Below are 72,089 nucleotides of genomic sequence, written 5' to 3' on the forward strand. Positions count from 1 at the left end.
TCCCACAGTGCAAATACATGCATGTCCCCGGTGTAACAGCATGACTGGTTGTCCTGTGTTGGACTGGCGACCTGTCCAGGTGTTCCTGCCTCTCGCCTGATGACAGCTGAGATAGACTCCAGCTCCCCTGCAACCCTTAACAGGATAAGCTGCATAGAAAATTAATGTTGGAGAAAAGTTGCAGCTGAATGTTGCAGGATAGTAGATCTCCAGGACCAGACTTGAGGCCCCATGGCTTAAACTATTCAGAAATATTCTGTCTCGGGCTGGGCCATGTGACCAAAATCTCCTATCCTTATATATCTCATTTTATCTCCCCATAACCATCCATAACCATATAAACTGTGTAACGTTGTGTCGGTCATCAGTTATGTATCAGGTGTTGCTAGGCAACAGCAGCAGGGATCTCCTTCCATCTGGGGGAACTATGGCCGTATGACATTCCACAGGTAAATACCTGCTGCAGCGTCTGGAGTTTATTCTGAGCTTTCTCCTCCACCTGACGCTGCTTTTATTGACTCTATTCTTTATTCTGTGTTCTTCATCCTGATTCCTGCAGGTGATGAAATGAGTTAGTTGTGTCGGAGTCCGTTGTTGGGACTGTGAGCTGGTCTGTTGTCGGTTCCACGTCGCTCTTTTTACATCCAAACTGCATCCAGACAGAAATTTCCCTCTTTTAGGAACAAGCTCATCAGTTTGGGTTGGCTGCTCATCTTTTAGAGAATTATCCTCTGAAACACGTCTGCTGCCGTCTTCCTCCATGTTTATGTATTGCAGCGTGATGTAAAGCACATCTTGATGTAAAATACTGCAGTAAAGCAGCTTATCATGGCGTGAACGACAGAGCCTCATATGAAACGACATTTCATATCGTCCAAATGATATCGTCATATCGCCCAGCCCTAGTTCTGTCACTCTCCACTGGACAAAGTCTTTGCTGTTCTGACTTTGACTAAAGCTGTAAAAGAACATGGAAATGAATAAATAGACTAAGAGTTTTCAATCTACCAAAATGCATCTGTGGTGGTGAGGACATGAGTGTCATGTGGTTCAGGTTGGCCCCTCCCAGCTAATCAGCAGGTAGCTCTAAAAGACACCTGCTGATCTTCTTCTGTCTGCTGGCGGGTGCTGCGTTTGGTGGTGGTGACTGCCCTCTGTACTCCTCCTGGCTCGGTTTTACTCTCGGGGTGGTGAGTAGAAACACAGGAACTTGAAATGAAAAACTAATTTAGTGGTTTTACTGTGTTTTCTGTTTTTATAGATCCACCTGCTGCTGTTTTCTTGACATAATTTTACTGTAGTGTTTCTTTTAATCAGTTTTGTTTGCTTCTTTTGCTTTAGTTAAGTTTGTAAATGGATTTAGTTTCCTTTTGAATTGTTTTCTTTAGGCAGCTGGGAACCATTAGGTGGAGGGGCTAGGCACTCATGGTTGGGGACCCTCACGTTTGGTTTGTTTTGATGCACTGGGCACATGAGGGCTCCAAGGTCATAGTTTGCCTTGAAGTGTGGTTGTGTTCATAAGGTGAGAGGTGGCAACACACCGGGGCACTCCTTCTATGTAGGCTGTTCTCCACTGGTGGTCCCAGCTGGCCCGGTCTCTTTAGTTTATATAGTTATTTGGTTACTTAGTTTTAAATAGGTCTTAACAGTGGTTTTATAACCAACTAATCTTAGTCTTTAACTTTTGCATGAAACAGTTTAAACTGCCTCACACGTCTCTTCTTATTCAACAGCAGCACCCCTGCATTTATTTCCTGGAGCGCTATGTTATAAGTTTTAAATAAAAGTTAACTTTTTCATTTTACTTCTTGCTCAGTTATTTTTGGTGAGGCCTTACCACTCCGCCACACATCTGACCTACAAAGTTGTAGAACTTTTGACAACTAATACTGCAGTTTGTAGTTTTCTTTTGTTTTGGGTTTTTCTGACTGTGAGGAGGGAAACCAAAGTGCTAAAAACTAGTGCAGGGGTCAGTGATGTGGTTTGAGTCTGTTAAATGATGGGAACCGGGTCCCTGTAGAGAGCTGGGGGGTTTTCTCCCCTTAAGGTGAGGAACATCAGCTTATACAGCAGGGATCCCCAATCCTGGTCCTCAAGGACCGGTGACCTGCAGGTTTTCCAAGTGTCCCTGCTGCAACACACCTGATTCAAATCAGTGTGTATTTAGCAGACACGTGCAAAGCTTGTCTGAGTCAGGTGTGTTCCAGAAGGAACCTGCAGGACACCGGTCCTTGAAGACCAGGGTTGGGGATCCCTGCCATACAGGGCACACAGCTCTACCAGCCTCCTCCTATGTAGGCCTGCTTTAGTTTTATGGCAAAGCAAAGGAAGCCAGAGTTTATCAGCATAGTAAGGTGGATAGGTGGAGCTGAAGGAGTTGCGAGGTGAAGTGTGAGTGCGACCAGACCAGCAAGACAGAATGAGTCAAAGGAAAGAAAGTATGATTTGAATGCTTTTTTTTTTTTTTTTTAAATAAGATGAAAATACAAAGTGTCGTCTGGATGTACTAACCTCAGTACATTTAATTAAACCTAAATCATCATGTATCACAAGCTGTCCAGGTGTACCCTGCCTTTCACCCAAAGCCTGCTGGGATAGGCTCCAGATTCCCCGCCACCCTTCATCGGACTAAGCGGTTGGGATAATGAATGAATGTATCGCAGTATTTTATGGATCATTTAAGCTCCTAAATAAAAGGCTCCCTCCCCAGAGACATTAGTCACTAATCAATAAGATGCTTTTGCACAATTTTAAAACGTTTTTTTGGGAAACCATTTAATTTGATTGAGTGATAATGTAGCTGTGGGAAAGTTTGGGACATAAAGTCCCAAACCTCGTGTTGCACATGTGGTTCACATGTGCATGTAATGCGTGACACGCAGTTTTTCTGGGAGAAGGATCATTTCTGGGTATTGTTTTCCTTATTTTATTTCGGTGTATTTTATTTCCTTTGTGGTTTTTACTGGTGATTTGTTCAGGCTGGCGGGAGATGGGCCGCACCATGAGGGACCAGACAGCAGGTTGGTGAAAGGAACAACTGGTGAACCAAGAATCCAGGTTAACAACCAGAAATAGCTGAGCTGGAAGTGAAGGCAGTGTGGCTGGACACACCTCAGGCTTGGAGAAGACGTTTCCGTCAGGAAATTACCAACAATCTGGCAGCGACTGGCCTGCAGGTCCTGCATAGGCAGGCTGAACTGGACAACTGCAGGAGAATCTCTCATTAACACCAGCGGGAAGTCTGAGCCACAAAAGAAATGCCAAACATAAGGTTTATTGGACAGTCATGTTTGGTTATGAGTGAATTTTAATGCTCTTGTTGTAACATTTACCTGCTTAGACAAAGTTTCCCATGAGGGACAACCAGAGCTTTAAGTGGAACAAAATAATCGGTGGTACTCCCTTAATGACTTGCTGTCAGTTTGACGTGCAAATATGGGACAAAAACATGTCTGATACTTACATGTAGATCTATAAATTGATCTGTAGATGAATAGTTTTATAGCACAGAAGTGACAAAAAAATTAACACAGCAAGTTCTAAATCAAATCCACATTTGCCAAATTCAAAGTGCCATGGAGACACTTTAATGGACTTCACTCCTCCTTGCTGGACATTAAAAATAACAGTTAAAGTTCATTAACCCCTTTAGGCATGAATTAATAATAAAAACAAGGCAACATTTTTGTAAAAAAAAAAAAAAAAAAAAAAAAACACTGAAGTGGTTTATTTACAAAAATACCCTCCTCATTCATGAATATGCAAGAAAACAGATTGTAACTTGGTTCCCACTACAGGGTCACTATGCATGAAAGGGTTAAAAACATTAAAAGTTCTGCATTCAGACTTATTTAGTTTATTACCAGACTAGTTTAACAGTGTATTACTATTACACCTTTCCTCTGTGAAATATGTTTCTCCTTTGTTTTCAGGTGTAGCAGATGGACTGATCAGAGAACTTCTATACTGATCCATAACTTCATCCATTAAAGCAGTAAACCCCGTTGTTGAGGCACGGTCCTGTGACGTCCCTGGAAAACTTCATTAACCTGCTAAACTTCCAGCTAATTAAAAAAACAATGATTACTTTTAGATTGTTGTAAATGAAGGCGGCTTGGTGCTGAAACTGAAGACTTCATGTTCTGTTTCCATCCATTCTCTGAACCCACCTCTTCATTCTTATTCACAGCCTTTTGCAAACATCATCACCTCCTGACACCATCACCTGAAAGGAATATTCTTCATTTTCTTCCTGCTACACCTTCCTTCCATCTTATAAGCCTGTTTCCAAGGGTTTTTTTTTCCCAGAAGTCCTCTCAGACTGAAATATGTAACATTTACATTTTTCCTTTAAGCAACGGTGTGTGAGAACCACTTCCATCTAATCTAATAAGGATCCGTGCAAAATCCGCTCTAGCGCCTCTCTACAACATGACACCATGTCATACTTCATGGAGTGGAACTCGTCAAGCGGTTCCTGGTTTTATAAATATCCGTAACTTCATCACATCATTGGTCTGGTTCCATCCGGTTCTCCTCTTCTGGTAGAACGGCATGTTTACATGCTTTCAGTAGCTTTCAGCAGCAGTGCTGGGAAGCTTTATAAGCTGCTTTTACTGTTACAAAAACCCACCGTTTACAGCGACTTTGATACCAACAAGGCAGGCGTGTTTTAGCAGGATCTGCTGTTATGCTGCCATGCTAACACTGTCTAACAAAACCTAATGATAACAGTTAGCTTTGGGCTGATTTAGGCAGTACAGTTGGCTTACTGGTGGAGGAGAAAACTACAACTTCAGCATCCCTTTTTAAATCGTGGTGTAACGAAGCGCTCTTCGAGACAGGTCTGATGAGAATCAGGTTTATTAGACACCAGAGAAAACACTGAAGCTCTGTAGATGTCAACAGCTAACAGGAAAACCAGAGAGACGGGCCGGAGATCAGAACCAGGGAATCAAGCCGAAGAGTCCGGGAGACAAGGAGCGATCAGAACCGGGAAGTCAAACCCCTGAGAATCCAGGGACAGGCAAGGATCAGAACCGAGAAGTCTTTTTTTTTTTTTTTTTTTTTTTTTTTAATATAAAAACAAAAAAGATAGATAAACATAAAGACTTAAAAAAAATAAATAAATAAAAAAAATTAAAAAAAAAAACCAGGAAGTCAAGCCAAGAACGTAGTTCGGGGTTGGTGAGTCAGGGCCTGGGAAGGGAAGGGAGGAATGGATCTGGATGCAGTTACGAGGTCCGATGATGACTAACTGAAGAGCTGTGGTATTTAAGACTGGAGGCTGAATGAGGAATAGGTGTGAATGATTAGTAATCAGGCGACTGGCTGCGCTGGAATCTGGCTGGCGTGTCCGTGGCAGAGCCCAGTGTGGGTGTAACATTGGTCTCCTTCCACCTGGGGAAGGCCAGCTCCATGGTGATCCTCTTCTCATGATGCTCTGAGTTCCTTTTTTCTTTTTTCTTCCTCAGTGATAGTGAAAACGGATCCTGCATTTTTCAAAATGACAAATAATCCAACTGCGCTGGCTCTCAGGAAAACTACGTTGGCACTGTTTGTCCCTTACCAGCAGCTGTAGTTTCAAGATGGCAGACTGTCATGGCGGTTCCCTAATGTAGAAACAAAATTCTCCTGATTATTAGTCATCTTACACCAGCGATATGACATATAGAAATGCAGTAAACAGAAAATGTGGTAAATGTTCCTTTAAAGACGTCCATGTATGAACTGACACCTCGTCCCGGCTGAGCAGCTGCAGTCTGAAGTGTTTTGTTTTTACCGACTGAAATCACTTTTATTTCACATCATCTCTCGCCGTTCCGTCCTCACTGCTCCAGACTGATGACTTCAGACAAACTCTTTCTGCCACGTCTGCACATACCAGCACACAATCCCACAACCACCCACACATGCAGCGCTACACACATGCACTGCTACACACATGCACTGCTACACACATGCAGCGCTACACACATGCAGCACTAGACACATGCAGCGCTAGACACATGCAGCGCTACACACATGCAGCGCTAGACACATGCAGCACTACACACATGCAGCGCTAGACACATGCAGCACTAGACACATGCAGCGCTAGACACATGCAGCGCTACACACATGCAGCACTAGACACATGCAGCGCTACACACATGCAGCACTAGACACATGCAGCGCTACACACATGCAGCGCTACACACATGCAGCACTAGACACATGCAGCGCTAGACACATGCAGCGCTAGACACATGCAGCACTAGACACATGCAGCGCCAGACACATGCAGCGCTAGACACATGCAGCGCTAGACACATGCAGCACTAGACACATGCAGCGCTAGACACATGCAGCGCTAGACACATGCAGCACTAGACACATGCAGCGCCAGACACATGCAGCGCCAGACACATGCAGCGCCACACACATGCAGCGCTACATACATGCAGCGCTACACACATGCAGCGCTACACACATGCAGCGCCAGACACATGCAGCACTACACACATGCAGCACTAGACACATGCAGCACTAGACACATGCAGCACTAGACACATGCAGCGCTACACACATGCAGCACTAGACACATGCAGCACTAGACACATGCAGCGCTAGACACATGCAGCACTAGACACATGCAGTGCCACACACATGCAGCACTACACACATGCAGCGCTACACACATGCAGCGCTACACACATGCAGCGCTACACACATGCAGCGCTAGACACATGCAGCGCTACACACATGCAGCGCTACACACATGCAGCGCTACACACATGCAGCACTAGACACATGCAGCGCTAGACACATGCAGCGCTAGACACATGCAGCGCTACACACATGCAGCGCTAGACACATGCAGCGCTAGACACATGCAGCGCTAGACACATGCAGCGCTACACACATGCAGCGCTACACACATGCAGCGCTACACACATGCAGCGCTACACACATGCAGCGCTAGACACATGCAGCGCTACACACATGCAGCGCTACACACATGCAGCGCTACACACATGCAGCACTAGACACATGCAGCACTAGACACATGCAGCGCTACACACATGCAGCGCTACACACATGCAGCGCCAGACACATGCAGCGCCAGACACATGCAGCGCCAGACACATGCAGCGCTACACACATGCAGCGCTACACACATGCAGCGCTACACACATGCAGCGCTACACACATGCAGCGCCAGACACATGCAGCGCCACACACATGCACTGCTACACACATGCAGCGCCAGACACATGCAGCGCCACACACATGCACTGCTACACACATGCAGCGCCAGACACATGCAGCGCCACACACATGCACTGCTACACACATGCAGCGCCACACACATGCAGCGCCACACACATGCACTGCTACACACATGCAGCGCTACACACATGCAGCGCCACACACATGCACTGCTACACACATGCAGCGCTACACACATGCAGCGCTACACACATGCACTGCTACACACATGCAGCGCCACACACATGCAGCGCCACACACATGCAGCGCCACACACATGCACTGCTGCACACATGCAGCGCCACACACATGCACTGCTACACACATGCAGCGCCACACACATGCAGCGCCACACACATGCACTGCTACACACATGCAGCGCCACACACATGCAGCGCTACACACATGCACTGCTACACACATGCAGCGCTACACACATGCAGCGCTACACACATGCAGCGCTACACACATGCAGCGCCACACACATGCAGCGCTACACACATGCAGCGCCACACACATGCAGCGCCACACACATGCAGCGCCAGACACATGCAGCGCTACACACATGCCGCGCTACACACATGCAGCGCCACACACATGCAGCGCTAGACACATGCCGCGCTACACACATGCCGCGCTACACACATGCCGCGCTACACACATGCAGCGCCACACACATGCAGCGCTACACACATGCAGCGCTACACACATGCAGCGCCAGACACATGCAGCGCTACACACATGCAGCGCTACACACATGCACTGCTACACACATGCAGCGCCAGACACATACAGCGCCACACACATGCAGCGCTACACACATGCAGCGCCACACATGCACTGCTACACACATGCAGCGCTACACACATGCAGCGCTACACACATGCAGCGCCACACACATGCAGCGCCACACACATGCAGCGCCACACACATGCAGCGCCACACACATGCCGCGCCACACACATGCCGCGCCACACACATGCCGCGCCACACACATGCAGCGCCAGACACATGCCGCGCTACACACATGCCGCGCTACACACATGCAGCGCCACACACATGCAGCGCTACACACATGCAGCGCTACACACATGCAGCGCCAGACACATGCAGCGCTACACACATGCAGCGCCAGACACATGCAGCGCTAGACACATGCAGCGCTAGACACATGCAGCGCTAGACACATGCAGCGCTACACACATGCAGCGCCAGACACATGCAGCGCCAGACACATGCAGCGCTACACACATGCCGCGCTACACACATGCCGCGCTACACACATGCAGCGCTACACACATGCAGCGCCAGACACATGCAGCGCCACACACATGCAGCGCCAGACACATGCCGCGCTACACACATGCAGCGCCACACACATGCAGCGCCACACACATGTAGCGCTACACACATGCAGCGCTACACACATGCAGCGCTACACACATGCCGCGCTACACTTCCATCCACTAATGATTGCCCACATGTGGACAATAACTACACAGAAAGGGAGAAATGTCTTAAATCCAATCATAAAGTCTCTTTGTTAAAAATGCCAAACATTGAAATGAAAGTGAGATATGTTTATATTTGAACCCCTGTAAGCCTGAGAGATGAGACAGGAGGCATACAAGAGGTCTTTGATGATTCTTTTTTTTTTTTTTTCCGCCTCAGTAAAAAGATGCTGCGAGTCGTTTTTAAACATGGGTATTGAGAGGAAGGCAGAGAGCAAAGCAGTGTCATCAGAGTAATTTTCTGTTCAAACTGAAGAAGTTCTAAAGGGGAAAAAACCTCCTTGACATTTCTATCAGTCTGAAGGGAAGAAGAGAGGTGCTGTTCATGGAGAGGCTGTAAGAGGCAGGTTTAATTTTCTGCGGATGCTCTCGGGCATGTCGCCCTCAGATGACACCTTGTCTTTTCTCATCTGGAGTTGGAGACTGCAGTGAAGACAGAAACATCAGAAGGTGTTGATTGCTAATATTCTGAGTGACTTAAGACTCTTAAGGTTCATTAATGTTTGACGTAGATGTCAGATACGTTTCGTCCGCCTCCTGCGTCACTTACGCGCATGATTTAGTTTTTTAAAAAGGCTTTAAGGCCCTTTTCTGCTCCCTTAACTTCTGTTTCAAATGTTTTTGTGTTTCCATCCTGATACTTCCATCATCTTTAACGTTGCCTTGGGTCTTAAGTCAGTCTGTCCACCAGGGGGCAGTGCTGGGTTCAGAGTTGACTTCCACGAGTTCATTCATTATCCTAACCGCGTAGTCCAGCTAAGGGTCGCAGGGAAGCCTATCCCAGCAGTCTGGGTGAAAGGCAGGGTACACCCTGGACAGCTCAGTCCATCGCAGAGACAAACAACCACTCACACACACTCCTAGGGGGAATTATAAGAACCAATCAACCCAACATGCATATATTTGGACAGTGGGAGGAAGCCAGAGAACCCAGTGAGAACCCACACATACACAGGGAGAACATGCAAACTCCACACAGAAACGCCACTGTTCAAACCTTTCTCCAGCCGAGGATCAAACCAGTGACCTTCTTGCTGTGAGGCCACAGTGCTAACCACTATTCCACCGTGCAGCCCACGTCCACGGGTTTACAGAGAGATTATCACATTACAGAACATGAATTAGTTGTTGCAAAGTGCAATCATGAAGATGATCATTTATAAGGAACAACAAGAAAAAAGGATGAACAGAGAAATGAAACTGTATTTTACAAGTGGAATTAACCAGTGATGTAGTTATAGTTTGCACAGATGTAAAGTTTTAGTGCCTTTTAGGTTTGTATAGTGAATTTTTTTGGATTACATTGAAATAATTACATCGATCAGATTTTTTTTAAGAGAGAAAAAGAAGGCTTTTTTTTTTTCAAGAATTTGATTTTATGTGTGTGAAAATTGGCTTAAATAATCAGCAATTTGATGATATTTGACTAATTTTTGGTGGAGTTAGAATTTCTAAAAATTACCAGCAGGTCAGACTCACTTAAGATAAAATTCTTACTCAAATGTTTCTTTAGATCTAATTGAAAGTCAGACCAGAAATTAGAGACATAAACACACATTAAAAAAAATGTTTTTTTTAAAAGTGTTCAATGGTTTCAGAGTCATTTTGACAAAAGTTGCATTTATCATTAAAACCAGGTATGTATGACTTCTACATTCTGACCATGGACTGTATATGAAAGATGGACGGAGCCTCCGGTGGTTAAAAGTGAAGCCAGTGTGGAAGTGCATAAAACTGCAGTTCCTCCTTCATCCACTAGGGGCTGCAAAACAGAGCAAATCCCCATAGACTCCCATGTTAAAAAGACCAACTTCACAACAGAAATAAACATGTTTACAGCCTGGTACAAAAATCCATTTTTGGTTTAATAGGTCAGGTTTACCTTCATGACAACTGTGGGGGGAGAGAATTTTTTTCTAACTCGCCCGTTTAAAAGTAATTTAATCTCAAAGTTCGTGATATTTGGGGGCGTGTCCTTTTGATTGACAGGTCCCCCATCTCCCACTTCAAGACAGAAGAACGTAGAACAGCCGCGGTTTTTAGCCGGTTAACAACATGACTTAGCTTTAGCCCGCTTACCTCCGTTAGCTGGTTATCTCCTGTTATCTCCAGGTTAGCACATTTAGCTCTTAGCTACAGAAAGCTTGGAGTTCACTCGATGTCAATCATCCACCATGACACTCACAGCCCCCCTCTCAGCTCCACCTCTTTGCCCATATTTGTATTTTCCAGACGAGACGATGCGCATGCCTCTGCCAAGATGGTGATGGTAGGAACCGCCCACCGAGCTTCAATTCAGCTCTTCAGAAACCTACCGGTGATGTCGCGGAGGCTCCGTCCATCTCTTTATATGCAGCCTATGGTTCTGATACGGGTCAGTAGCGGTAACGCACCGCTATAAAGTTGTTTACAACCGTCCAAAAACACCAGAACACGAAGAAAACCACTGTTGGTCTTGCTGTTTGTTTGTGTCTTCATTGGGTGCTTTTTATTTGACGGTTTCTGTTTCGTCCTCTTCCTGTTTTGTCCAGCGACGAAAAGCTAAGCTCCTTCAAAACAGGTTAAATTATGTGTGTAGCCGACGCAGGAGAAGGACCAAACTGTTCGTCTGTTTCTGCGTCCACCATAAACGGGCCTTTAGCTATCTCTCACTGGATACGCATAATGGAGCAATACCACCAGAAAACTGGGGAGGCAGCGTTGAGTTGTGTAGCTGACACACAACCAGGGACAGGAAAAAAACAAGAGAAGAAGAAAACAAAGCAGAAACCAGCTAATAAAACAGCCGATGAAGAACAAGACCCCCAGACTCCCGTGGTGTGTCTCATTCAGCTCACTAACAACACTTCGAACACCGTTTTTACGTGTTTAAACGGACATTTACGATAAAAAAAAGTCTGCTCTTAACGTACCCGGATGCTGCCCTAAAGTCATCTCTTTCAAAACATGTCAATATTCTTATCATGTCAACACGGGGGGTTTGAACTCTGGCTGTAAAGCAAAGTGATAAAAAATGATCTGCTTTTGTTTGTTAAATGGAATTGTGTTCACATTGATCTGCTGCTGATTGATCACGCAGAGATGAGACGCATTGCAGCTCGTTGTGTCTGCATCCATCTCCCTGCAGTGATTGTCGGGCCTTTGTGAGAATGTTTCTGCATTTCTCTGCCTGGGAACTGAACTTGTCGTCACAAAGACACACACACACCCAGGATGATGTGCTGGAGGTGGTATTACTAGAGACTCAGAGGATTTATCCTGAGCTGCCTTTATTCTGTGTCTGCTACCCTCACAGGAGTTGTTTCTCACCTTCGCAACAACCTGCAGCAACCTGTTCCACACATCTGTCTGCCTTCCTCTGTGTGTGCTTTCTGCTCTTACCACTAACTACTTCAGGCCACAGTAGTTCAGGCATTGATTTTTGTCCTTGTTCATTTTGTCTTTCTGGAACCATTTTCTTTGGAGAGTTTGTTAGTGTGGACTGATTATTTTTTCTCATTTCACTTTTAGAACCTGGATATTTTCTGCTGGTGTCATGAATTGTTAGTTTTCTGGCAGCACTGTGCACTGAAATAAATCTATGTATATGCATGAAAATTACGATATTTTTAAAATAGAGGTAGATGCGTGTGATTGGATGTTAACCCCCACATGCCTCCAAATCTCAACATCACAATGATTAACTGCTATTGTGTGTGAATGACACTATGTAGTATCAGATATATTCTCGTCTCATATAAATATATGATCTATATGTAAATTAAGGTCATATTTATAAAGCCTGAAATTATTTTTTCCCGTAAAGAATCATTTAGTTAGAGACGTGATTTTCAAACAGCTGTTAATGATGTAAAATGTCCAGCAGATGGCGCCACAGGACTCTTTAAATGTTTAATATTGGACGTTATAAAGTGATTTTTTTAATTGAATTGATTTACTTTTATTCTTTCCAGATTAAAAAAAAAACATTTTATTTATTAAATATGTAGTTTTATATTCATACATTTAATCATGTTTCTAATTAAAAAAATATTAATCAGTTCTAAGATTCTAAAATCATTTTTAAAATGGATTTAAAAACAGTTTTAAAAGTAATAATGAAGTATGACTAAATGTTACATGTATACTGAATGTAATTACTTTCAAATAACCAAATCTTTGAATATAAGTAAACAACAGACAGCATGAGCAGGAGTCATCCAGGCTTTCTGAAGTTCTTTTTTCTTTTTCATCAATATTTAGTCAACCAGTACCTGATTGTTCCTAGATTAATAAGCTGAGGAATGAAAACTTTGCTTTCCTTGAACTTTTCCAGAAAAAGACGTTAACTGTAAGTTAATTATAATTATTAATTAATTCATTTTCCATACAACTTAGCACAATCAAGGGTCGCAGGGAAGCTGGAGTCATCAGGTCAGAGGGAGGCTAAACCCTGGACAGGCTACAACCTCATCTCAGGGCCCACTTTTAATGTTTCCAATAAAATAAAATAGCAAGTTCCCATTTCGACATAGATCTAATTTCTAAAGAGCAATCACATGAAAACATCACACTGAAAACATTTGAAGTGACAGGACTGATCGTTTTAATTTGTTAGGTGAATAAATTTTTTTTGTTGTTCTGAATGTTATTGAAATTATTTGATCAAAAATATAAATGATTTAAATTATATCTTCAAAGAAAAGTAATTAAATGTTCCTGTAGTAACGCCGATGCCCTATTGGGGGCAGTAAGAAGCTGTAAACGGTGAACTGCGTAAACAAAGAAGCAGAAGAAGAAGACGAACCGTGACGTCAGTGGAGGGAACTTTGACATGTCGGTAGGAAAAAGTAAAATTTAACGTCGTGTATCGCGTTTATGTGCTGCCAGACTGGTTTATTTCTCTACTTAAGATTAAAAGTAAGTTTGCCGTATTTTACCGTGAATGTCTTGATGTTTTTACGTTACATTTGGAAACACCGAAGCAAACCACCGCCGTTTAAATACATATTTAGTTCATTCTTAGCTTTGCTGGCTTGACTGTTAAAACTGTTTACAAACATGTAGTTTATGCTCATATGTTCCTGTAATTCTCTGTAGGTTGAAGACTAAAAGCTGCTAAATGTGTTGAAAAGCAGCTTTATAAATGTTTAAATAGGACTGCTTCTGTAAGTCGAGTCAAATTTATTTATAAATCACATTTAAAAGAAACCAAAGTTGTATAAAACCAAGCAGACAGAGGTTTTATGTTGGAGGAATAAGTTTATTTTACTGGGAACAAAACAAAACTGTTTTTTTTTTTTTTGTTGTTTTTTTATTGGGCTCTTACATATTTCCTTTATTTCTATGGCTTGAGACACTGCTCTTTACTTCTTATATGACTTATAATGACTTTTTATTTTATATATTTATTTCTCTATTAATCATTTATCACTCCAATAAATCAGGCAGTGGTTGGGTCCTCTGTTCTGCAGGTTTCAGAATATCACTGCTTCAACATATCTGACTCAACTCAATGGCTCCAACAGCCTATAAAGTTCTGCACAGTGACTCATTGATTTAAACCAGCTGTGTTGGAGCAGGGATACATTGACAGGACCGAACCTGGACACCCTTACAAGTAGGGCGATATGACGATATGCTTTTGTCCTGATTCGATTCCGATTTTTAGGGTGTCGATTTGATTTAAATTGCGATTCTCACCATTCTTCCATATTGCTGATTTTTGTAGATTAAAACAAAATAAAATGTACAAAACTTGTTTTTGTTTTTTTTTGCTGATTATTTTTCCTTATAATAAAAAAAACAACAACACAGAAGCCAGATCATCATTCTGCTGCTCTAATGCCCAAAAAAACAAGTAAAAATATCAATAAAAACAATAAAAATAACAAAAATTTTATGATGGATTGTTTTTATTTATTTAAAAAAATATACTTTTTAACACAAAAAATATATTTTTGAAATTGTGAAGCAAAAAATCCCGATATTCTATTTTTTTATTCGATTTTCCCACCTCAACTTAGAAGTAATAACTTCTGTACATGTTGGTATCCAGTTCCAGTTAGGGTCGTTGATCATTTGACTTTTACTAAACTGAGTCCATAAATAAATGTTTTTTGACTTTCTCCTACTTTTGTCTCATTTTGTTCTGAACTCCGTCGACACTGAAGCCATGAGTTCGGAGGAGTCCAGGAGAGGTGCGTGGAGGGGAGGGAGTCGAGGATGGAGAGGAGGAGGTGGTAACAGATGGCGAGGTGGTGGCGGAGGCTGGAGAGGAGGAGGTGGCGGCAGCAATGGAGGGAACTGGAGAGGAGGAGGAGGAGGATGGAGGAGTAGACCGTGGAGAGGTGGAGCAGGAGGAGGAGGAAGAGGCTCAGGAGGAGGCTGGAGAGGAGGTGTTGGTGGAGGAGGACCCACAAACCCAACTGTTAGCACTCAGAGAGGTTTGTCTTTCTGTTCCACCGTGTGTTCAGAAATAAATATTTTTAATCCTGATTCATAACAAAACGACTTTTTGTGAGACGTTACGAGTTTCTTCTGCCGTCCGTCCTCAGCGCCGTGGCAGACGACTCTAGATGCCTTGTGTCCGTACAAAGGATGGACGCTCTACTTTTCAGAAGGTGTGTGTGTGTGTTTATAGTTTTATTTCACATAAAGACATTTCCTTCAGACTGAACGTGCGTCTCCTTCTATCTGTTTTTATGTGCAGGCTTCATACAGAACTCGCCCAGCGTGGAGAAAATCAAAGTGTTTGAGAAATATTTCACTTCCAGGATTCATCTTTATGACAAAGTCAGACATGTTTATTCTTATTTAGGTTTATTTTATTGACCATTTGACTAATTAATGCCATATAACGTAGATATTTCTGCAAGACAAAACCTCCTGACCCTGAACGGAGTGGCTCCTGTTTGCAGGATGAGATCGAGCGTCAGGGCAGCGTCCTGGTGGACTACACAGACCTGACTGGAGACAAATCGGTGTGTAAAGCTCTTCCTGACGTAGTTACTGATCTGAAGGAGCAGCCGGAGGTGATGTTGAGCTGCATGGGAGCTGCCATTCATCAGGTACAGCTGCAGCGTTTTAGCTTCATAAAGCTGCTTAAATAATTCCCTGTCTTTTAAAAATGGCTGATTAATGTAAAAACTATTAAACTGTAATGATTTTACTGAGCGGTTAGGAAAATGAATGAAGGATTTTACTGTTATTTTCCCTCCATGTATGATTATTAGCCGGTCTCCATGACTCCTGACAGACTGATGTGAGTTTCAGGTCCTGACGACAGATCTGGAGAAACAAGCCGCCGAGCTGCAGGAGGACGAGCTTCCTGTCGCTACGCCCATCATCAACATTCCTCACATCAGCGCCAGGTAGCGTGCACAGCAGGGCTGGGAAAATCGAATCGGAAAATTGGAAATTGGGATTTTTTTTTTCCCCACAATTTTAAAATCAATTTTTTATTTATTTTTTTTTTTTTGTTAAAAATAGAATTTTTTCTAAAGAATTAAAATAAATACACTATAAAGTTTTTGTCATTTTCATTGTTTTTTAATGATCTTTTTACTTGTCTTCTTGGGCGTTATCGCAGCAGAATGATGGTCTGATTACTGTGTTGTTTTTTCCTCATTTAAATGAAGAAAAAGGATGAGAAAAAAAGTTTTATACATTTTCTTTTGTTTGTTTTTAATCTACAAAAATCAGCAATATCGGAGAATTGTGAGAATCGCAGTTTAAATCGAATCGGGACAAAAGCATGTCGTCGCAGCCGCACAGCGAGCTGCAGCGACTTGTTTCCTTCTGACTTCCCGACATGAATCATGACGATCTGTTTCTGTCCCCCGCAGGCTGTATAACTACGAACCGCTGACTCCACTGCGAACGCTGCGAGCCAGCGTGTTCGGACGGATGGTGTGTGTGAAAGGGACCGTGGTCCGGGTGAGCAACATCAGGCCTCTCTGCACCAGGATGGCCTTCAGGTGCCAGACCTGCACAAACCTGCTGTCTCTGCCGCTGCAGCACGGGAAATACGCCACCCCCACCAAGGTGCTCTTTCTGCACTGCTCATGTGGTCTGAAAACGTTACAAACACGTTGTTCTGTCTTTTCCACATACGAGCAACTATATGTAAGACTTCCAGATGAAAGACGCAGGTTTTTATCCGTTTTGTCATGTAGTGTATCCAGCCTGGATGCCGCAGTCGTTCCTTCACCCCCATCCGCTCTTCTCCTCTCACACACACTGTGGACTGGCAGATCATCAAGTAAGTTTTACTCTGTGTGACTGAATTATTACAATGTAAACAAACTGCAGCAGGACCCAACACCCCCCAACGTCTGTGGACAACAAACATTTTCCAGGCAGCTGCATGCAGTTCTGAGACTTTAGTCAGCTTGTATCTGTGGAGGAACAAAAAGCTTCTGAGGAGACGGAATCTGCTTTAACTGCATGTTTTATTTATTTAGTTTCTGATTCATGAAGGTGTGAACATGCACATGCTGAAAAACCAGCTGAAGCTACTGTTTAATCTCTCCAAACAATGACTGCGTGCTCCTTCAGGGTGCAGGAGCTGATGGGCGGCGAGCAGAGGGAGACCGGGCGAATCCCGCGCACCGTGGAGTGTCACCTGACCGCCGACCTCTGTGACAGCTGCGTCCCCGGAGACACGGTCACTGTGACGGGGATAGTTCGAGTCCTCAGTGACGGTGCAAACATGATGACATGGAGACACGAAGAATTACTGAAAGAAATGACAAATACTGATATTATAATAATAATAATAATAATATAGTGAGAATAAATTATTTCATAAATGATCCACAGTGAGAAACAAGCGGTAAACCAGGAGCTTCTTGTGTTCAGGAACTTCCAGAGGAAATAAAGATCAGTGCATGTTTCTCCTCTACATCGACGCCACTTCTGTCAGCAACAGTAAAGGTACAAACACGCCTCGCCGTTATGTTTCCTTCCAGCAGCTCAGCAGGAACTCATTTCTCTGACTGGTTAGGTCAGCTGTCCAAACCTGGAGGTGAGGGGTCGAGAGGGTCGCTGGAGGACCGCTGCGGAGGCGAGGAGTTCAGCCTGAAGGAGCTGTACGCCGTCCAGGAGATCCAGTCGCAGCCCGACCTGCTGCGACTTATCGTGCAGTAAGTTCATCACCGCGACAACGTCTCCGTCTTTGCAGGAAAAACTCTGAAACCTCGAAAGATGTGAAGTCTTGTTGAGATGAACTCTGACGCGTCTGCGTGAGTCAGAGAAAATGTCGTGTGTGTTCATGTGTGTGAACAATGTTGTTTGGTTTGTATCGGTCACAATCAGTTTGTCCATTTCCAAAAAACAATCAAGTAAAAGAAAAACAAAATAGCAGAAGCAAAGCTTGTATGTGAAGCTTTCTGATGAATCACTGCTTTCCATCTGTTGGCCTCTTCCAGCTCTTTGTGTCCCGCCATCTACGGCCATCTGGTGAGTTCCGCTCCTCCAGCAAACCACCACCACGGTTCTGCCTTTTGGGTTTAAACCAGTTTCTATGTGAACCTGAACCCAAATGAATCGTGTTGAGCTTTAAACCTTCATCCTGGGTTCCTCTGTCTGCAGCTGGTGAAAGCCGCTCTTGCTTTGGCCTTGTTTGGAGGTCGGCAGAAACACACGGGCAAGAACAGCGTCCCGGTGAGAGGAGACCCACACATCCTGGTCGTTGGAGACCCCGGACTGGGAAAGAGTCAGATGCTACAGGTTCAGCGTGACGTTTATTTTCTTGGACACATTTTACGGGTCTGACTGTGATGATCTGAGCGTATTCTGTCTTCCTCTCTCCGTACCTGAGCTCAGAGACAGAAATAACGGCGTGATAAAAGCCAGGAGAAGGGCGGGCTCACAGCTGAACGCCGTGTTGTGTGTTGGTTAGAAGTTCTGAGAAGTCCAGAACAGCAAAGAACGACGCAAACGAGAACCACAGAAGCTGGAATCCAACGTGGAACAGGAAAAATGGGGGAATTCAGTCGTATGTGGCTGTTAGGGTTAGATATCTGTCATCCGCTCTGCGTTTCGACGTCTGTCTGACGAATCCTGGCTGGAAACTCGCTACGTGTGTCTGAGCTGCACCTGGAGGAGATCCGTAGAAAATAAATACTACTTCTGGTTGACTCCGGTGTGTTTTAAGAGATCCAGATGTTTCTGGTTGAGTGAGGATAAAAAACACGGCGCAGCATGACGCCAAAGAGGAGCCGCTTCTCCCAGAATTCACCTCGATAAAAACCACAACAAGCTGAAACACAGATTCAGAGGGAAACTTTCCAGATGCCGCGCCGCCTCATCAGCCTGTTCTAAGCTTGAAATTCAGTTCAGTGAAGCTGCATTTTATTTTCAAAATGATTTTTACTTAATTTTCATGCTTCTAATACATTTTCTGAACCCGCATTTTTGTCCAGTGACTTAAAAAAAAAAAAACCATTGCTTGTGTAACGATTAAAAACAGTCCTGTAATCCTGTAAGTGTTAAAATGAGCGTCTGAAAGCGATGTTGAGTCAGGAGCCCCCAGTAGAAACAGTAGAAACATGCTTTAATCTGACATTTAATGTATTCTAAAGCGGTTAAACTGTCCCGTGTTGTTGTTGGAAGTGTTCTGGTGGCGAGTTAAACTCTAGCGTGTCTCCATGCAGGCGGTGTGTAACGTGGCGCCAAGAGGAATATATGTGTGTGGTAACAGCACCAGCACCACAGGTCAGTGCACAGCTCCCTGATCAGCAGGCGATCAAACATTTTATTTCCTTTTTTTTATTTTTTTTTTAAATTTATTTTTTTTTGCTTTTATCAGATTCCAACCTGGAAGTCGTTGTTTTCCGTTTCTTTTTCCAGGGTTAACGGTGAGTCTGTCCCGGGATGCAGGAACAGGAGACTATGCTCTGGAGGCTGGAGCCTTGGTGTTGGCTGACCAAGGTAGAGAAACCAAACAGGAATGTGTTAACTGAGCGCAGTCTGTGCTGTGTTTTACGTGACAAAAGGAACTTTTAGCAGCAGAATGATGAATCTTTTCATGTCGTTCTTTAGGCCTGTGTTGCATTGATGAGTTTGATAAGTTGGGGAACCAGCAGCAGGCTCTGCTGGAAGCCATGGAGCAGCAGTCTGTGAGTCTGGCTAAGGCCGGGATAGTTTCCTCTCTGCCTGCCAGAACATCCGTTGTAGCAGCTGCAAACCCCGTTGGAGGACATTACAACAGAGGGAAGACCGTCTCTGAAAATCTGAAGTAAGTTCTGCGTTTAATCCGGAAGCTCGACCGGAGAACACAACCCAGTTCCTGCAGCGGTTTGCTTGTTCATCTGCAGGATGGGATCGGCTCTCCTCTCCCGCTTTGACGTCGTCTTCCTCCTCCTGGACATCCCGGACGAGTCACATGACCGCCGACTGTCGGAGCACGTCATGGCGAACCGGACGGGAAGAGGCAGAACCAGCAGCGCCGTGGTCAGCAGGACCAGCGGGGATTTAGAAACCTCCATCCTGCTGCAACACTCAGCAATGCCGCTGTCTGAGCGCTTGCAGGTAGAACATCGCTTCCTCCACCGTTTCACTCATGCTAGATGCTTAAAACGCACGCAGTCGGAGAGTTTGGTGGGTTTTCCATGTTTTCATGGAATGAGATCACAGACTGGATCTAAAAGATACACATCCCAGACCTGATGTATGAGTTCTTCTGTCACACCTCCTGCAGAACACCTGAACAGCGCTGGAGTGGCAGAATTCCCTCACAGAGGCGTTTACCAGACCATATTTATTTCTAAAGCACTTTAAAAACAACAAACAGCCGACCAAAGTGCTGTACAGAAACAGCTTAAGAAAATAAAATGGTAAAATAAGAGATACAAGAACAGTTAAAAATAAAATACAAGGACACAGATGACAACTCAGTCTTGGTAAAATGCCAAAGAATAAAAATGGGTTTTTTTTTAAACTGCTTTTAAAAACAGCGAGGGAGTTCTCCTGTCTGACCTGCAGAGGGAGGCTGATCCAGATGTTTGGAGCTGGAACTGAGAAGTCTCCTCTGGATTTACTGGGTTTTTGTCTTAGGGACAGTTGAAAGCATCTGATCTAAGAGCCCGCTGTGGTGTGTAGCGATGCAGCAGGTCGGCCGTTAAGACACTTAATAACAAATAAGATAATCTTAAAATTGATCCTAAACTGACGGAAGCCGGTGAAGGGACGCCAAAACCGTAGATATGTGCTCACGTTAAAAACCTTCCAGCATTCTGCACCAGCTGCAGGTGAGAAAGGCGTCTTGACTGATTTCATGGTGCTTTAAGGAAAAATGCCAGATTCATGAACAGATTCATAAACGAGAGAAAAATGAACCTATCAGAGAATGTTTTAAGGTTATTTTCATGGAAGCAGATTCAAATGTAAATGGAGTGAATAAAACTACAGAGTTCTGAAGTTGTGGACAAGTTGAGGTGGATTTATAACTAACGGTGTTTAATCTAATATTTTTATTTAAATATCTGTCGTTAGGGTGGCCAGATGTCACGCTTTGTGTGGGATCGTCCTGCATTTTTATTACTTTCCACACGTCCCACAAAACGAGGCGCTGTCCCGCATCGTTACGACCAGGCTTCACTTTTGTGAAGAAAAACTAAACAAAACTGGCTTTTACTAATTGTGTGTGGCAAAAGATTTCCCGGCTGTCACATCACACCGTCTGCTGATTTGAGTTAGACTCATGTCAATCAAATTAGGAGGCGGGACTTAATGCACATCCAGGATGAACTGGTGTCCCCACTAACGAAAATAAATAAATACACCGATTGACCATGGAGGACAGGGAGACGACGGCTGCGTAGAAGAAAAGAAAGTGTTGTTACAACAAAGACTGGGAAAGCAGATATTCCGGGTTAAACCTGTTTTAGGAGACTGTGAGGGTTTGTCAACGCGTCACACAGCGGGGAATATGACGTGAAACGGCACAAAAATCCAAGTCACAAAAAACTCAGAGGGAGGCTTTATAACAGATTTGTTATGTTTGGTTAGTAGTTTTATTATCAAAGAGCAGAATAGATAGTTTATTTCTTTAAACTTTGTCATGGCAGAGTGGAATCTCACATCGTCCCACATTTTCAGTCTTTGTCCCATATTTTCAGTCTTCAGAGAAGATCTGGTCACTCCGTCTGTAGTTGATGTAACTTTCCTTTGTTCCAGCAGATGGCAGCATAATGTCAGAAACATTTCAGCTCTGGCTGCTCTCTGACCTCCTCTCCAGATGTGACACATCTGCCGGCTTTATCCACAGTAAATATATGAGAAACAGGACCTTAAATTCACTTCTGCATGAAGCTGAAATGTCGTTTCATTGTTCCTACAGAAGTTTTATCTGAAGCTCGGCTTCGGCATCTTTTCTTATTTCAGCCGTTTCTAAAACTCCAAAGAGCCAGAAAATGATCGCTGAAAGAAAGAAGTTGTTTCTCTGTGTGTCTGAAGCCTGTTGGGAAATAGTTTGATGTGAATGGAAGTTAATTTTCTTCCTTCTTTCCTCATGCCAGTCCATTTTTAACGCTTAGACTTCGTTGAAGAACCCAGTCTTCTTCCTCTATGATGTAGGAAAATATCTCTGTATTTAGCCTCGTTGTGTTTTGATGCATCGGCGTTGTAAAGTTTTTAATGCAGAGCCTGTCAGGTCTGGAGGACGACGGTAATCTACTGATGGACGCCTCTCAACGTTAGAGAACAGAGGAAATGTACAAGCTGACATGGAAGGACCTGAGAACTGATCCTTGCAGGATAAAATGTTGTTTTTTCAGATGAATAATTACTCATTCTTAACTTTAACTATGATCTGAGCCACAGCATGAAGGCCTGAGCCTTAAGATCTGGTCACTCTCAGACGTTTGGCTTAGTTCTGATGCATGTAGCCGTTCTTCATCGGTGTCATCCTCACAGTGAGGAAGGTTGTCGTTGAACGCTGACGGTAATGGGTCAGATCAGGGAGGCAGACACGTTGTTCTGATCCAAACTGAGTTGTTTATGTAAGACATAAGTTGGTATCAAGTAGTCTTGCTTCCTTGATGGTTAAACGCATCCCATCAGGGATTAAAGTGGTTTTTACTGTCTGTGACAAAGTGGGTGAGACTTGTCCTAACATTTACCTTTTGTCATATTTGTCCCTTTAACTTTATTCAGTTATATCTGTTGCCAGGTAACCGTGCTGCACTTACTATCCCAGGTTGTTAGTGTTTGCTTTGTGTTGCATTTTTCATTGTCTTACCATTTAACATTATTCTTTGTTTAACTCCACCTTGCAGGATCGGTGCTGGGGGCCAACTCAGCACTTCCTCATTACAGGTGTGAGTGACTTCTTAGATTAGTTGATTGGGAGAAACCAAGTGGAGGATTTCCTCTTTTTGTAGTTTCTTTAAGTGTGGGCTTATTTGAAATAGTGTATTAGAACTTGAATTCCTTGTGTGTAATCTTGTTTGTTTAGGGATTTGTTTTGTTTATTAATGCTGGTGTAGAACTCGGTTGCTGGGGATAGTGATATGGGGTTAGGGTTAAATCAAATCAGGTGTGTCTAATGGGGTATATAAGTCAGTTTTGGGAGCTCGCGAGGAGAGAGAGTGAGGGAAAAGGATGTGAAACTGGTGACTGATTGTCCACAGATCTTTGAAACTGTACGATGGACAACTCTTGGAAAATAAAATGTTCATCTTCAAGGAAATCCCAGGACTGATTCTGTCTATGTCTGCTCGTCTTCAACCTTGGACACACCTCACACTGTCCCAGAACGTCGTCGGCACAACCAGAGGAGTCTAAAAGTTTCCATCCTGGCAGCAAACGTTGCTCAGTAACGATTCATCTCCTGAATCTTTTGTGTTTTCTGTCTGGAGGTCCCTGCAGGTGAAACCGTCGACCTAATTCCTGCCAGCTTGTTAAGGAAGTACATCAGCTACGCTCGCCAGTACGTCCAACCCTCCCTCACTCCCGAAGCCGCACAGACCCTTCAAGACTTCTATCTGTCGCTGAGATCTCAGGCGCACTCCGCCGACGCCACGCCCATCACCACCAGACAGCTGGAGTCTCTAATCCGGCTGACGGAGGTGAGTTTCCTCAGTGTGGTGTTCGTTTCGCGCCCAAACCCACACAGGTAACGGCTTGTCTACGTTTAGGCAAGAGCCAAGCTGGAGCTCAGGGAAACGGCGACGAAGGGCGACGCCGAGGACGTGGTGGAGATCATGAAGCACAGGTAAGTCTGCAGCGTCGGTCCGACACGCCTCCCTCCATCAGTGCAGCTGTGATGTAAATCCCTCCTTCTGCAGTCTGGCTGACACGTATTCAGACGGCCTGGGAAATCTGGACTTTGAGCGCTCCCAGCTCGGCTCCGGCATGAGTCAACGCAGCGCTGCGAAGCGACTGGTGAACGCGCTGCACTCACACGCTCAGAGGACCAATCAGAGGCAGTTCGACCTCCCCACGCTCCGATCTATGGCTGACAAACTCAACATAAAGGTGAAAACACTGTGGTGGAAATGCATGCTAACATTAAACGGTGTGTCAGACACATAAAACACCAACTTATCTTTCTCATCTCTGAGGAATCAGTTCACGTAACATCTACTAAAACCAAGTTGTCCACCTTTTTAACATGTTCATGATGTGGTTTATGGGCAAAGTTAGCCATTAACGTAGTACACATCTACGTTTCCACACAGGCAAGATAAACAGACAAAACAAGTAGCGACAAGCAACGGCTGCTGCTTGGAAATAACTCTGCTTCACATGTTTACAGCTGAGTTACCAGAATAAAAGCTTCTGAACAGAACAAACTCAGTCAGGTCCCATTAAACAGTCGCTGCTGGCAGCCAGACATGTTGGTAGAAACATGTTAGCTCATTAATGAATGAGGGAAAAAGTCTGAAGGTTGACTGTCAAACTGGGACTTAAATATCCAGTAAGACCCTGCATGGCGATGTGGTGGTTAGCATGGCTGTGTGGTGGCTAGCACGGCGGTGTGGTGGCTAGCACGGCGGTGTGGTGGCTAGCACGGCGGTGTGGTGGCTAGCACGGCGGTGTGGTGGCTAGCACGGCGGTGTGGTGGTTAGCACGGCTGTGTGGTGGCTAGCACGGCTGTGTGGTGGCTAGCACGGCTGTGTGGTGGCTAGCACGGCGGTGTGGTGGCTAGCACGGCGGTGTGGTGGCTAGCACGGCGGTGTGGTGGCTAGCACGGCGGTGTGGTGGCTAGCACGGCGGTGTGGTGGCTAGCATGCCCTGCTTCTCACCTGAAACTGGCAGATAAAGGCTTCAGATCCTCCAGACCCTGCTGTGGAGCAATCAGATATCCTGCATGTGAATATTATAAACTTCTGTTGACCTGCCAGCGATGGATGTTTAGAAAAAAAAAAACAACGCTGATAAATTTTACTAGATTGATATAAAAGTCTATAAATTCATCTGGAATGGATTTGACACAATCCATCTTAGTCGTTAAATTTCAACACAACTATTTCTACAACATTCAGAAATGAACTGCATTTGTTTTCAGCTTGTCGTCGTATGATGCATCTGTCTCCTCCGACTCGACTTATCTTCACATGTATGCATTACCGTCTGACACCAGCGTACCGTCACGACCTGCTCCGTTAATATTCAGTCAACTGCTGCTTCCTTCCAGGTGCTGGATTTTCAGGGACTTCTGAGTTCCCTGAATGAGCAGGGGTTCCTGCTGAAGAAAGGACCTAAACTGTACCAACTGCAGACCGTCTGACCACACACACTACTTTCCCTGCAGTCGGTGGTCTGGATGATCGGTCAGCATTACGGTTTGTTAAAATTATAAACAAACTTTATGGGATCAGATTAATCTGAAGAAAAGTCAGATTCCCAAAGGTCTGGAACAAACACGGCTTCCCCCCTCTGCCGATACGGAACAAGAGCTGCAGCGACGACACTTCAGTGCCTTAACGCCTCGATGATGTCCATAAAACCATTAGTTTAATGGGACTGTAACCTTTTACTGGTAGTAATATACATTCATGTAAATATTTATGTGTAAATGTCCACTGTGTATGAGTCGATTGATATGATCAATAGTCTGATCAACACTGTGTTTATAAAATAGTTTTGCTGAAATGAGCGTTTTATACCAAATTAAACCGATTTGTTTCATGTTATAAAGTGTTATAAACTGTTATGGCTTGGTTTTTGGTATATTTAACCAAAACATAAAAAAATGAAACATTAACGTTAAGTTTTTATTTTTTTGCACCATTAAATAATTATTTGACCACAAAATATTAATTATATATATATTTATTATTTATCAGCAGCACAACACACTGAATTTTTAGTTTTTTTGTTTTTTATCAAAACTTTATTGACAACAGGACGTTACAAGATATGAATGCAGGACAGAACATGAACAGGGATATAGATAGGGGGATCGGAGAGTATGGAATAATGATGGGGGATCGGAGTACGGAGTAATGATGGGCGATCAGAGAGTACGGAGTAATGATGGGGGATCAGAGAGTACGGAGTAATGATGGGGGATCAGAGAGTACGGAGTAATGATGGGGGATCGGAGAGTACGGAGTAATGGTGGGGGATCAGAGAGTACGGAGTAATGGTGGGCGATCAGAGAGTACGGAATAATGATGGGGGATCGGAGTACGGAGTAATGATGGGGGATCAGAGAGTACGGAGTAATGATGGGGGATCGGAGAGTACGGAGTAATGATGGGGGATCGGAGAGTACGGAGTAATGATGGGGGATCGGAGAGTACGGAGTAATGGTGGGCGATCAGAGAGTACGGAATAATGATGGGGGATCAGAGAGTACGGAGTAATGATGGGGGATCGGAGAGTACGGAGTAATGATGGGGGGATCGGAGAGTACGGAGTAATGATGGGGGGATCGGAGAGTACGGAGTAATGATGGGGGGATCGGAGAGTACGGAGTAATGATGGGGGGATCGGAGAGTACGGCGTAATGATGGGGGGATCGGAGAGTACGGAGTAATGATGGGGGATCAGAGAGTACGGAGTATAAAAGAATATATGCTTTTCAATAAATGTTGAATAGCAGACATAAATCAGTGGTTTTAGCAGCTTTCTTATTTTTAGAATGTTTTATTATGTAAGTATTGTTTTAGTTCTTTTGTAAAAAGATTTAAAAAGATGTTTTTTGTTTGAGAATTTACCAGGAACAAAATTAGATTGATTATAAAACATTGATCTGATCTGACTTGGTTAAAGGAGAAAAAGCTAAACAACGCATCTTCATATACAAGAGTGAAGTCAAATTCTATTTTTTGGTAAATGAATAAACACACATTTTGCCATACTTACGACAGTGATGTACGGTTTACGACATCGGTGGTCGAATCAGTTTACGGCAACATGGCAACCTGCTGGCTCAAGCAGAGCTCCTGGAAACCTTTGATATAAGCCTCTCGAGCGTCGTCATGGTCGCGCGGACAGCGCGTGAGCTGCCGGCTCGTCGGTGAAGAAGCGCGTGTGAAGATGATGACGTGTTTTCGGCGGATTTCGGCGCCGTTGCTACGTAACGGCGCGTGTTTTCCTGCGCCGTGTGCACGCGCTTGTCGGCTCGAGCCTCCGCCATGGCGACTCAGACACACACCTGCCGCGGAGTGCGCGAGGCTGACGCAGACTCCGCCGAGCTTCGCGTGGCTGCTTGGACTCAGGTGGAGCCGCGTCTCGTGCTGCAGCGGGAGCCTCGCGCGGGGAGCGGTGCTCGAGGACAGAGGAGGTCACAGGCGGTCAAAGGTCAGCTTCCTGTCCCAGATGCAGCCGCGAGCGCGAGGACTCTGCAGCGGAAAGCGCGAGGAGGCGCCGCCGAGCCGGGACGGAGCGGAACCGGTTCCGGTACCGGGACAGGGGCTGTTCAACTTCAAAGAGCTGGTGAGTTCCCTGCAGGTGGTCTCTGGCGCGAGCTCCTGCTTTCATCCAAGAGCTGCGTCTTCTCAGAGTCATGACGTAAGCAGGAGTAAAAAGAAAAAAAAAAAGGTGTGACGTCAGAGAGGAACCTTCAGCATGTTCTCCTGTTCCCACTGGCTCAGGTTAACCAGAACACAACGTGTCGCAAACAGCTAAGCTGAAACCAAGGGGAGAATACAGGTAGTTAGTTAGATTACCAGCATTAAACCAGCATGACTAACATCAGAAAGGCATATTAAACAGTAATTCGATTTTCTATTGATCACATCTACTGAGTACTTTTCCAGACATGTTTCTGAATATTAATGGACTGCCGGACATCTTTACTGACTGATCATAACCTCCTCCTCATCCAGAGTTATGACTCCTCTTCCTCATCATAACCTCCTCCTCATCCAGAGTTATGACTCCTCTTCCTCATCGTAACCTCCTCCTCATCCAGAGTTATGACTCCTCTTCCTCATCAGGACCTCCTCCTCATCCAGAGTTATGACTCCTCTTCCTCATCATAACCTCCTCCTCATCCAGAGTTATGACTCCTCTTCCTCATCATAACCTCCTCCTCATCCAGAGTTATGACTCCTCTTCCTCATCGTAACCTCCTCCTCATCCTGAGTTATGACTCCTCTTCCTCATCATAACCTCCTCCTCATCCAGAGTTATGACTCCTCTTCCTCATCAGAACCTCCTCCTCATCCTGAGTTATGACTCCTCTTCCTCATCAGAACCTCCTCCTCATCCTGAGTTATGACTCCTCTTCCTCATCAGAACCTCCTCCTCATCCTGAGTTATGACTCCTCTTCCTCATCATAGCCGCCTCCTCATCCTGAGTTATGACTCCTCTTCCTCATCATAACCTCCTCCTCATCCTGAGTTATGAATCCTCTTCCTCATCATAGCCTCCTCCTCATCCTGAGTTATGACTCCTCTTCCTCATCATAACCTCCTCCTCATCCTGAGTTATGAATCCTCTTCCTCATCATAACCTCCTCCTCATCCTGAGTTATGACTCCTCTTCCTCATCAGAACCTCCTCCTCATCCAGACTTATGACTCCTCTTCCTCATCATAGCCTCCTCCTCATCCTGAGTTATGACTCCTCTTCCTCATCAGAACCTCCTCCTCATCCTGAGTTATGACTCCTCTTCCTCATCAGAACCTCCTCTTCATCCAGAGTTATGACTCCTCTTCCTCATCAGAACCTCCTCCTCATCCTGAGTTATGACTCCTCTTCCTCATCAGAACCTCCTCCTCATCCTGAGTTATGACTCCTCTTCCTCATCAGAACCTCCTCCTCATCCTGAGTTATGACTCCTCTTCCTCATCAGAACCTCCTCCTCATCCAGAGTTATGACTCCTCTTCCTCATCATAGCCTCCTCCTCATCCTGAGTTATGACTCCTCTTCCTCATCAGAACCACCTCCTCATCCTGAGTTATGACTCCTCTTCCTCATCAGAACCTCCTCCTCATCCTGAGTTATGACTCCTCTTCCTCATCAGAACCTCCTCCTCATCCAGAGTTATGACTCCTCTTCCTCATCAGAACCTCCTCCTCATCCAGAGTTATGACTCCTCTTCCTCATCAGAACCTCCTCCTCATCCTGAGTTATGACTCCTCTTCCTCATCATAGCCTCCTCCTCATCCTGAGTTATGACTCCTCTTCCTCATCATAACCTCCTCCTCATCCAGAGTTATGACTCCTCTTCCTCATCAGAACCTCCTCCTCATCCTGAGTTATGACTCCTCTTCCTCATCATAACCTCCTCCTCATCCAGAGTTATGACTCCTCTTCCTCATCAGAACCTCCTCCTCATCCAGAGTTATGACTCCTCTTCCTCATCAGAACCTCCTCCTCATCCAGAGTTATGACTCCTCTTCCTCATCATAACCTCCTCCTCATCCTAAGTTATGACTCCTCTTCCTCATCATAACCTCCTCCTGATCCTGAGTTATGACTCCTCTTCCTCATCATAACCGCCTCCTCATCCTGAGTTATGACTCCTCTTCCTCATCAGAACCTCCTCCTCATCCTGAGTTATGAATCCTCTTCCTCATCAGAACCTCCTCTTCATCCTGAGTTATGACTCCTCTTCCTCATCAGAACCTCCTCCTCATCCTGAGTTATGACTCCTCTTCCTCATCAGAACCTCCTCCTCATCCTGAGTTATGACTCCTCTTCCTCATCAGAACCTCCTCCTGATCCTGAGTTATGACTCCTCTTCCTCATCATAACCTCCTCCTGATCCTGAGTTATGACTCCTCTTCCTCATCAGAACCTCCTCTTCATCCTAAGTTATGACTCCTCTTCCTCATCAGAACCTCCTCCTCATCCTGAGTTATGACTCCTCTTCCTCATCAGAACCTCCTCCTCATCCAGAGTTATGACTCCTCTTCCTCATCAGAACCTCCTCCTCATCCAGAGTTATGACTCCTCTTCCTCATCAGAACCTCCTCCTGATCCAGAGTTATGACTCCTCTTCCTCATCATAGCCGCCTCCTCATCCTGAGTTATGACTCCGCTTCCTCATCATAACCTCCTCCTCATCCAGAGTTATGACTCCTCTTCCTCATCATAACCTCCTCCTCATCCTGAGTTATGACTCCTCTTCCTCATCATAACCTCCTCCTCATCCTGAGTTATGACTCCTCTTCCTCATCAGAACCTCCTCCTCATCCTGAGTTATGACTCCTCTTCCTCATCAGAACCTCCTCCTCATCCAGAGTTATGACTCCTCTTCCTCATCAGAACCTCCTCCTCATCCAGAGTTATGACTCCTCTTCCTCATCAGAACCTCCTCCTGATCCAGAGTTATGACTCCTCTTCCTCATCATAGCCGCCTCCTCATCCTGAGTTATGACTCCGCTTCCTCATCAGAACCTCCTCCTCATCCAGAGTTATGACTCCGCTTCCTCATCATAACCTCCTCCTCATCCTGAGTTATGACTCCTCTTCCTCATCAGAACCTCCTCCTCATCCTGAGTTATGACTCCTCTTCCTCATCAGAACCTCCTCCTCATCCTGAGTTATGACTCCTCTTCCTCATCATAACCTCCTCCTGATCCTGAGTTATGACTCCTCTTCCTCATCATAACCTCCTCCTCATCCAGAGTTATGACTCCTCTTCCTCATCATAACCTCCTCCTCATCCTGAGTTATGACTCCTCTTCCTCATCATAACCTCCTCCTCATCCAGAGTTATGACTCCTCTTCCTCATCATAGCCGCCTCCTCATCCTGAGTTATGACTCCTCTTCCTCATCATAACCTCCTCCTCATCCTGAGTTATGACTCCTCTTCCTCATCAGAACCTCCTCCTCATCCTGAGTTATGACTCCTCTTCCTCATCATAACCTCCTCCTGATCCTGAGTTATGACTCCTCTTCCTCATCATAACCTCCTCATCCTGAGTTATGACTCCTCTTCCTCATCATAGCCGCCTCCTCATCCTGAGCTATGACTCCTCTTCCTCATCATAACCTCCTCCTCATCCAGAGTTATGACTCCTCTTCCTCATCATAGCCGCCTCCTCATCCTGAGTTATGACTCCTCTTCCTCATCAGAACCTCCTCCTCATCCTGAGTTATGACTCCTCTTCCTCATCAGAACCTCCTCCTCATCCTGAGTTATGACTCCTCTTCCTCATCAGAACCACCTCCTCATCCTGAGTTATGACTTCTCTTCCTCATCATAACCTCCTCCTCATCCTGAGTTATGACTCCTCTTCCTCATCAGAACCGCCTCCTCATCCTGAGTTATGACTCCTCTTCCTCATCAGAACCGCCTCCTCATCCTGAGTTATGACTCCTCTTCCTCATCAGAACCGCCTCCTCATCCTGAGTTATGACTCCTCTTCCTCATCAGAACCTCCTCCTCATCCTGAGTTATGACTCCTCTTCCTCATCATAACCTCCTCCTCATCCTAAGTTATGACTCCTCTTCCTCATCATAACCTCCTCCTCATCCTGAGTTATGACTCCTCTTCCTCATCAGAACCGCCTCCTCATCCTGAGTTATGACTCCTCTTCCTCATCAGAACCGCCTCCTCATCCTGAGTTATGACTCCTCTTCCTCATCAGAACCTCCTCCTCATCCTGAGTTATGACTCCTCTTCCTCATCAGAACCTCCTCCTCATCCTGAGTTATGACTCCTCTTCCTCATCAGAACCTCCTCCTCATCCTGAGTTATGACTCCTCTTCCTCATCAGAACCTCCTCCTCATCCTGAGTTATGACTCCTCTTCCTCATCAGAACCTCCTCCTGATCCTGAGTTATGACTCCTCTTCCTCATCAGAACCTCCTCTTCATCCTAAGTTATGACTCCTCTTCCTCATCAGAACCTCCTCCCCATCCTGAGTTATGACTCCTCTTCCTCATCAGAACCTCCTCCTCATCCTGAGTTATGACTCCTCTTCCTCATCAGAACCTCCTCTTCATCCTGAGTTATGACTCCTCTTCCTCATCATAACCGCCTCCTCATCCTGAGTTATGACTCCTCTTCCTCATCATAACCGCCTCCTCATCCTGAGTTATGACTCCTCTTCCTCATTATAACCTCCTCCTCATCCTGAGTTATGACTCCTCTTCCTCATCAGAACCTCCTCCTCATCCTGAGTTATGACTCCTCTTCCTCATCAGAACCTCCTCTTCATCCTGAGTTATGACTCCTCTTCCTCATCATAACCGCCTCCTCATCCTGAGTTATGACTCCTCTTCCTCATCATAACCGCCTCCTCATCCTGAGTTATGACTCCTCTTCCTCATTATAACCTCCTCCTCATCCTGAGTTATGACTCCTCTTCCTCATCAGAACCTCCTCTTCATCCTAAGTTATGACTCCTCTTCCTCATCATAACCTCCTCATCCTGAGTTATGACTCCTCTTCCTCATCATAGCCGCCTCCTCATCCTGAGCTATGACTCCTCTTCCTCATCATAACCTCCTCCTCATCCAGAGTTATGACTCCTCTTCCTCATCATAGCCGCCTCCTCATCCTGAGTTATGACTCCTCTTCCTCATCAGAACCTCCTCCTCATCCTGAGTTATGACTCCTCTTCCTCATCAGAACCTCCTCCTCATCCTGAGTTATGACTCCTCTTCCTCATCAGAACCACCTCCTCATCCTGAGTTATGACTTCTCTTCCTCATCATAACCTCCTCCTCATCCTGAGTTATGACTCCTCTTCCTCATCAGAACCGCCTCCTCATCCTGAGTTATGACTCCTCTTCCTCATCAGAACCGCCTCCTCATCCTGAGTTATGACTCCTCTTCCTCATCAGAACCTCCTCCTCATCCTGAGTTATGACTCCTCTTCCTCATCAGAACCTCCTCCTCATCCTAAGTTATGACTCCTCTTCCTCATCATAACCTCCTCCTCATCCTGAGTTATGACTCCTCTTCCTCATCAGAACCGCCTCCTCATCCTGAGTTATGACTCCTCTTCCTCATCAGAACCGCCTCCTCATCCTGAGTTATGACTCCTCTTCCTCATCAGAACCTCCTCCTCATCCTGAGTTATGACTCCTCTTCCTCATCAGAACCTCCTCCTCATCCTGAGTTATGACTCCTCTTCCTCATCAGAACCTCCTCCTCATCCTGAGTTATGACTCCTCTTCCTCATCAGAACCTCCTCCTGATCCTGAGTTATGACTCCTCTTCCTCATCATAACCTCCTCCTGATCCTGAGTTATGACTCCTCTTCCTCATCAGAACCTCCTCTTCATCCTAAGTTATGACTCCTCTTCCTCATCAGAACCTCCTCCCCATCCTGAGTTATGACTCCTCTTCCTCATCAGAACCTCCTCCTCATCCTGAGTTATGACTCCTCTTCCTCATCAGAACCTCCTCTTCATCCTGAGTTATGACTCCTCTTCCTCATCATAACCGCCTCCTCATCCTGAGTTATGACTCCTCTTCCTCATCATAACCGCCTCCTCATCCTGAGTTATGACTCCTCTTCCTCATCATAACCTCCTCCTCATCCTGAGTTATGACTCCTCTTCCTCATCAGAACCTCCTCTTCATCCTAAGTTATGACTCCTCTTCCTCATCAGAACCTCCTCCCCATCCTGAGTTATGACTCCTCTTCCTCATCAGAACCTCCTCCTCATCCTGAGTTATGACTCCTCTTCCTCATCAAAACCTCCTCCTCATCCTGAGTTATGACTCCTCTTCCTCATCAGAACCTCCTCTTCATCCTGAGTTATGACTCCTCTTCCTCATCATAACCTCCTCCTGATCCTGAGTTATGACTCCTCTTCCTCATCAGAACCTCCTCCTGATCCTGAGTTATGACTCCTCTTCCTCATCAGAACCTCCTCCTGATCCTGAGTTATGACTCCTCTTCCTCATCAGAACCTCCTCTTCATCCTGAGTTATGACTCCTCTTCCTCATCAGAACCTCCTCCTCATCCTGAGTTATGACTCCTCTTCCTCATCAGAACCTCCTCCTCATCCTGAGTTATGACTCCTCTTCCTCATCAGAACCTCCTCCTCATCCTGAGTTATGACTCCTCTTCCTCATCAGAACCTCCTCCTCATCCTGAGTTATGACTCCTCTTCCTCATCAGAACCTCCTCCTCATCCTGAGTTATGACTCCTCTTCCTCATCATAACCTCCTCTTCATCCTGAGTTATGACTCCTCTTCCTCATCATAACCTCCTCTTCATCCTGAGTTATGACTCCTCTTCCTCATCAGAACCTCCTCCTCATCCTGAGTTATGACTCCTCTTCCTCATCAGAACCTCCTCCTCATCCTGAGTTATGACTCCTCTTCCTCATCAGAACCTCCTCCTCATCCTGAGTTATGACTCCTCTTCCTCATCAGAACCTCCTCCTCATCCTGAGTTATGACTCCTCTTCCTCATCAGAACCTCCTCCTCATCCTGAGTTATGACTCCTCTTCCTCATCAGAACCTCCTCCTGATCCTGAGTTATGACTCCTCTTCCTCATCATAACCTCCTCCTGATCCTGAGTTATGACTCCTCTTCCTCATCAGAACCTCCTCTTCATCCTAAGTTATGACTCCTCTTCCTCATCAGAACCTCCTCCCCATCCTGAGTTATGACTCCTCTTCCTCATCAGAACCTCCTCCTCATCCTGAGTTATGACTCCTCTTCCTCATCAGAACCTCCTCTTCATCCTGAGTTATGACTCCTCTTCCTCATCATAACCGCCTCCTCATCCTGAGTTATGACTCCTCTTCCTCATCATAACCGCCTCCTCATCCTGAGTTATGACTCCTCTTCCTCATTATAACCTCCTCCTCATCCTGAGTTATGACTCCTCTTCCTCATCAGAACCTCCTCTTCATCCTAAGTTATGACTCCTCTTCCTCATCAGAACCTCCTCCCCATCCTGAGTTATGACTCCTCTTCCTCATCAGAACCTCCTCCTCATCCTGAGTTATGACTCCTCTTCCTCATCAAAACCTCCTCCTCATCCTGAGTTATGACTCCTCTTCCTCATCAGAACCTCCTCTTCATCCTGAGTTATGACTCCTCTTCCTCATCATAACCTCCTCCTGATCCTGAGTTATGACTCCTCTTCCTCATCAGAACCTCCTCCTGATCCTGAGTTATGACTCCTCTTCCTCATCAGAACCTCCTCCTGATCCTGAGTTATGACTCCTCTTCCTCATCAGAACCTCCTCTTCATCCTGAGTTATGACTCCTCTTCCTCATCAGAACCTCCTCCTCATCCTGAGTTATGACTCCTCTTCCTCATCAGAACCTCCTCCTCATCCTGAGTTATGACTCCTCTTCCTCATCAGAACCTCCTCCTCATCCTGAGTTATGACTCCTCTTCCTCATCAGAACCTCCTCCTCATCCTGAGTTATGACTCCTCTTCCTCATCAGAACCTCCTCCTCATCCTGAGTTATGACTCCTCTTCCTCATCATAACCTCCTCTTCATCCTGAGTTATGACTCCTCTTCCTCATCATAACCTCCTCTTCATCCTGAGTTATGACTCCTCTTCCTCATCAGAACCTCCTCCTCATCCTGAGTTATGACTCCTCTTCCTCATCAGAACCTCCTCTTCATCCTGAGTTATGACTCCTCTTCCTCATCATAACCTCCTCCTCATCCTGAGTTATGACTCATCTTCCTCATCAGAACCTCCTCTTCATCCTGAGTTATGACTCCTCTTCCTCATCATAACCTCCTCCTCATCCAGAGTTATGACTCCTCTTCCTCATCAGAACCTCCTCTTCATCCTGAGTTATGACTCCTCTTCCTCATCATAACCTCCTCTTCATCCTGAGTTATGACTCCTCTTCCTCATCAGAACCTCCTCCTCATCCTGAGTTATGACTCCTCTTCCTCATCAGAACCTCCTCTTCATCCTGAGTTATGACTCCTCTTCCTCATCATAACCTCCTCCTCATCCTGAGTTATGACTCATCTTCCTCATCAGAACCTCCTCCTCATCCTGAGTTATGACTCCTCTTCCTCATCAGAACCTCCTCTTCATCCTGAGTTATGACTCCTCTTCCTCATCAGAACCTCCTCCTCATCCAGAGTTATGACTCATCTTCCTCATCAGAACCTCCTCCTCATCCTGAGTTATGACTCCTCTTCCTCATCAGAACCTCCTCTTCATCCAGAGTTATGACTCCTCTTCCTCATCATAACCTCCTCCTCATCCTGAGTTATGACTCCTCTTCCTCATCATAACCTCCTCTTCATCCAGAGTTATGACTCCTCTTCCTCATCAGAACCTCCTCTTCATCCTAAGTTATGACTCCTCTTCCTCATCAGAACCTCCTCCTCATCCTGAGTTATGACTCCTCTTCCTCATCATAACCTCCTCTTCATCCTGAGTTATGACTCCTCTTCCTCATCAGAACCTCCTCCTCATCCTGAGTTATGACTCCTCTTCCTCATCATAACCTCCTCCTCATCCTGAGTTATGACTCCTCTTCCTCATCAGAACCTCCTCTTCATCCTAAGTTATGACTCCTCTTCCTCATCAGAACCTCCTCCTCATCCTGAGTTATGACTCCTCTTCCTCATCAGAACCTCCTCCTCATCCTGAGTTATGACTCCTCTTCCTCATCATAACCTCCTCTTCATCCTGAGTTATGACTCCTCTTCCTCATCATAACCTCCTCCTCATCCTGAGTTATGACTCCTCTTCCTCATCAGAACCTCCTCCTCATCCAGAGTTATGACTCCTCTTCCTCATCAGAACCTCCTCTTCATCCTGAGTTATGACTCCTCTTCCTCATCAGAACCTCCTCCTCATCCTGAGTTATGACTCCTCTTCCTCATCATAACCTCCTCTTCATCCAGAGTTATGACTCCTCTTCCTCATCAGAACCTCCTCTTCATCCTAAGTTATGACTCCTCTTCCTCATCAGAACCTCCTCCTCATCCTGAGTTATGACTCCTCTTCCTCATCATAACCTCCTCTTCATCCTGAGTTATGACTCCTCTTCCTCATCATAGCCTCCTCCTCATCCTGAGTTATGACTCCTCTTCCTCATCATAACCTCCTCCTCATCCTGAGTTATGACTCCTCTTCCTCATCAGAACCTCCTCTTCATCCTAAGTTATGACTCCTCTTCCTCATCAGAACCTCCTCCTCATCCTGAGTTATGACTCCTCTTCCTCATCAGAACCTCCTCCTCATCCTGAGTTATGACTCCTCTTCCTCATCATAACCTCCTCTTCATCCTGAGTTATGACTCCTCTTCCTCATCATAACCACCTCCTCATCCTGAGTTATGACTCCTCTTCCTCATCAGAACCTCCTCCTCATCCTGAGTTATGACTCCTCTTCCTCATCATAACCTCCTCCTCATCCTGAGTTATGAATCCTCTTCCTCATCATAACCTCCTCCTCATCCTGAGTTATGACTCCTCTTCCTCATCAGAACCTCCTCTTCATCCTAAGTTATGACTCCTCTTCCTCATCAGAACCTCCTCCTCATCCTGAGTTATGACTCCTCTTCCTCATCAGAACCTCCTCCTCATCCTGAGTTATGACTCCTCTTCCTCATCATAACCTCCTCCTCATCCTGAGTTATGACTCCTCTTCCTCATCATAACCTCCTCCTCATCCAGAGTTATGACTCCTCTTCCTCATCAGAACCTCCTCTTCATCCTGAGTTATGACTCCTCTTCCTCATCAGAACCTCCTCCTCATCCTGAGTTATGACTCCTCTTCCTCATCATAACCTCCTCTTCATCCAGAGTTATGACTCCTCTTCCTCATCAGAACCTCCTCTTCATCCTAAGTTATGACTCCTCTTCCTCATCAGAACCTCCTCCTCATCCTGAGTTATGACTCCTCTTCCTCATCATAACCTCCTCTTCATCCTGAGTTATGACTCCTCTTCCTCATCATAGCCTCCTCCTCATCCTGAGTTATGACTCCTCTTCCTCATCATAACCTCCTCCTCATCCTGAGTTATGACTCCTCTTCCTCATCAGAACCTCCTCTTCATCCTAAGTTATGACTCCTCTTCCTCATCAGAACCTCCTCCTCATCCTGAGTTATGACTCCTCTTCCTCATCAGAACCTCCTCCTCATCCTGAGTTATGACTCCTCTTCCTCATCATAACCTCCTCTTCATCCTGAGTTATGACTCCTCTTCCTCATCATAACCACCTCCTCATCCTGAGTTATGACTCCTCTTCCTCATCAGAACCTCCTCCTCATCCTGAGTTATGACTCCTCTTCCTCATCATAACCTCCTCCTCATCCTGAGTTATGAATCCTCTTCCTCATCAGAACCTCCTCCTCATCCTGAGTTATGACTCCTCTTCCTCATCAGAACCTCCTCCTCATCCTGAGTTTTGACTCCTCTTCCTCATCAGAACCTCCTCCTCATCCTGAGTTATGACTCCTCTTCCTCATCATAACCTCCTCTTCATCCTGAGTTATGACTCCTCTTCCTCATCAGAACCTCCTCCTCATCCTGAGTTATGACTCCTCTTCCTCATCATAACCTCCTCCTCATCCTGAGTTATGAATCCTCTTCCTCATCAGAACCTCCTCCTCATCCTGAGTTATGACTCCTCTTCCTCATCAGAACCTCCTCCTCATCCTGAGTTTTGACTCCTCTTCCTCATCAGAACCTCCTCCTCATCCTGAGTTATGACTCCTCTTCCTCATCATAACCTCCTCTTCATCCTGAGTTATGACTCCTCTTCCTCATCATAACCTCCTCCTCATCCTGAGTTATGACTCCTCTTCCTCATCAGAACCTCCTCCTCATCCTGAGTTTTGACTCCTCTTCCTCATCAGAACCTCCTCCTCATCCTGAGTTATGACTCCTCTTCCTCATCATAACCTCCTCTTCATCCTGAGTTATGACTCCTCTTCCTCATCATAACCTCCTCCTCATCCTGAGTTATGATAAGGCCTTTTTTCACATGTGACAGGCGGAAGAAAAAGTAGTTCCTACCTACTGGGTGGAATTTAGACAAGATCATCTGGTTACGTCCCAGTTCCTGTGATAAACTCCATGTTTACACCAGATTACTAAAGGACTGATATTCAGGCATGAAAAGTGATTCTGGGACATAAACAGCTGCTATCAGAGGTAATCAATGCGCACATGATTAGTATACAATAATAATATTGATGGAGTTAAATGTTGGATCAACAAAGTTTTATTTATAAAGTTTGAATGTTCTAAAGTTTAAAACACGTTTTAGCTTTAATATTATATTAAATTATTTAATTTAATTTTACTTTAATTATTAATTTTTAATTATTAAGTTATATTAATATTATAATATACGTTTCTTTTTTGTGTCATAGATAACATCACAAATGTTATTTATTTCCTCTCAGACGTTTTACAAATACTTTTTAGTTTTATACTGTTCTGTTGTTGTGTTAAACACAATTGTACATGGAGGCTGCAACTACTAAATTTCCCAAGTTGGGATTAATAAAGTACTTCTATTCTATATTCTATTAAGTATAAAGATAATCAGTAGCAGATTACGGAAGCACCGATCCACTTTGTGGGAGTTCCGATCCGATATCTGAAACTTTAATATTTGCCGATACCAGATGTGTTTATGTGAACATTATTATGGTTATTATTGCTGTTATAACGGTGTAAGATTTTATTAGGTTGTAATAAATGACCCATCCTTTCAGAGGTTACCTCATCAATACAAATATAATAACATTACAGATCTAACAATTTCAACAAGTTTTATTTTAATTTGGCACATTTTACCTAAATGTTAGGGCTGTGACAATATGCTTTTGTCCCAATTCGATTCTGATTTTTTGGGTGCTGATTCGATTTAAATTGTGATTCTCAAAATTCTTTGATATTGCTGATTTTTGTAGATTAAAAACAACAAAAAAAAATTATAGAACGTTTTTTTTCTGGTAAGTTTTCTTGATTTGTTATAGCAGCCAGACCATCATTCTGCTGCTATAATACCCCAGAAATCAAGTAAAAAGATCAATAAAAACAATAAAAATGACAAAAATTTTATAGTGGATTAATTTTATTTAACTGGGAAAAAAAAAAGATTGTGATCTGTTGTCCTGCAGTACGAGAATCCGTGGACGATCCCCAACCTGCTGTGTGTGTGTCGGATCCTGCTGGCTCCCTTTCTGGGTCATCTGATCATCCAGCAGAACTTCGACCTCAGCCTCGCCCTCTTCGTGCTGGCAGGAGCGACTGACCTGGTAAAGCACACACACTTCTGCAGAGCTGCCTGTCCTGTCACCTGATGGTCGGCGGTTCGAATCCCAGAGGTCAAGAAGGCCATCCAGCGTAAAACGTGCCACTTCACCTGAGCGATGATTCGCTGTGGCGACCGCTTCAAAAGGTCGAGCCGGAAGGGAAACAACAAGATTAAAACGTTTATTTGGGAGGAAAAATGCAGCTTTGTTGTCCAAAAAGTTTTATATTTTTTGTCTTTGAATTTGTTCACATGCAAATTTTTTTGAAAAATGATTAATTTGATATTTATTGATTTATATTTATTTTCTTATTCACAATATATTATATCATTATTATATTATATATATAATATATAAATATGTTATTATATATTAATATTTATCTTTTTTTTTTTTTAATTAATTGAAAGTCTCGATTTAGAAAAAAAAGTTAAAATATTTCTTTAAAATAAAGAGAAATGCAAGAAATATCTTTTATTTAATTAATCATTAATGAATTTTTCATTGGAAACCAAACTGAACTGGGAGGATAGTTCTGCATCTGATTTCCTGTTTGTTTCTCAGCTGGACGGCTTCATCGCCAGAACGTGGCCGACTCAGAAGTCCGCTTTGGGCAGCGCTCTCGATCCGCTGGCCGACAAGATTCTCATCAGTATCTTATACATCAGCCTCACCTACGCTGGGCTCATACCAGGTACGACCGCCGTCTCCCACGGTAACCAGTAACCAGCCGAGCGCTAACTGCCGCCCTCCGTTGCAGCTCCGCTCACAGCGCTGGTGATTTCCCGGGACGTCGGTTTGATCGCTGCGGTGTTCTGGGTCAGATACAAGACCGTCCCTCCACCGGTGAGAAAACCACTTTTCCATTTAAACCAGTTTTTCCAGTTATTCTGTCAGCAGAGAGCGGACTGGAAGTGGAGCTCGGTCTAAGCCGGGGATCCTCAGTCCGGGTCCTGGAGGGTTGGTTCCCCTTCAGGGTTTTCCTGCTGCAAAACACATGACTCAGACTCAGACAAGCGCTGCACCTGTCTGCCAGATACACACTGATTGGAATCAGGTGTGTTGAAGCAGGGAAACCTGGAAAAGCTGCAGGACTCCGGAGGATCCCTGGCTTGGAAATGCTGACCTCTAGAGGCGCCGCGGTGTAAAGCAGAGCTCTGGTTTCCTGTTCCTCCACCATCGACCGTATATGAAAGATGGACGGAGCCTCCGGCGGTTAAAAGTGAAGCCGATGCAGAAGTAAAACTGCAGTTCCCCCTTCATCCACTAGAGGCTGCAAAACAGAGCAAATCCCCATAGACTCCCATGTTAAAAATACCAACTTCACAGCAGAAATATGTTTACAGCAGAATAAACATGTTTACAGCCTGGTTCAAAAATCCATTTTAGGTTTAATAGGTCAAGTTTACCTTCATGACAACTGTGGAGGAGGGAATTTTTTTCTAACTCGCCCGTTTAAAAGTAATTTCATCTCGAAGTTTGGCATATTTAGGGGCGTGTCCTTTTGATTGACAGGTACCCGATCTCCCACTTCAAGTCAGAAGAACGTAGAACGATTTTAGCCGGTTAACAACGTGACTTAGCTTTAGCCTGCTTACCTCCGTTAGCTGGTTAGCTCCTGTTAGCTCCGGGTTAGCTCGGTTAGCTCTTAGCTACAGAAAGCTCAGAGTTCGCTCGATGTCCGGGAGAGACGACACGCATGCCCCTGCCAAGATGGTGATGGTAGGAACCGCCCACCGAGCTTCAATTCAGCTCTTCAGAAACCTACGGGTGACGTCACGGAGGCTCCGCCCATCTTTTATATCCAGTCTATGTCCTCCAGGTGTGTTTGATGCTGCAGTGTGTTTAAACACATCTTTAACGCTTCCTGGATCCTAACGGCTGCTGCTTCTGTCTGCAGGTGACTCTGAGTAAGTTTTTCAACCCGTGCTACACAACAGCGCAGCTCAAACCGACGCTCTTCAGCAAGGTGAGACGCACCGCCTTCCACGCCATCAGTCGTGTGCTTTGAGTAAATCTCCTCGCTCTGCGGCGGCATGAGCGGGTCAAGGTCCTGAGATCTGATTCGCAGAACCACAGACGGGTCCAGGATGGACTTTATGTCCTAAAACAAATGAAATGTCGCCTCCTCCGTCCCATGCGTTTGCTCAAAGCTTTGAGCATTTTTTAGCAAATGTCCCAAACAAGCTGGTTGTTCTGAAAGGTTTTAACCTCAGAGATAAAAAAAGATTTAAGTTTGCAACAACCGTGATGCTTCACCTTCTGAATGTTCAGCTGGAAAACTGTCAGAATCTTCAGCATTCAGGAGAATAAAACAGCCGCCGACTGAAAACAGGAGATTTTATCTGACAAACGGCGTATTTATTTACATTTAACTTGTATTTTATGGATTTATTTTCAGGCCAACACGGTCATCCAGCTGTTCCTCGTCGCTGCTTCTCTGGCTGCTCCCGTCTTCCATTACACAGACAGCCTTCTGCTGCCTTGTTTATGGTAAAACACACTCCACACACACTGCACACACACTCCACACACACACCCCACATTCCTCCGTTGTCTCTGATTTATGGTAAAACTACAAAATAAAATGTAGTTTGTTTTTTACTTTTTACACATTTTGACAAGTTTTCTTGCATATTTCTGAGATTTTAAAATAGATTTATTACTTTTAGGGTCGATTGTCTGTTTATGTTTATTAAAATTCTATTTTTATTAGCTAAACATCCTTTGGTTCATTAAAACAAGATAAATATATGACCAGCTCCAGAGGCAGCAGGGACTCGGCTGGTTGGTTTTCTGACAAGCAGCAGCTGGGAGGAAAATATTTCATCACTTTGAGCTCTGATATCTGACGTTTATGACGCTGCAGGTGCATCACAGCGGCGACGACGGCAGCGTCAGGATACAGCTACTGGCACTACGGCCGCAAGACGGTGCGCGTGCTGAACACCAGGTCGCCATGAGAACCGCAGCTGGAGCCGCGTTCAAATCAACAAAAATAGCTTCTGCAGAGACGCTCATCAGACGTGGCGAACGGAGGACAGACCTGCAGCTGGACGATCGCCAGGAGCTCTGAAAACAAGGAGCTGTGACGACCATTTATGTGTCGCCATGGCAACGGCACAGGAAGAAAGGAGGAGGGAAAAAAGCCACAGATGGTTTATAGCAACACTACACAAACAGCAGCTCTGTCGGCGGTCTGGTCCAGAGACAAGCAAACAGAACCGTACGGCGATCATCCAGCCCGACAACACGTTAGCTGATGAGCCGCCGCCGCCCTGTCGCGCCGCCACGTGATGTCACATGACTGTCCGTTTTGTAATCCGGTGATTTATGATTAAAAAGGAAAATCAGCTTTAGTTTCTCTGGTTGTTACTGGTCTGGATGTGGGAACGTTTTTATTCCTGGAAGGAATAAAACAGAAAATGTGACGCTGTTGATGGTTTTAATGGTCAGAAATGTCGCGTTGCACCGCCTGCTTAGTAAAGCGGTTGTCTTAAATCTCATGACTGGCTTCGGACCGAACACCTGACTGGATGTCTCGTCTCTCACCAGAGTTATCTGTTCTGTAAACGTTTGTCTCATTGCAACTTTTACATCTTGATTTTTAATTCTTTTGGAAACAAACGCCTGAGAACCTCTTTGAAGGAAACGGCTCACTGTGAGGAGAACTAAACCAAGCGGCGCTGCTTTAAACGCCTAACGGCGTGAGGATCAATAAGCCGACGAGCCGGAGGTCATGTGGAGACCAGCAGCTGAACCGGCTCCTCGAGCTTCCGGCGCTGCATGGCGACGTGGGAACCGAGGCTCTGCCGGCGTTTTTCTGCACCGCCGCCTCATTCCGGCGCTGTGCTGACGGGCCGCCTGTTGGTCTCGTGGCGTTGTGCAGGACGCCGTCTCATCACATCTCTGTGGAACTGGGAAAGAATCTCATTCTAAATGAGATATTTAGTGGGAAGCGCTTTAATTAATGGGACCTCTGAGATTCAAGACAACGTTTCATGTTTTTTTATCCTGTCCAGGTTGGACCGCCGTCGCTCCTCTGAGCTGCTGGCTAGTTTAATTCAATTCAACTTTATTTATATAGCGTCAAATCACGGCAATGCCATCTCAAGACGCTTTACAGACAGAGGGGAAAACATAATGAAGGCCAATTCATAACAGCCTATATAAGGAAACCAACAGATTGAGTTGAGTCCAACTCCCATCTCCCATCCTGAGCAAGCACACTGGCAACAGTGGGAAGGAAAAAACTCCCTTTTAACAGGAAGGAAACCTCCGGCAGAACCCGGCTCAGGACAGGCAGCCATCTGCCTCTGCTGTGTGGGGGGAAGAGGACAGAAAGACAACAGACAACAGGAACTGCTACTCCCGGCCAGGGAGACCTGCTGAGACAGGAGACATACATGTTAATGATGCAACACTGTTATGGGGGGGGATAAAAGAAAGAGATAAAGAGAAAAAGAAAGAAGCTCAGTGTATCAGGAAATGTCCCTCAGCAGTCTAAACCTATAGCAGCATAACTAAGGGATGCTAACCATCCCTAGCTATAGGACTTATCAAAAAGATAAGTCTTCAGCCTAGTCTTAAAGGTGGGGAGGGTGTCTGCTTCCCTAACACTAACTGGGAGCTTATTCCATAAGAGAGGGGCCTGATAACCAAAGGCTCTGCCTCCTGCTCGGCTCTTTGAGACTCTAGGAACCACAAGTAAGCCTGTTCCATCCTCCACGAGACGCAAGAACTGAGTTCTTGCGTCTCGAGGCTGCAAGAACAAGAAAAAACGTCTTGTTCGGCAGGTCCATCCATCCTCCAGGAGAAGCAGGTCTGCAGCGGGGAGGGGTCACTGCGGGGGGCGATGTCTGCTTTTATGCGCGATGAACCCGGTTGTTGCCTCCGCCGAGGAGGTTGTTTTCCCCGCCGTCTTTTTGCTCAAGATAACTCAAAAGGTTACGGAGGGATTTTTATAAATATTTCAAGAGTTGTTGCAAATGTAAAAATGAAGAACTGATTAAATTTTGGTGGTGATCCGGATCACCGTTGTGCACGCGGCAGGGCGGGTCGTGCACGCGGCAGGGCGGGTCGTGCACGCGGCGGGGTCCGAGTGTTTTAATGCTACATGTAAAAATGTTCGTACTTTCTCACCACCTCGATCAGCTGTTTTATCAAAACAATCCATTTTACCTGCAACAGTAAAAACGCTGAAGCAGCAACTCCGCTTCCTGCTTTCTCCGTGTTAACCACGCCCACCTCCAGTGTCCGATACTTCTCGCAGCCCTTCAAGAAAAAAGTTCTGCCAGCCTGATGTGTCAAGAACTGTCCTCAAACACGTCCGCAAGAACAAAATGACGTCATTTTCTTCTCGGAGCCTCGAGAACAAGAAAAAGGTTCTTGCTTCTCGTTAAGTATGTGACAGGCTTAAGCCTGCAGTCTACGAACGAAGTACTCTGCTTGGTATATAAGGAACTATGAGGTCTTTGATACATAGTGGTGCCTGGTTGTGGAGGGCTTTATATGTATGGAGAAGGATTCTAAATCTTATTCTAGATTCAACAGGTCGCCGTGACGACGTGCCGGCGGGGACGTTCCCATCCGGATGCATCCAGAACGAACGTCAGGAAACGACTCCTGCTTGTGTTTCTATGTAAGATGTGCAGATTTGTGTTTACTGGTTTCCAGCTGTCGTATCCCCTGGACAACCAGACCTCCCATTCACACTCCAGTATTTTAGTTTAAATGCAGCATTTTTTCAGAATTCACAGCCTTACCAACATTGGAATCCAGTCGGAAAGAAGCTGCGACATGTTGGCAGTAAATCCTGTCACATTCAGACGTTTAGGTTCAGTCAGAACCAGTAAACGTTCCCAGTCTCCAGTCAAGTGACGGCTACACTGGAACAGTTTTAGAGAGTTCTGATGACTCTGTTCCTGCAAGGCGCGCCGTGAACCAAAGCTGACGCGTACCCATGGAAACGCGCAGTGAAACGCCAGCCAGCATGTCCAACTGGAGCCTGTTGGGGTACTGGGTGGAACCAAACTGGGCAGGCTTTATGTCTGCAACCTTCATTTCGTGAGTATTTTGGTTTGTTTTCAGAGAGCATGCGAAGGTTTACCCCGACGCAGCAAACGCAGCCGTGAGGTGACGATCTGGAGCAGCTTTAGGAGCGAAGAAGCAGCAATGGCTGTCATTTACTGCGTTGCCTCTTTACGCATTTCAGATGGTTTGCGTCATCATGGTCTGCTCCATAGCTGCCATGTTTGCTGCTGTAACTGATATCAGAACTCTGCCCTCTAGTGGATGCGTTGCAGAGTAAAAGATGCGTGGCGTCACGGTGGTACCGGTTTACGAAGAGGAGAAAACTCTGGCCTGAAGCTGTTGTTACGTTAGGAAAGACTTTGTGACTTGTGTCTGATTCATACAAAGTGAAAATGATGCAACTCGCCAACTGTTTCAGGGCTGATATTCCCTAAAGTTGTCCTCCATTTTCTTTCATGGATGTCCACTACAGTTGTTTGTTTTTTTTTGCTTTCTTTGTTTTTCTCATCTAGTTTTGTGTGATTGGTCGGACAGTTGAGGTGGTCAACACTGAAAAGTGCGAAAAAAAGCTGATGCAGGTTGAACACGTGGAACGCTGCTACGTGCACCCCCCCCCCCCCCAGCTGCAGAACACGCGGTTTTTTCATGCCTGCTTCTTCCCAAACAGGGATGTCGGATATTTTCACAACTTTAGAATAAATCCTAAAAGTTTGCGGTTCACACACTTGTAGAAAGCATTCATCACAACTTGCTGCAGATATTACAGATACAAACCTGCTAAAACACAGAAAAACACTCATAAGGAATGATCTCAGCTGTTTGACTTTAAGAGCTTAAAACGACAAACACAAAGCTTTTCCAACAGATCATGGACGTCTTCAGAGAAATCGCAGCACCAGTTCAGCTCTGACTCCCTTTCAGCTCCACGGTAACTAATCCACCATCTCCTCCATCTCTTCTCTCCTTCAGGTTACTGGTAATCCAGGGCGGACCAGTAAAATGTCAATTTAAATGAAGTCAAATCTGATCGTCTTACCTTCAGGCAGTGTTTCTCAGTTCTGCTCCTCACCCCCCCCCACCCTGTATGTTTTATAGACAGCCCTACCTTAACACACCTGGATCAAATAAAGACTCGTTAACAGGCTGTAAACAATTAATTTGTCCTCTGCTCTCCAGAGAGAGAATTATTTGTGGCTCAATTCTTCAGACTTTTCCCAACAAACTGAACGGTTAAGACTCCAGTTTGGTTAGAAAAGCAGAAGGTTGATGCTCTAAAAGGTGTAAAAAATCTAAAGCTGTCTTCATTTCTCAGCTTTTAAAGGTCTTGCATGTGTTTTAACGTCTCACATAAAAGCTAATGCGGCTTTTTTTTCTGCATTTATTTGGTGAGTTTTGGTGCCGTCACGGTATTTTCTGTACTTTCTCTCTCAGCGCTTGAAGCACAGATCTCCAGGGACCATTCCTGTTTGCAGCAACCGGTAACGAGCCTCCCAGTAACGGCCATGCAGGCGATACTGGGAGGCGAGTGCAGCCAAACGTGCCTTCACACTTCGCAGCCCCGACAGGCTGAATCCCGCTAACAAGGACGAACTTCTGATCTGTTTGCTGATGTCAGCACCTCCCCTCCGGCGAGGCTTCACTCATTCCCGGTCCGAGGGAGAGGAATCCTGTCTCCTCCGCAGTTAGAGGTTAGATCTGCTCAGCAACATGTCAGGAGACCTGCTGCATGCTTGCAGGTGAAAGGCAGACGTATCGTTTCCCTTCAGGAAAACCTGATGATCCGAACAGACTCGAGCTGTTTGTACTGGAACATCAGACTGGTGCAGCGTCTAGAGAAAAGCCTCCTTATAGGAAGAAATCTGTCATTATGAGTGTGTGTAGCCGTGCAGCATGGTGACTGCAACATTACAGGCTCGACTGATGCTTCCAGAAACCGTTTTACAGAAAGATGCACGAATACTCTGCAGAAACGCAGCTCAGATGGTCAGATGAGTTTCAGCTGCTTCCCAGGCCGTTACCAGAGGAAGCTGTAGTGCTGTCTGTGTGCATGGCGTTCATGACCTCGTGTGTGTGATGGTACCACTGATCCAGAGCTGAATGGGAGTTTTGACATGCGACCATTAAGCTGACATCTTTTCCCAGTATGACTGTCCTGCCAGCGGCCCACATCTGTCTCCTGCTGAAAATGCTTGAAGCAGAATCAGACAACAGGAACAACAAATAGTTTGCACCAGAATGGACCCAGTTTCATGTCAGAAACAAGAAGAGTCATCAGTTCCTGAACCATCCCAGTGTCACCGAGACGAAGAATGTTGGTTTCTGAATGCAGTGGGGGGGGTAAGACTTGAGTAGCTTGTGGGTAAAATGAAGCCTTAAATACTGCAGGCAGTGGAAGGAAGGTGTGTTTTTAAAGCCAAAGTTTGAACAGCGGGAGAGTTATCTGAAGGTCTGTCAGACCCCAAAATGTCATGAAGGGAGAAGAGAAACTTTTGCTTCCTGCTCTCGGAGAGGACGGACGCTTTTTCTCTCCCTCCCGTTCCCACTCTGACCTGCTGCTTCTTTGTAATGTCATCTATCTATCTGAGCCTCTTGCTCCATTTCCTTCCGAATTTAAATCATGGATCTGGTCAGCTGGTCTCTCAATGCAACGTATAAAATCTTTTTTCCCCAAAGAATGGGCGAAGAGGAGCCCGCAGGTCCCGACGGAGTGCATGCTGCTGGATACGTGATGAAGGTCGTGTGCCTGCTGCTTCTTTCTGTGGAGGATTTCTACACGATTGGATTTATGATAAGTGGTTTCTGCTGTTTGGTGTGTGCGGTTTCTTGGTGTCTCGCAAATTTTGGAAAATCTGTGATGGACTACGCCGCGCAACAAGCAGCAGAGAAGCTGTTGCTCGGTTTTGGTGGAAACTGACCCAATTCGACTGTTTCGGAGTCCAACAGAGACCACTAAGGACTCAAAGCTGAGCCAAACGAAGCTTAGCTTGACCCAGAACAAAGCTGTTATCTGGATCGCTCCCTGACTGGCCTTGGGCAGGCTGGTTATCACGTCTTCTGGAATGTAATGCTGTCTGACGCTCAGCCCCCCCGCCTGCTCCCCCTCCTACCCCCCTCCCTCTCTCAGGCCTGTGGAACTTAAACTGAACTCAGCTCTCAAGGCTGCATCAGATGGCACTGATGAACTGGGGAAAGTTCACAGACTCACTGAACGCACACATTCACACACACTCTGTTACAGACACACCCTCCGATCTTTCACCGCCTTCTCCGGACCTCGCCCCTCCCTCCACTCACAGACGGCGAGTTGGATGGGCGCGCTGCTTGGCTGGCTGCGACATCACTGGCTGTCTGGGAGACCGCACCCACCCCCCCTCCCATATTGTGTGCTGTCTATTGTCTGAACTTGTGCTTATGCTTAGAGTTGTGTTTTTTTGTTGCATCTTTATCCTTCCCCTTTAGGTGAAGTGTAGAAATACTTCTTTTTTTCAACACCCACCCATCCTTCCTCGTCATCTTTTCCGCATTTTAAGGCAGCGCTGGTAAAACTGGCTGCAGGGCCGAAGTATCAGTTCATTCTGTAAACTTGTCAAATGTAAATGTCTGTATGTCTAACCTTGGACAAGCTGACTTGAACCTTGAATTTCCCCTTGGGAATAAATAAAGTATCTTTGATTTGATTTGAAGCGTCCAGAACGTTACATAAAAGCAGCGGTGTAGTCCAGGGTATACGCGGGTATACAGAGTATACCCACTTCTTTTTCACTCAGCATTGAGTACACCCACTTGTAAATCCCTGTGATGCTGTTCATACAAGTACAAACATCCCCACATCCATACTGTACCTACGTCGCCCTGCAGCTGAGCCGAGGTTACCTGGTGCAGTTAGGCATCAGCCACGGTAACTTTAGACATAATAAAGATATATGTCCATAAGCCTGTCTCAGTCTCTGTGCCAGTACTGCTTTAGTAATTTCATAACTTTTACTCTGAAACCAAAGAGCCGAAATTATGTGACCATGAGCAGATATATTGATGGATTTGGGGTAAACAAACTAGAGTAGTCTTAATGCCACTTTTCCTAGAACGGCGTTTTTTTGGGCTACTTTTTTTTTTCTCCAATTTTTAAAAAAGATAAATGGTGAAAAACTGAGAGTATACCCACTTCATGAGGGACCACTGGATGAAAGTTAACACCTGAATGACACGAGGTCACATCGTTCCCATTATCTGATGCAACCAGGTGGATCAACGTCCATCCATCTGCACAGTTGCTCTGCTTGCATTGATGAAGGATTTATCTCCCTCGTAGGTTTCCTTTCAGCATATCAGACTCAGATTAATTTAAAAAAAAAAAAAAAAGACCAGAAATTTGGGGTTTTGGAGCAACAACTGCGAATTAAAGCTTTCTGAAAGGTTCTCATCAGAGCTGGATCCTTCCACAACATCCGGGAGCGCCGCTACAACAAGGAAACATTCAGGTGTTTTCCAGTCGGTGCACGGCTCTGTGGGAGCTGCGTTTTCACTGTGTGCATGCAGCTCCAGGGTGTGACTGAGCACATTGTAGGCACACACACACACACACACACACTTCAGAACTGCCAGAGGTTTTAAGCCAAACTTCACTTCAAACTCTCCTGCTTATGAAACCCCTCTGATTCAGAGTGCTTATGGTCCTTACAGCAGGCCTACACATAAAGCAGCACCAGTACAAATCCATATGGGTACTACAGCCACACACACACACACACTTTGTCTTTTCTGGTCCTGAAATAGCTTTCAGCCTCCCACTCTCCCTTATATAAGCTCCCAGCACGGAGATCTGCTGTTGAAGACTGGGGTGTGTGCAAGTGTGTGTTAATGCCTGTTTATGTGTGTGTGTGTGTGTGCGCACATGTGCATATCTGCTTCTGTCTGTGTGAGTGCCAGTGTGTGGGCAGTAGGAGTGTCTTAAAGTGTGTGTGTGTGTGTGTGGAGATGTTTGGATGTGTTTCTGCTGGATGATTCCTGCTGGTAGCGCAGTGTGCAGCAAGTTGGATGACAAGTCCTTGAAGGAATTTTTGGCTTTAATTTAAGAACAATCTCTGTGTTATTTTTGCAGATTTGACCATCATCTGTTGTGACAGCTCTGAGGTCTGATGATATGATGACAACGGAGTCTTCAAGGGCAAACTACACATAGAACTTGTAAACAAAGCCCTGCATAAGAGGAAAGACAGTTATCTTACACAGTGTTACCTCAGACTGAAGCATAAACACTGTTTTTACAATTCTGTTTTTCTTGTTGTCTTCCATGAAACTGTTGCAGAAAAGCCTCCCAGTTAGCGATGATGAATGTACAACCATCTGCCGCTTTATTACGTAGTTTAGTCCAATTGCTTGTAAACACAAGCAACACATCAGCCAATCACATGACAGCATGTTGACGTGGTGAAGACGACTTGCTGAAGTTCAAACTGAGCATCAGAAAGAAGAAGAAAGGGGATTTAAGGTTGTTGCTCTGGATATTTAACAGGTTTTTCCACACACAACCGTCTCCAGTGTTTCTAGAGAAGGTCTAAAGAAGAGAAAACCTCCAGCAAGCAGCAGTTGCCTTGAAGAAAAGGTCTTCTTGACGTTGGAGGTCATATGAGAAAGAGCAGACTGGTTGGAGATGATAGAAAGGCAACAGGAAGTCAGATAACCAGTAGTTCTAACCATGTAATAGCATCTTTAAGCAGATGGGACCACAGACTGTTCCTGTCAGATAAAACAAGAAACTGAAGCTACAACATTCGCAGGCTCACTGAAACTGGAAACTGATGAGTCTCCAGTTCAGCTCCACATTCAGATGGTAGGATCAGAATCTGCTGGAAACATCATGACAACATGGATCCATCCTGCCTACCAGATAAACGCTTCAGGTTGCGGCTGGTGTGATGGTGTGGTTGGAGGGGTTTTCTTGTCCCACTTTGGTTCCCTTAGTACCAACATGACATGGTTTAACCAGCACGGTCTACCTGGGTCCTGCTGCTGACCATGTCCATCCCTTTCTGAGCACAGTGTAGCATCTTCTGATGGAAACTTCCAGCAGGATGATGTACCATGTCACAAAGCTCACATCATCTCCACCATGACGATGAGTTCACTGTCCTCCAACGGCTCCACAGTCACCAGATCTACATCCAGCAGAGCAGGTTTGGTGAAACCATAGAATGTATATAAAAGATGGGCGGAGCCTCCGTGACGTCACCCGTATGTTTCTGAAGAGCTGAATTGAAGCTCGGTGGGCGGTTCCTACCGTCGCCATCTTGGCAGGGGCATGCGTGTCGTCTCGCCCGGAAAATAATAATATGGGCAAAGAGGTGGAGCTGAGAGGGGGCTGTGGGCGTCATGGTGGATGATTGACATCGAGCGAACTCCGAGCTTTCTGTAGCTAAGAGCTAACCGAGCTAACCCGGAGATAAGTAAAGGATAATGTGAAAATAATATAAGATCAATTACTAATGTTGTTTTTGCTGTTAAAACAATGTTTTTCACAAGAAAGGGCAGAGCGGACCATTTAATGTCTTTTGTTGTGGCGTTTCCAAGGTAAACGGCTTTGAGAGCACCTGTAGTGCATTCGGCAGCAGATACTATTGCAACAAATCTGCACACTGCAGCCAGGGGTAATTGTGTGGAGCTCAGTGTGTATGAACGTGAGTGCGTGTGTGTGCGCACGGTGCGCCGTCAGGTGATCGAGTCTGAAAGATAAGAGTGTTGAACGGTGTTGAAGTGCCACCCCCTCCTCTTAATGGATTCCAGTGAAAATATGATTAATTTCTGCCTGAAATGCATAGTTCTTCAGAATGTGAAGGAAATTGGGAAGGATGTTTATTTATGTTTATGTGATGTCTGACGTTGTCAGTCCAGATATTCTTTCTGCCCGTTTGTCGCTAACATTTCTGTTGCCACGGTTACCAACTGCTGTTTGAGCCAGCACTGATTTGGAACTATTGGGCTATTTGACTGAACTTTTTTTTTTTTTTTAATTGGTGTCCAATATTACTTTTTAAACGACAACCTCCAGCCAATCAGAATTGAGTATTCACCCAGACCATGGTATAACAGGAGATAACCAGCTAACGGAGGTTAGTGGGCTAAAGCTAAGTCACGTTGGGAACTGGCTAAAAACTGCGGTTGTTCTACGTTCTTCTGACTTGAAGCGGGAGATCGGATACCTGTCAATCAAAAGGACACGCCTGTAAATATGTTGAATTTAAGTTTAATTTGTTAAATTACTTTTAAACAGCGTCTGCAGTAATGCGGACTCTGCGCCGGTCTGTCGTGGTGAAGAAGGAGCTGAGCCAAAAGGCGAAGCTCTCGATTTACCAGTCGATCTACGTTCCTACCCTCACCTATGGTCATGAGCTGTGGGTCGTGACCGAAAGAACGAGATTTCGTATACAACCGGCTGAAATGAGTTTCCTTCGCAGGGTGGCCGGGCTCTCCCTTAGAGATAGGGTGAGGAGCTCGGTCATCCGGGAGGAGATCAGAGTAGAGCCGCTGCTCCTCCGCATCGAGAGGAACCAGTTGAGGTGGCTTGGGCATCTGGTCAGGATGCCTCCTGGACCTCCCTGGTGAGGTGTTCCAGGCACGTCCCTCTGGGAGGAGACCCCGGGGAAGACCCAGGACACGCTGGAGGGATTATATCTCTCAGCTGGCCTGGGAACGCCTCGGGATCCCCCCGCAGAGTTGGCAAATGTGTCTGGGGAGAGGGAAGTCTGGGCTTCCCTGCTTAGGCTGCTGTCCCCGCGACCCGACCCCGGATAAGCGGCAGAAGATGGATGGATGGAGAATAGGTTCATGTAGATTTACACTAAAATTATATACAGAAACTGTCAATAGATGTAATTACTTACAGCAACACTGTACATCTTTTAGGTTGTGCTCATGCAGCTCATACTCCCGATGACGTCACGGCGCATGCGGCTAGAAGTCATCCACCCTTTAGTTGCAATGTTAGTCTCTACAGGGGCCAGTTAGAAAACCTTAAATGAATTTGCTGTATCTATTGAAAAGCAGAAGTTCATCAGGAGGCTTGTGCACAGAGCATGTTGTGCCATATGTTGACTCTTTTATTGCGTTTCCTGTTTGCAGATTTTGCAGGAAGATTTTAAGCTGAATACATCTGACACCAAACGTCCAGCCTGAAGGAGTTCCTCGGTTGTTCCCCTCATCTCACCAGGGTGCTTCACCTCAACTGCTCTTCTGTGCTGACAGACATTAAACTGCTCTGGTGTATACTGAAGCCATGAGCCTGCAGTGCTTACATGAGCCACCCAGCCTACTCTCTGAAGGTAAATTGCAGACAAAAGAAATTGTTTCTCGTTTTGTTAAAGCAGAGTCAGATTTAAGTGCGCAATCGCTGTCATTCTTTCTGAGTCTGCTTGTTCAGTTCACCACAACTGCTTCTGCAGCTTCTGAGCACAGCAAGCGGCGGTTTGCTCAACATGTGGAGCAGGATGCATCCACACCAGGATGCCGGGTCGGGTTCCTCTGAATAGCTTTGAATAAGAAACCGAGTCGACTGAATCATCATAATGAATATACAAACAGTTGCAGAGCAAAATATGTTCTTGGGATAAAGTTGGACATAAATTTCCATTTAAACATTGTGATGAGAATAGCATTACTGCTGGGGTGCATTTCACTGACAGTAACGTCATTTAATAGTCGATTTCTTTTTTTTAGAAAAACAAAAACCATATATATATATATATACATATATACCATCCTGATTTTTTTCATACAGCAATTATCTTTATTTCTTAGACTTGTTTTATGTTGTCGGTGTGGGGATCTTGGTGCCGTTTTCCGTTTGCCTTAAATACTCTGTACATCTGCATTTACTGGCACCGGCAACCAGTGTCAGGTACGAGCCCACAGTGTCATGGCAACATGAGCCTCTCTGCACGTGTCTTTTATACAGTAAAGTGTGTGTAGGAGGCTGCATGGTGGTAAAGTGGGCCTTGCTACGGTATATATCAGTGTGTAATGCAGTGTGTAAGTTTAAGGTCTTCTCTACGCTGCGTGATCCTGCGACTTACAGTGTACATGTTGAAATAAATACTTTCACGCTTTGACACGTATAAAGGCAAACATGCGACCTACCCGGTTGTTTCACAGATGATGTTCATCAATATTAAACCCTAAATGCAAAACATTTCAATGACGTAATGATTAACCAGTTAATTTAGGTCGCTTTGTGGTCTGAATCAGTGGTCATCATTTATAGTGGTCACCGCCGAGTAGAAGCTCCAGGGAGGCGGTTCAAGGGATTGAGACTGTTAGAGAGGTGAGACGGTTAGTGTTGAGATGTTAGACAGGTGCGGTTAGGATGGATGGATGGATGGATGGATGGATGGATGGATGGATGGCTTGAATGATAGATGGATGGGTAGATGGGTCGATGATAGATGGGTGGATGGAATGATTGATGGATGGATGGATGGATGGTGGGTGGATGGACGGATAGTGGATAGACGGATGATTAATGGATGGATGGGTAGATGGGTGGATGGACAGAGGATGGGTAGATGGATGATGGATTGGTGGATGGATGGATGGATGGATTGATGGATGGATGGATGGATGGATGGATGGATGGATTGGTGGATCAATTGGATTGATGGATGGACGGATGGATTATTGATGGATGGATGGATGGATGATTGATGGACAGGTAGATTGACGGATGGATGGATGGATGGATGGATGGATGGATGATTGATGGACAGGTAGATTGACGGATGGATGGATGATGGGTAGATGGGTGGATGGATGGAAGGGTGGGTTGATGGTTGGATGGATGGAAGGGTGGGTTGATTGGTGGATGGATGGATGGCTGAATGAATTGATAATGGATGGATAGATGGATGGATGTATAAAAACAATTTCATTTGTGCTTCTTTTGTTGCTAAAAATGACAGAATAAAAAAGAACTTGTGAAATGAAGCAAAAAGATTCCAAATTTGCTGCATTAACATGAAGGGCCTTTAAAACTAAAATGATCAGTTTTTTCATCAACGCACACATTAAATCACACTCATCATGAGTATATTTACTCAGTAACACATGTGAAAAGGTTTCTTTCCATGGGAAACTTCAGCCTGTGAATAAAGAGTTGCTGCTTTTCTCTCAGACATTTCAGAGCAAACTCACACGTATGTTGCAGAAATGAGTAAAGATGCGTATGATTTATGCAACTGTCCGCTTGCAGCATGTTTTACTGGGTCTGCTTTGCACGGAGCAACAACTGGATCTGAATCTGCTGCTTATTATTAAACACGACATGCAGGAGCTGATATTACAGACAAGGTTGTGTCCTTAGATGTCCGTCTTCAACTCTTGTCGCTGTGAATCATTACTCATATTTCATCAGCCATGTTTCCATATTCATCCACCCCGTCACTGCCCCAGACCTGCCAGCTGGAGATTCAGTATTTAGACATCATTTCTGCTTGTTTGTCAGTGATTTTACATCCTTCCAGTACGTCCCCATCCAGCATCACCCACTCTGCTCTCTTATAATTAGCTTTGTTTGTAAACAGGAAATTCTGCCACTCTGCTTGTGTTTATTCACAGCAGAGTCTGCATAAGACACCTACATCATTTACATAAAGAAAATTGGAAGGAAATCTGCATTTTCTGGTTATTTTTGTTGTAACGATGCTTCTCTGACACAACTGGATAGTCTGATTATTTCCTGTTTAAATGATGCATTAAACGTGGAAAAGAAAGGCAACGAACGATTGAAGTCTGAAAAAAGATGACATACTGGTCATTTACCAGTTCCTTTATTCAGCGGTGTCCAGAGAGGCATGTGAAGCACCTCCTCCTCATCACACAGGTCGGCATCCTCTTTGTCTACCAGCGGTTATTGTAAAGAAATGAGATCTCCATGTTTCTCCCCATACCATCATACTTCCTCCACTGGAGGCTGTTAGCCAATCAGCTGCCTGCTCCACACTATGACCCTGCCATCCAAACTCCTGTAGGCAACATCTGGACTCACAGCTGAACACAAAGATCCTCCACAGAACACAAGTTTCCTTTTCCTGAAATATAATTCTGCAACTCATTCATTCATTATCTGGACCGCTTAATCCGATAAGGGTGGCGGGGAGCTGGAGCCTGTCCCAGCAGCCTGCGGGCGAGAGGCGGGTACACCCTGGACAACTCGCCAGTCCATCGCAGATTATTCTGTAACTTTATTCTTTATTCATTTATATTCATATAAAATGAGTTGTTCTAGACTCTCAGTCCAAGCAGCAAGAAATAAGACGGTTAATAATGACAAAATAGAAACATTTTGTGCTTGTTAGAATAAAAGAATATACTAAATGAATACAGGAGATGTTCGGGCATGTACTCGGCAACACCAGAGCTCTGTTACCGTTTCATATTATGTGTCTCTCGAAGTCTCAAGTCTGTTGACATGTAAATTCAACATTGGCCACGTTTACATGGGAGTTTTAATACAGATTAAAACTTTATTCAGCTTTAAACTGGAATTAAACTTAATTCCAGTATAAGCAGCTGGTTTATTCACATTTTAATTCCGAACTATTTAATTCCTCTGTCATGTAAACCTTCGTTCCGCTCTAAGTTAACTCCAGTCGTTCTGAGCATGCTCGTTACCTTGTCCTATCCCGATGACGCGCGTTGTTTTACCTCCCGTGTTCGGTGGTCTATCTTTCTTCTCCTTCTCAGCTGCTGCAGAAAGTGAAGTAGTATGCTGGTGTTGAGCTGCTACTTCACATTTATAATAAAAATAGTGGGGAAACTGGTACTTATTATGTAGTTTTTACAAGTTACGACTGAAAAGACAAGAAGCAGGAAGAGAACTTTGTTTTTTCTTTTTTTTATTATTGAACCGTTGAAGCAACAGTACAAAATTGTCATAGTATATTGGGTTGCAACAGCAATAGAAACCTTGATATAACAGTATAATAACAAAGAAGGTAACATCATATGGGACATAAAACAGAGCACAAAGATTTGTGAGCTAAATTAAACAAAAAAGGATTCATAGAAATACATTTTTAAAAAAAAAAGGGAAATAGAATTTGAAATTATGGGGAGAGAAATTTCATTCATTCATTTTCCAAACCGCTTATTACAATTCAGGGTCGTGGGGAAGCTGGAGCCTATCCCAGCCAGCTTTGGGCGACAGGCAGGGTACACCCTGGACAGCTCGCCACACAGAGAGACGAACAACCACACTCACGCTCACACTCACTCCTAGGGGCAATTTAGAGTGACCAATTAACCTATCATGCATGTCTTTGGATGGTGGGAGGAAGCCGGAGTACCCGGAGAGAACCCACGCATACACGGGGAGAACATGCAAACTCCACACAGAAAGGCCACCGACCAAACCAGCCAAGGATCGAACCAGTGACCTTCTTGCTGTGAGGCCACAGTGCTAACCACTGCGCCTAATTTATTTTTGTAAAACTGAGATTCTTGTTATTTTTATTATTTTTTATCCGTTTAAGGGAAGAGAGGAGAAAGTCAGTTTCAGTCTTAAAGGTAAGAAAAGATGGGATCATTTCTTTCCATTTTTGTTTGTGAAGAAAAAATTTAGCTTGCAGGGTAAAAAAATGAACGACGAGTTCTGCTGCTTTATTAGGAAGTTTTCATAGTAAGATGAGTCGAACAGGTGATTATTTAAACCATTGATGAATGTTTTTGTCTTCTCACAGTCAGAGAAGAGGTGTTTCAGCGTTTCATATCACAAAAGGAACAAACAGTGTTTATGTCTCTGTATTTGGAGATGTTAACATTTACGGGGTATATTTTATGAAGAATTTTAAATTGAACCTCTTTTACCTTGTTTGATATGAATATTTATTGGTTAGAAGCCAAGCTTTCTGCCATTCAATAGCAGGAAGCAAACTTTGTTTATTTCCAGTGGACATAAGCACGTCACATCCGTCCTCCGTCCAATCAGAACCCTTCCCAACCCGCCGATCTAAAGCAGAATTAAGTAAGGTCGTGTTTCCATGGAAACCTCCATTCAGAAGAATTATTTCCATGTAAACTCGTAGGAGAATAATGTTGATTCAGAATTATTCATTCCAAACAACATTAAAACAACATGTTACCGTACGGCCTGGAACTGTTCTAGACAGCGTTCCAGAACGTGACACCTCCAACATTCCTGGAAAGGTTGTGACTGGACAGCAGTTCACATCCACACCTGCCTGTCTGGACCATAGACTGTATATAAAGAGAGGTCTGGACGCTGCTTGGTGTCATGAAAACCCAATGTTTGTGGAAGATTTGTGGTTTTTGGAACAATGAAACGTTTGCATATTTTCTAAAGGGAGGAATGTAAGTAAAGTTTGACTTACATCACACTTTTCTCAACTTCTTTTTTCTAGTTCGTTTTCCATCACAACTCCAACTTAAAATCAGCACATTGGATGCTTTGAATCTGCTGACTCAGCAAAAAGTGTGCTGGACTGACTTTTACTGAGCGGAGAGAGCTCAGAGGAGAGATGGGACGCAAACAGGTGATTATTAACATTTATTACTGCGGAAAAATCTGCAATTTCAGTGATGTTGCTTGAACACATGGACATGTTCAATCTTTAGATTTGTTGGAAAAGTTTGTCCAAATGTTTTTTGCGTCTTTTTTGTTTTTACATTGTTTTGTTTTCTGTTGAAGACTGTTTTATAAAATCTGATTTTTCATATTTTGCTGTTATGTTTACTCATATTTTGTCCGTGTTTTTGTTTATTGTTTCATTTTCTGATGAATCTTTGGGTTTCTATGCTTATATGATCTGAATCAAACATAACTTTTTGTAGTTGTGCGTCCCGTTCATCCCGTTCAGGACGCCATCGTGAGTTTATCGGGGCTGAGACCGGGTATCAGTCGTGTCCTCACCTTCATGTCTGACAGCCGGATCGTTTTCTCCAACAAGAGTGACAAACCTCATTACTGTTCAGCAGAAACAGGTCCCTGCAGGCGGGTTCTCCGTGTGATGGACAGCCCTCCCAGAGGAACGGCGGCTGTTTTAGCAGCAGCTCAGTGGCCGCAGCACATGATGGAGCTTCTCCACATGTTTGCATTGGAAAGTCGGCTGATGTGACTGAAATCCTGCTTCTCCTCCTGTTTTCCACCTCAGTCTCTTTTCCTTTCTCTCCCACCACCTCCTCTCGTTCTCTCCATCTTCCTGTCGCTCCCATCCCTCCCCCATCTGTGGGAAGCTGCCATTGTGCGCATGTCGCTGATGAGTCAATTTGTGGAGGCAGCGCGTGCACGCACGCACACACACACACACACACACGCATGCATGCATCCTGTCTCCCACGAAGGCATCTGTTTCAGTCTGTCTCTCTGTGAGATGCAGCACCAACAGAGGAGAGAGAGGGAGCCGAGCAGAGGGAGGAGATAAGAAGAGTGGTGCGAGGCAGGAGACGGTGCAGAGAGAAGGAGCAGAAGGAGCAGACAGAAGGAGCAGATGAAGGAATGAAGTCAGAATAAAAGCAGCTGCCGGAGGAGGAGCAAGAACAAGAGGCAGGACGGAGTCGGAGGAGAGGATGCTGCTGCAGCTCCGGACTTCTGAGGAGTTTGGCTTCGGACCCGACTGACATGCTTCCCGTTTCAGCATCTCCAGTCTGAGTGTGTTGATGTGTGTGTGAAGCCATGGCGAGCGCTCAGCCGGGGGTCCACGCATTGAAACTCCAGCCTCCCTCCGTCTCCGACACGCTGAGGAACGGAAGCAACTTCATCAAATGGGATGAGGTGAGAAAACAGCTGAGTGGAAACTGAACCGACGGGAAAACCGGGAGGAAGAGGAGAAATCTTCCTCACATGTTGTCTCTGCTGATGGAGGTTTGGCAGGAAGCACCTGTGGATTACTGTGTGTGTGTGTGTGTGTGTGTGTGTGTGTGTGTGTGTGTGTGTGTGTGTGTGTGTGTGTGTGTGTGTGTGTGTGAGAGAGAGAGAGAGAGAGAGAGACATGTACCACCTGTTGGTACAGGATCTGTTGGAATGAGCGCTAAGTGCGATTTAATGTGTGTAAAACACACACACACACACACACACACACACACACACACACACCTCTTGTGAGTCCTCCATGAGCAGCGGCACACACATTGTGGGTATTTGGGTATTAGTTGCGTACATGTGTTGGTATGCTGAAGTACATAGCCTTGACGATGAGGAATGCGCTGTGGTTGCTATGGTAACTGGCATGGTATCCACCAGATCTGATGTGTGTGACAAAGACTGGATGTGTGTGTGTGTGTGTGTGTGTGTGTGTGTGTGTGTGTGTGTGTGTGTGTGTATCAGTGCATTTAGATGTTTAATGTCAGGAATCAGTCGTAAAAAACCTTTGAATCGACTCACCGTTAAAATTTCTCCTTCACGCAGAGCTAAGTTTTTATTTATTTATTTATTTTCTATGTAAAGATAGAGTATGTTGCTACGGCAACAGCTGACAGCCAGCGGTCTTGTTAACCATCATCTGGGCTTCTTGTTTTAGTTTTTACTCCTGGATGTAAGAAGCTTTTTTCTGAGGAAAAGAGAAAGCTTTTGCTAAATGATCCCCATGGGGAGCATCAGCATGTGTGAAGCTTCTGCTGAAGGTCTTCTCGTTGAAATGATGAGAAATGATCGTGTTCATTCCACCACAAACAGAACGGGAACATCTGCATGTCTTCTGCACACAGCAGAGAAACTCTAAAGGTTTCCATCTCACACCTGCAACATCCTAAATGTCAGATTCCTGCAGAAGCATGGTTCTGCTTTTCACCAGGAGGGGATGCAGACTTCCCCGCATCATCATCGTAGCAATAATCTTTCCCACAAGTTCATCAGTTATTTTAATTTCCTGTCAATTTATTCTGGAAGCAGCTTCGTATTAAATTCGTATGCTTCATGCAGGTAAACGCATCACGACTTCCACATCGGTTTATGTTGTCTTTCAGACGCGCACGCCGTGGTTTTAACTTCAGGATTGTGTTTTATACTCAGACTTTGTAACATAAAGTGTTCTTACAGCCAAATGTCAGTTTGATCTGCTCATGTCAAACAGTGGAAAAAAATCTTTTAGTCAGATTTTTAATGAAAAATACAGAAAATATCAGCTGCATTTGATTTGATTGATTGATGAATTGATTGAAAAAATGTATTCGAACATAATGAAATCTAAAAACAAAAACAAGAAAAAAAGACAAAAAACAAACCAAAAAACAAATAGAAGATGACAAAACGTTAATAAAACTATATATGATATATTTATGTAAATATATTATACACATATATTTATATAAATATATGTGTGTATATATATATATATATATATATATATATATATATATATATATATATATATATATATATATATATATATATATGTATATATATATATATGTATATATATATATATATATATATATATATATATATATATATATATATATATATATATATATATGTATATATATGTATATATACATATATATACATATATATATATATATATATACATATAAATATATATATATATATATATATATATATATATATATATATTTATATATATATATATATATATATATATATATATGTTACAAGGATCACATTTCATCTTAACACAGCTTGTCTTTATGATCTTCTCCATCTTCTTTTTGTTATTTTCCCAGAATTTACCTTCATGTTTTTACATTTTTCTTATTTGTTTCTTTAATCTTTTTGGTTTTAATTGTTCTTTGTTCAGTAGTGCGGCTGTTTGTTTTAGTTTAATGAGATATAATTCATGTTTTTATTTCGTTTTGCTTCTTCTGTCAGTGGCGCGTCCCGCTAACCGGCTTTAAAACGCAGCAGCTTCTGAAACAGCAGCACATCAGTCCAGCTGCATCGTCAGTTTCCACCTGGGGCCAATTAGCAGCTGTCGCGGCGCGTTAACAAGGCAGCTGATTGGATGCCATGACGACTGAGCAGGACTTTAGTCTGGAACATGCTGGAGTTCTTCATCGCTGCGTTTCCTGTTTCATCAACGATAAAAAGCTGAATGTAGTAAAATAATGTGGCTGTGTCACCAGAGCAGGTGGAGCGTTGTGGAGTTTCCCAACTGCAGCAGATAAAACCAGGATTTTCTCTTTTTGAACACATTTTTAGATAACAGGAGTCTTAAGATGCTGCATTTCTTTTCTCCAGGATCTGTCTACGGTGACTCCAGTGACTCTTCATGTGGATCCACATGGATTTTACCTCTACTGGACGGACCAGAACAAGGTTAGACACACACACACACACACACGGATCTTCACGTACACATTAGACTGCTGAAAATCACAGTTTTTACTCTGTTTACTTGTTAATGTGCTGATTTTATTCACTAAAAGCCACAAAATGAAGTTAAAACTTCACAACTCAACATTTTAGCTTCAAACCAAAACACAGTCCTCATCTGGAAGTCCCGCTTCAGCCGAATGCAGACAGAATGAACTGGGATCAGCTGCTCTCATGACGCCACAAACACCCGCTGCAGGTGTCCCACCTGCTGCAGTCCAGAGGCACGGTGCATCCTGGACCAGTTGCCAGGCAACCACAGGACCAGCACAAAGACGTAAACCGCCACTGGTTCAAGTCCTGAGAGAAACTGGAAGATCCACAGACATCCACGCGGGTCGATGCTGAACGTCTAAACATCCAAGTTCCAGTAAAACACGACTGGAGACGTCACATGTCCTGTCTCCGTCCACTGTCCTCCGTCCACACCGTCCACACTGTCCTCCGTCCACACCGTCCACACTGTCCTCCGTCCACACTGTCCTCCGTCCACACCGTCCACACTGTCCTCCGTCCACACCGTCCACACCGTCCACACTGTCCACACTGTCCACACTGTCCTCCGTCCACACTGTCCTCCGTCCACACTGTCCACACTGTCCACACTGTCCTCCGTCCACACTGTCCACACTGTCCTCCGTCCACACTGTCCACACCGTCCACACTGTCCTCCGTCCACACTGTCCACACTGTCCACACTGTCCACACTGTCCTCCGTCCACACTGTCCTCCGTCCACACTGTCCACACTGTCCACACTGTCCACACTGTCCTCCGTCCACACTGTCCTCCGTCCACACCGTCCACACTGTCCTCCGTCCACACCGTCCACACTGTCCTCCGTCCACACTGTCCTCCGTCCACACCGTCCACACTGTCCTCCGTCCACACTGTCCACACTGTCCTCCGTCCACACTGTCCACACTGTCCACACTGTCCTCCGTCCACACTGTCCTCCGTCCACACTGTCCACACTGTCCTCCGTCCACACTGTCCACACCGTCCACACTGTCCTCACTGTCCTCCGTCCACACCGTCCACACTGTCCACACTGTCCTCCGTCCACACTGTCCTCCGTCCACACTGTCCACACTGTCCTCCGTCCACACTGTCCACACCGTCCACACTGTCCTCCGTCCACACTGTCCACACTGTCCACACTGTCCTCCGTCCACACTGTCCTCCGTCCACACCGTCCACACTGTCCTCCGTCCACACCGTCCACACTGTCCTCCGTCCACACCGTCCACACCGTCCACACTGTCCTCCGTCCACACCGTCCACACTGTCCTCCGTCCACACTGTCCACACTGTCCTCCGTCCACACTGTCCTCCGTCCACACCGTCCACACTGTCCTCCGTCCACACCGTCCACACTGTCCTCCGTCCACACCGTCCACACTGTCCTCCGTCCACACCGTCCACACTGTCCTCCGTCCACACTGTCCACACTGTCCTCCGTCCACACTGTCCACACCGTCCACACTGTCCACACTGTCCTCCGTCCACACCGTCCACACCGTCCACACTGTCCACACTGTCCACACCGTCCACACTGTCCACACTGTCCTCCGTCCACACCGTCCACACCGTCCACACTGTCCACACCGTCCACACCGTCCACACTGTCCACACTGTCCTCCGTCCACACCGTCCACACTGTCCACACCGTCCACACCGTCCACGCTGTCCACACCGTCCACACTGTCCACACTGTCCTCCGTCCACACTGTCCACACTGTCCTCCGTCCACACTGTCCTCCATCCACACTGTCCACACTGTCCTCCGTCCACACTGTCCACACCGTCCACACTGTCCTCCGTCCACACTGTCCACACTGTCCACACTGTCCTCCGTCCACACCGTCCACACTGTCCACACTGTCCACACTGTCCACACTGTCCTCCGTCCACACTGTCCACACTGTCCTCCGTCCACACTGTCCTCCGTCCACACTGTCCACACCGTCCACACTGTCCTCCGTCCACACTGTCCACACTGTCCTCCGTCCACACTGTCCACACCGTCCACACTGTCCTCCGTCCACACCGTCCACACCGTCCTCGGTCCACACTGTCCACACTGTCCTCCGTCCACACTGTCCACACTGTCCACACTGTCCTCCGTCCACACTGTCCACACTGTCCTCCGTCCACACTGTCCACACCGTCCACACTGTCCACACTGTCCTCCGTCCACACCGTCCACACCGTCCACACTGTCCTCCGTCCACACTGTCCACACCGTCCACACTGTCCTCCGTCCACACTGTCCACACCGTCCACACTGTCCTCCGTCCACACTGTCCACACTGTCCTCCGTCCACACTGTCCACACCGTCCACACTGTCCTCCGTCCACACCGTCCACACCGTCCTCGGTCCACACTGTCCACACTGTCCTCCGTCCACACTGTCCACACTGTCCACACTGTCCTCCGTCCACACTGTCCACACTGTCCTCCGTCCACACTGTCCACACCGTCCACACCGTCCACACTGTCCTCCGTCCACACCGCCCACACTGTCCACACTGTCCACACTGTCCTCCGTCCACACTGTCCTCCGTCCACACCGTCCACCATGTTTGTGCTCAAGCAGCGACTTCCTGCAGTTTACAGTGAAGCCAGAAGTTCCACAGCAGAATAAACATGCTGGCAGTCTGCTTCAGAAATACATGTATTTCAGGTCCTGTCCCCCCCAGTCCCTCCCAGTCCCCCTCGTCCCCCTCGTACCCCCCAGTCCCTCCCAGTCCCCCTCGTCCCCCTCGTACCCCCCAGTCCCTCCCAGTCCCCCTCGTCCCCCTCGTACCCCCCAGTCCCTCCCAGTCCCCCTCGTCCCCCTCGTACCCCCCAGTCCCTCCCAGTCCCCCTCGTCTCCCTCGTCCCCCTCGTCCCCTTCGTCCCCCCCCGTCCCCCCCGTCCCCCTCGTCTCCCCCGTCCCCCTCGTCCCCCTCTTCCCCTTCGTCCCCCCCCGTCCCCCTCGTCTCCCCCGTCCCCCTCGTCCCCCTCGTCCCCCTCTTCCCCCTCGTCCCTCCCCACCGTCCACATTTTTATTCTCTATCTTTCAGCTCAGTGTGAGACCGCCTCTGGTTATGTTGTTATACTTTAGGTTTATTTATTATTTATTGATTTATTCTGGTTTTATTTGTTTTTAATCTCTTTCATTGTTTGTTTCCTTTTAGTTGTTTTATTCTTTCGTGTTGCTTTGGCTGAATATGTTCCACTGTGGAAGGCGAGGTGGGCTGCTTCCGCCAACTTCGGCTGAAATAATTCTCTTTTCCTTCCGTTTCTTCAAACCTGCTCCCATCTCAGACGTTTGGCTTGGATTGAAACAGAATCCATGTTTAGTAAACTGCAGATAAACTCTACAGACATCCTTCGGTAGATACGAACATTCCCAAGCAGCTCATAAATTACAGAAGAGAGAAAAACATGATTAGATGCATATCAGGAGAAAGTGACGTAAAAGTTTCCACTGCGCTTCAAAGCACAGTTTGTCCTGGAAGCTGAAGAGCAAACGACTATTTTAAAACTATTTCCTTTTATTTTTTTCTTTTTCTTTTATTTTCATTTATTTATTTGTTTGTTTATTTATTTATTTTTATTTGTTTATTTATTTATTTTTATGTATTGGACTGTGTATATTTTAGAGGCTGGATTCAGCTGCAGGCATTTGAGTCATAACTTACATGATCCAGTGAAAGGTTGGAAGAAATAAAAAGAAGCACATGAGGCAGCAGGCGCTCATTGATTTACACACACACACACACACACACACAGACACACACACACACACACACACAGAGTTTATCTGCAGGTGGGCTTAAATCCGTGACTGACAGCAGGAGGAAGTCTTCACCGATAACAGCTGACTTTGTGTTTTCATCAGGACACAGAACTGCTGGACCTGACCTTCGTAAAGGATGTGAGGACGGGGAGAAGCACCAAAACACCGAAGGTACCGGCACCTCTGCCTCCGCCCACAGACCTGCTGCCTCTCAATGACCTCTCTGTGACCTCTCAATGACCTCACAGTCAGAGTTCTTCCTCTAATGTTGCAGAAAAACTGTTTTGTTCATTTTCTCTTATGTGGAGTTTTTCTGCTTTTCTAGTTGTTGTGGTTCAGATTTAAACCATGTGTAAACCCCCCCCCCCCCGATCTCCCCCATTCTATCTCCCCCATCCCATCTCTTCCCTATCCTTCCCCGATCTCCCCCATTCTATCTCCCCCATCCCATCTCTTCCCTATCCTTCCCCGATCTCCCCCATTCTATCTCCCCCATCCCATCTCTTCCCTACCCTTCCCCGATCTCCCCCATTCTATCTCCCCCATCCCATCTCTTCCCTACCCTTCCCCGATCTCCCCCATTCTATCTCCCCCATCCCATCTCTTCCCTATACTTCCTCGATCTCCCCCATTCTATCTCCCCCATCCCATCTCTTCCCTATACTTCCTCGATCTCCCCCATTCTATCTCCCCCATCCCATCTCTTCCCTATCCTTCCCCGATCTCCCCCATTCTATCTCCCCCATCCCATCTCTTCCCTATCCTTCCCCGATCTCCCCCATTCTATCTCCCCCATCCCATCTCTTCCCTATCCTTCCCCGATCTCCCCATTCTATCTCCCCCATCCCATCTCTTCCCTATACCTCCCCTATCTCCCTCCTCCTATCTCCCCGATCCCATCCCATGTCTCCCCATCTCCCCTCTCCCATCCCTCCCCCATCGTCCTCTCTCTCGACGTGACTCCAGCATGACTGTGTCGTTCCATGCCGTCCAACAGGAAGCCAAGCTGCGAGAGCTGCTGGATGTGGGAAACCTGGTCGGTCGGCTTGAGAACCGCATGGTTACCGTGGTTACGGCCTCAGACCTCGTCAACGTCAACCAGCTCAACTTCATCGCCTCTCAGGAGGACGAAGCAAAGGTTCTGAGATCCTTGCTGTGTCTGTGGCTAGGACTGATGATGATGATGGTGGTGATGGTGATAACAATGATGGGGACAGTGATGATGGTGGTGATGTTGGTGATGATGATTAAGGTGATGATGATGATGATGATGGTGAAAATAGTGATGATGGTGGTGGTGATATTGGTGATGGTGGTGGTGATATTGGTGATGGTGGTGGTGGTGATGATGATGGTGATGTTGGTGGTGATGATGATAGTGATGATGATTAAGGTGATGATGATGATGGTGAAAATAGTGATGATGGTGGTGGTGATATTGGTGATGGTGGTGGTGATATTGGTGATGATGGTGGTGATGATGATGATGCTGATGTTGGTGGTGATGATGATAGTGATGATGATTAAGGTGATGATGATGATGATGATGGTGAAAATAGTGGTGATGGTGGTGGTGATATTGGTGATGATGGTGGTGATGATGATGATGGTGATGTTGGTGGTGATGATGATAGTGATGATGATTAAGGTGATGATGATGATGGTGAAAATAGTGATGATGGTGGTGGTGATATTGGTGATGATGGTGGTGATGATGATGATGGTGATGTTGGTGGTGATGATGATAGTGATGATGATTAAGGTGATGATGATGATGGTGAAAATAGTGATGATGGTGGTGGTGATATTGGTGATGATGGTGGTGATATTGGTGATGGTGGTGGTGGTGATGATGATGGTGATGTTGGTGGTGATGATGATAGTGATGATGATTAAGGTGATGATGATGATGATGATGGTGAAAATAGTGGTGATGGTGGTGGTGATATTGGTGATGATGGTGGTGATGATGATGATGGTGATGTTGGTGGTGATGATGATAGTGATGATGATTAAGGTGATGATGATGATGGTGAAAATAGTGATGATGGTGGTGGTGATATTGGTGATGATGGTGGTGATATTGGTGATGGTGGTGGTGGTGATGATGATGGTGATGTTGGTGGTGATGATGATAGTGATGATGATTAAGGTGATGATGATGATGATGATGGTGAAAATAGTGATGATGGTGGTGGTGATATTGGTGATGATGGTGGTGATGATGATGATGCTGATGTGTTTTTTACAGACATGGTGTGAGGAGCTGTTTTCTCTGTCTTCCAACCTGCTGAGCCACAATCTCAACAGAGACCAAAGTCTGCTGAAGGCGTGAGTCTGCACACACACACACACACACACACGTCTGGATTTAACTTCGTCTTCACAAAGAAGTGATAGTAATTTCATAAGTTTGGGTGATTATTGTCCCGAATACCTCCAAGTCGTGTTTCCGTGTGAAGGCTTGTGATAACTGTTGTCACTTATTTTCCAACTTGAAGCAAAAACAAAGACTGAAAATCAAGAATCTGGTTTTTAGATATCTGGGAAGCTTTTCTCTCTCTTTCAGGTACGTCATGTTAACTCTGAAGCCAAATGCAGAAGGAAGAATTCCTGTCAAAAAGTGAGTCTCTAACCACGATCCTCTTCCATACTTCTGTCTGCACTGAAACTTTAAGGCGGCACATTGTTGGAAATGTGAAAAATAGTCTGATAAAATCTGCAGAGACGCTCACAAACTTAAACTTTGCTCTTTTCTGTCCCTTGCTTCCAAAAATAAACCTAATTCCATGTGCACTTGGGGAAGCAAAAACAGGGACATGATTCACTAAGGTGCTTAATTCAGCACTGACCTGGTAATCAACCACTGTCAGAGCCTGAGACGGCTCGTACAGTTATAAAGAAAGCTGTATTTTAGAAACTGAGGACAGAATTAAGGTCACTTGAGTGGCTGGAAGTTGGGGAGGGTATATAAACTTGTAAGAACGCGGAGACGTTTGCTAATTCAGAGGAGAAACTGAGGATGTTTGTAGAAAGTGTGGAGCATTGGGAGGTTTATTGTAGAAAGTTGGGGAGATGAAGCTGATAATGATGATAAAAGGGGAGAGTATCCCGGTTAGAGATGACCTGATGTGATGTCATTGTCTGTTGCAGCATTGTTCGGCTGTTTTCTGCAGACAGAAAGCGGGTAGAGAACGCCCTGGACTGCTGCAAGCTACCATACGGACGGGTAAACAACAGTTAATTCAACCCCATTACTTTCACTTCCTGATGATTTCAATGCAACATTTAATGAAACGTAGACCAAAGCAGGTCCGTCTCCTCCTAACAGAGTCACTTTCTGCTGCTTTACTGTTAGCATCATATCTAATGCCTGTCGACATCCAGCAGCTGTTGGGCTCTTGTTGCTGCGATCTTGAAACGTCATCACTACGAAACTGAGATGTTTGGGTTCTTGTGGCGTTGGGTCGGTTTGATTGGGCGGTAAATTGTGGAAAATGTCACTTTTCTTTGCTTTAATTTACGTCTCTATCATAGACTGTATATAAAAGATGGGCGGAGCCTTTGTGACATCACCAGTATGTTTCTGAAGAGCTGAATTGAAGCTCGGTGGGCGGTTCCTACCATCACCATCTTGGCAGGGGCATGTGTGTCGTCTCGCCCGGAAAATACAAATATGGGCAAAGAGGTGGAGCTGAGAGGGGGGCTGTGAGCGTCATGGTGGATGATTGACATCGAGTGAACTCCGAGCTTTCTGTAGCTAAGAGCTAACCGAGCTAACCCGGAGATAACAGGAGCTAACCAGCTAACGGAGGTAAGCGGGCTAAAGCTAAGTCACGTTGTTAACCGGCTAAAAACCGCGGTTGTTCTACGTTCTTCTGACATGAAGCAGGAGATCGTAGCTGTCAATCAAAAGGACACGCCCCTAAATATGCCGAACTTCGAGATTAAATTACTTTTTAACAGATGAGTTAGAAAAAAATCCACTCCCCCCACAGTTGTCATGAAGGTAAACCTGACCTATTAAACCTAAAATGGATTTTTGAACCAGGCTGTAAACATGTTTATTTCTGCTGTAAACATGTTTATTTCTGCTGTGAAGTTGGTCTTTTTAACATGGGAGTCTATGGGGATTTGCTTTGTTTTGCAGCCCCTAGTGGATGAAGGGGGAACTGCAGTTTTATGCACTTCTGCGTCGTCTTCACTTTTAACCGCCGGTGGTTGCTGCTTGTTCTTTACTAAACTGGGCCAAAAGTCATGTAGTTGCAACACCTGCTCAGTAGGGGCGACACTGAGCTGAGCTCATCGATTGAACAGGACCGAAAATGACTCGTTCACAGTTAGTAAACAACTAAAACTAAAACGATGCAGTCCTGGCGCTTCTGGTTTTACTTCGGTGTTCATACCTATTGTGTCACCAGTGCGTCCAGGAGGAGCAGCACGGTTTGGGGAACTTTATATCGGTTGCTTTTGGTCTGAAATAGTTTGATCAATGGAGTGAAAAGAGCTTCGATGTTCAGGCTGCTGATACGTAGCTGTAAAGCAGCCGTGAGTTTCTCCTCGCATCAGTCATGAATTTACTTCTGACCACAGAAAGACTGG

General features: G+C 45.4%; 3 protein-coding genes across 3 annotated transcripts in view; all 3 read left to right on the top strand.

Annotated features, from left to right (window-relative positions):
• Nucleotides 1-14,916: 14,916 nt before the first annotated feature.
• On the top strand, nt 14,917-25,666 carry mcm8 (minichromosome maintenance 8 homologous recombination repair factor; the record flags this gene model as incomplete). Its single annotated transcript, XM_079248847.1, has 20 exons — nt 14,917-15,187; nt 15,299-15,364; nt 15,454-15,536; nt 15,662-15,811; nt 16,017-16,114; nt 16,589-16,787; nt 16,919-17,004; nt 17,301-17,446; nt 17,604-17,678; nt 17,749-17,887; nt 18,173-18,203; nt 18,336-18,473; nt 19,400-19,460; nt 19,596-19,676; nt 19,788-19,983; nt 20,063-20,276; nt 23,606-23,815; nt 23,885-23,961; nt 24,035-24,224; nt 25,387-25,666. 20 exons carry the CDS (start codon nt 14,917-14,919, stop codon nt 25,477-25,479), a joined length of 2,604 nt encoding a protein of 867 aa, XP_079104973.1. The 3' UTR covers nt 25,480-25,666.
• A 1,415-nt stretch (nt 25,667-27,081) lies between these two features.
• crls1 (cardiolipin synthase 1) lies at nt 27,082-43,688 on the top strand. The gene is made up of 7 exons (XM_079249298.1): nt 27,082-27,635; nt 40,201-40,338; nt 40,900-41,029; nt 41,096-41,181; nt 42,236-42,304; nt 42,737-42,828; nt 43,205-43,688. The coding sequence occupies exons 1-7, from the start codon at nt 27,237-27,239 to the stop codon at nt 43,296-43,298; spliced, it is 1,008 nt and encodes a 335-aa protein (XP_079105424.1). The 5' UTR covers nt 27,082-27,236; the 3' UTR covers nt 43,299-43,688.
• Nucleotides 43,689-61,045: 17,357 nt separating this feature from the next.
• Nucleotides 61,046-72,089, top strand: part of plcb1 (phospholipase C beta 1) — a gene marked incomplete at both ends in the record, with an annotated part of 43,341 nt that continues 32,297 nt past the window's right edge. The window contains 7 exons of the mRNA XM_079249391.1: nt 61,046-61,144; nt 63,566-63,643; nt 67,590-67,658; nt 68,485-68,625; nt 69,739-69,818; nt 70,057-70,110; nt 70,641-70,716. Of these exons, the coding sequence (XP_079105517.1) occupies nt 61,046-61,144; nt 63,566-63,643; nt 67,590-67,658; nt 68,485-68,625; nt 69,739-69,818; nt 70,057-70,110; nt 70,641-70,716 (597 nt within the window). The remainder of the gene's footprint in view (nt 61,145-63,565; nt 63,644-67,589; nt 67,659-68,484; nt 68,626-69,738; nt 69,819-70,056; nt 70,111-70,640; nt 70,717-72,089) is intronic.

Source organism: Telmatherina bonti, assembly GCF_933228915.1.
Source record: "Telmatherina bonti genome assembly, chromosome: 11".
Lineage (NCBI taxonomy): Eukaryota > Metazoa > Chordata > Actinopteri > Atheriniformes > Telmatherinidae > Telmatherina > Telmatherina bonti.

Coding starts and splice junctions, on each gene's coding strand:
- crls1 (XM_079249298.1), top strand. CDS start 27,237: ATGATGACGTGTTTTCGGCGGATTTCGGCGCCGTTGCTACGTAACGGC. Junction 41,030..41,095: donor CTACGCTGGGCTCATACCAG/GTACGACCGCCG, acceptor CCTCCGTTGCAG/CTCCGCTCACAGCGCTGGTG. Junction 42,829..43,204: donor CTTCTGCTGCCTTGTTTATG/GTAAAACACACT, acceptor ATGACGCTGCAG/GTGCATCACAGCGGCGACGA.